Below are 72089 nucleotides of genomic sequence, written 5' to 3'. Positions count from 1 at the left end.
GACATAACAGCACTAAAAAAAAATTGGTAATTTTAAACAGTCCCAAATGAAATGAACTTTTCTCTGACCATTTCCTTCCCTCATCAAGTTGCCAATCTTCAATTTTGTTACTTACGAACTAACTTTACAGGAAATTTGCAACCACGTAGTCTTAGAGATCCTTTTGCCATGAATCACTATTGCTACTTATTAACTGGTAATACAATAGCACCAGATTCACATCCAGTAAGGGTTAATGAGCATATTTTGCTCAAAAGTGTTTTGCTTATTAATTCTTGTGTTGTTGTTCAATAAATTGAGCTTATGGTTTATATCTTATTGATGGATAATTAATCTACTTAAGTTGTTTTTTTTTATTAAGTCCAACTATAATCAATGTATAGTGAAGCATGAAATTGACAAAATTGTATATACTTCATCAGCTCAAAAGTAGTGTTGAAGCTATATACATTTGCTCATATATTTCATGTTTTGGCTATGCAAACCTAATATAATTAGTTTCTATCCAAAGATAATTCTGGAATTATATGTTTGTTGCGATCAGAAAACGTTCAATTAAAGTTTTATTTCTGTTAAATGCTTGATGAGCAAAATTTCCTAACTCTTTTGTGCAGTGTTTAGTCACAATAACCACTTCTCTATAGTTATCTGGAATATAGATGAGGTCCGAAAATTTTTAAATGTGTTTTGAGCTCACAAATTCTATAATTGTATATCCCAACTAATGCTTTACTAGTGGGAGTATTCAAAAGGTATTTGTTCCATGGTATAGGCATTTACAAAATTTTGACTCTTTTAATCAGTGGAGTAAAAGCTTGCCTTTTGTTAAAAAAAAAAAAAAATTGAAGTGTTTGACCCTTTTAGCCAGTGAGAGTAAAGCTAGCCTTTTGTTTGGAAAAATTGAAGTGTTAATGGCTGATAGTTTAAGAGTAAATTTTGTTTTAACTTTTGTTCATAAGTTTTAATGAGAGATCTTAATTTTGTAAACAATATTTTGTATTTTACTTGTTCTCTTATTCTTATATTAGATTGTTTAAATTGACATAAATTCATTCAAGGAACCATGCTAGAGTTCATTTTGGTTAGTGGAACTGTATGCTTGGATTGAATGTGCATGTGGTTATATAGCACAAATGTAGAAAGATATGCATTTCAATTTGTATAGTTCTGCATTCAGTTTGAGTAACGGTATTCTTGCTGTAATCAAAATGTTGTTATTGACACTCAAAGTGGGAGAATGTAAGACTCGTCTTGAGTTGTCAATTATTATGAGAAAAAAATTACTTGAAGATACTTTAGTTGACTATTTGGAACCTTAATTAAGTAAGAGATATACTATACATGCCTTGGTGGGACAACATTTTGATTTAATAATGATTTGGTATATCTCTCTATTAAGTATAATAGGCGGTTTTAGAGCAGCCCTAATCACTAGATTAAGGATGTCCCTACTTTCATAATACACATGTTCCACAACCCTATTATTACTGGAACACTACCATTTGAAGACTCTCCTTTGTAATCAACAACAGCCATGTCTTCTGTATTCTAAAGATAAGTTAACTACAATTGATTTATTGAAATTTAGTTTTTTAAATCCGTAATCCTAATGTCTTGTTGTTGTTCTTATGATTTAAGAAATATCTTACATGATCCAGGCAGAGACCTGGTAGAAGTTGGGATTGCAAATCAGACAACAACGCTTAAAGGGGAAACCGAAGAGATTGGTCCATCTCCAGTGAACAGATTATTAGAGTAAATTATTGATTGCATCTGCAATCTAACAGGAATATTAGTAGAGAAGACCATGATGCGTAAGCATGGAGTGGAAAATGTCAATGACCACTTTGTGAGCTTCAACACAATATGCGATGCTACTCAGGTAAGTTCTTTCTCTAGTCATGGTTTTTCTGGTTAGGTTTAGATTTTTATGAAGTTGGTGTGCCACGGAATAATTTGTAACATGCGTTGCGTTTTATCTTCTTGTAAGATTGTGTTTATTAGTCTAATACCCCACAGCAACAGCAACGTGCATACCCTTTGTGAAGCTAGTTTATAGTTTGCGTACATTTTTTGAAAATTTAGAGATACTTACAAGGTGATCTTATGTGTTCCTTTTACAGGAGCGACAAGAAATGCAATGTACCAGCTCGTTGAGGAACAGCTAGATCGTTTGTTAATCATTGGCGGGTGGAACTCAAGTAACACCTCTCACCTACAAGAGATTGCAGAAGAACGTGGAATTCCCTCTACTGGATTGACAGAAGAGAATAGGCCCCGGAAACAGAATAGCTTATAACCTCAATGTGAGTCTCTGAAGCCATAGAACTGCAATTTAGTTTGTTTTGGTTTACAAAATAAGTTATTGTTCTTTCGAAAACAAAAACCGAAACAAATGTGGATTATATATACAATTACTTGTTGTCTTTTCTCTATGGCTTTGTTCCTATCATAACTGTCTGTTGTGCCTCTATGGCTAAGTGTACCGTACAGTCAAACCTCAGTACAGGTTTGCAATTGAACCAAGAGGAAGATTTTTTTTTTAACCTCTGATGAGAATTATGAGGACTCTCAAGAGTGAAGGTCCGCTAATTAATCTATGGAAGCCTCTCATCCTGCTTCCAACAGCCCGATAACATCTTTTCTTCTTTTATTTTCTGCTAATTTCTTTATTTCAGTTTAATTTCTTAATGCCATTTAGTGATTAATAAACTTGTACACCACTCTTAACGAGGACTTTACGATGTTAGGTAATATAAGGGATCACAAAGAGTGTAAACATTAATTGTCAAAATGTTTGTCCCTGAATACAAACACTCTATACACACATAGAATGAATACTTTGACATAACTAACCATGTCCAGAAAATTCATCCTTACATTTAGAAGAATGCAACCAATGATATATTTTGTACAAAATTACAATAAAACGAAGTATCAATTAAAACAGCTAACTAGAATAGCTTAAACCCTAATGTCGCCTTCGTCTTGTGATCCACGTTCAATAAAAATCTCGAAGCGGCAGATAGGGCAATTAAGGTGACTCCGTTCGAACCATCTCCATATGCAGTTTTCATGAAACACATGAGTGCAAGGCATGGACCTCAAATCCTCTAATCCCACAACAAACTCTTCCAAACAAATAGAGCAAACCTCACTTTCACGCACTACGCGTCGTCTTTTTCTTCCTCGGCCTCTCTCTACCTCATTAACATCATCAGCATCAGTCACCACTCTAACCCTCTTTAGCGTCTTCTTGATCAGCGCATCCCTCTCGAGTTGTTTTTTTTTAGAACAATACTCACAACGAATCCAGTCATGGTATTTTTTTATACCAACCCTCATACGCAGGACTTTAGGACCTTTCTTGGAATCCAAGTTTCTGATTTGGATACCCCTGTCTATAATCGTCTCCACTAAATCACTGTGCATGTCCTCAGGAATTTTAAGAAAGGACAACACCTGAGAAAGATAGGGTCTGACGTATTCGTTTCGGGTTCCAAACCAGCACGCATCAATTCTTTTGCCTTCGTAACTTCTGACTTGCACTTCAGATTGGTGAACCAGGGTTAGGGTTCCGTCTTGTGAGAGATCGCGGTCGAAGAAGCTGTAGTTTCTGGAGATTTCGAAGTAGATTTCAAGTGGAACCCAAGGAGAATATTGCTCGTGATGGCCGAGGGGGTGTAGTACTTGTGTGTCAAGTGAATCAACGTGACAGTAAAAATTCTGGCTCATCTCGTGATAGACGACTTCCATATCGCAAGTCACCAGACGATCAAAAGGAAAATATAGAAAGCTAGCAGCAATAGTGAATAATATGCAAATGCACGCACAGATATTTATATATTTTAAATTCTTAAGAACTTTGGAAGCTGAATCCAATTCTAAAACTGTTTCCTTTTGGTCATAGGAGTCCCAACTTTTACTTTTTCTATTTAGTTAAGAAGAATGTTGGAAAAATTTATGTGAAACGAAAGGAGAGATGCGGGAAAATCATGAATAATTGGATTTTTAATCATCAATTATTTCATGCCGATATGTTTGCATACATGTCCAAAATTATTCATCCCACTAGTTTCGATCACGACATTATCCCAACATTCTTTTTAGGGTTTCTGAACCTCCACAGGTGAGTCAACAGAATCATCGCCAATCGAATCTTCAGCCATTTTCCCAATATTTTTTTACAAGTGATTGGCTACAACAACTCTGCCTCACAGCTCCCAGCCACAAGAGGAGGAACTACATCATCAGGTTGATCCTGGAAACCAACGATATGTAATATCAGCAAGCAAATACATGTAAGGTACATGGGAATTGGGTGTAGTAAGGCAAAAGAGAGAAGGGAATTAGGCACCCTAACTGAACAATCAACACCGGTGAATTAGATCCAAAATGCATTCAGATGTTGGCCAAATCAAGTTTGCTTGCTTGCATTCATTTTTTTTTTTTTAACTATATAAGCTACAGTGGTATTACTCTGAATTGTCTGCTTCTGAAAATTACCATATTTTGACCCAAAAAAAATGAAAATTAAAAAAGGATTTACCAAATATTTGAACATCAACATAATAATTAGTTATCGGCTCAGAGGGGTAATTTTACTAACAGTTTTATGACAATCAATTTGATTTTGTTCAGCAGGAATCCTAGAGCAAGAAGAAGAAAATGATGTCAGTTTTATGAATGAGACATGTATAATGTGGAGTGGGCTCTAGAACTAGTCTCCATTTTTTTATAAGAAAATGAGATCTCTTACACACACACATATCACCCAAAAAACACAAACACATATATAATATGTGTGTTTCTAACTATATATTTCTTTGGTACTTATGCAAAAAGAAAATATATATATATATATATATATATATATATATATATATATTTATGTATGTATGTATGTATGTATGTATACTCTCTGTTTGATAATACAAAGGACACGTTGCAATGTTACTTATTTAAAATATATATATATATATATATATATATATATGTGGGGGGGGGGGGGGGAGGGTTACTGGAATTACATGATTGTACTCTGCATATCAGCTGCGCTCAACATGCGGGATTTCTGTTGGATCAGATCTTTCGCTTTGACGGAAGCTTTTGGACCTAGCGAAAATGACTTTAAGCCTTTGCGCAAGCAAGCGTGAGAGAAGCAAGCAAAGTAGAAGCTTTGCCAGAAGCAAGACGAGGAAGCGGAGTTGTCGTATAAGCCCCCCGACCGACTAAAATACAACAGTCGCGACCTACTTTGATTCAAAAAAAAATATATATATATATGTGTGTGTGTGGGGGGTGGTTACTGGAATTACATGATTGTACTCTAATGAATGACCCCAAAAATAAAAAATAAAAAATAAAGGATTTCATTGGTTTGATTCTATATAAAAGTCTGTAGTTTTCAATTCCAATTACTGTAGCATGTATAGTTTAGTTCTCGAATTGTTCCTGGCTATATGTTTGCTTTTAGGTTTACATATCTTAATCTGATACTCAAGTAATATATATTATAGGGAAGTGTTATTAGCACTCCAAAAATCTCATTCTACACTCCTCATAAATGTATTCACTAGTAAAAAAAACACTTTGCGTTACGTCGCGCAAAACCATTTTGCGCAACGTATATCTCTTCTTCGTTGCGCAAACCATTTTTTTTGGCAAAATTTTTTTTATTTAATTTTTAATAAATATTGTAATTAAATTCTAAACAATAATTAATAAACCAAGAAAAAATATTTAATTATAAAATATATGAAAATGTACATACAATATGTCCAAACAAAAAAGAAAAAACTACAAGTCTTCTAAGTTTAATACATCATGCTACTGGGTATCGGCTGGGCAAAGTGGCTTGGAAGTCGAAGGTGGAGCAAGATCAGGTGCTGGCATCGGGATTTGGAGGCCGAACATCTTTAAGGCCAGTACAATCATACTCATCTGCTCGTCCTAGGCCCTCATCTGCTCACCCTAGGCCCCACGCTGATCTTTTAGGGTTGTCACTTCCTCATTTAGGGCATTGACCTCTCCTATGGATGATTTGGAAGATGAGGCACCCGTCTCACGAACCCCCACCTTCCCCATACACTGAACAACCTTGCCATGACGACGACCGAACTTCTGATCCAAGACCTCAATCATGATCTGAAGACCTACATTCTCGAGTATAGTGACATCCTCGATTGGGGTCTCCGGGGGAAGCTGCGATGTTGCTTCTTGGAGAACAGCAGTGCGCTTTTCCACCATAGAACAAAGAAGAAGCAACGGTTGAATACATCGCAAAGGTGAAGTAGCTGCAATAACAAGAAGTAGCCTCCACATAGATCATACAACATTAATGGAGTTCCATATCTATATCTTAAACATTTCTGAAGTGTTTCAAACTTTCAAGAAGAAAACACATACCAGAATGTAATAAACCAATAATTTTCAATTTCCACAGCTTCTGCTTTATAATTAAGTCATGATTTAAAGGTGTCACACTTCAAATGCTTGTGTAGTCATCCTCACAAGATTAAGGAATGGAATGCATAGGTATAAAAGTATTAAGCGAGAAAGTATATAACCTAACTAAATCAGGGGGCTATGGAATTGTCTCAAAAATTAATCTCAAACAATTTATCAAGGAACAAATAGCATAAAAATCCCCAAATTAACAATTCACAGAAATATTGTATTGTCCTTATCATCTGAGATAACATTTCCTACAGCACTGAAAGCCCCACTGCATTTAGAACATCAGAGACTCTAATTTGCTGCCTTTCCAAGCCCCAATTAAATTACACAAATGTAATTAACTTGAATTTTTAATTTGGATGTGGGAACATCTGAATGCATAAACCTTTTGCAAGTAAAAGGCAAATGCCAAAATCTCAGTTCCCATCTTCTTATTGGCAACGTACAGCACTAATTACGCTCGAAACAAGCGAATCAGAGACTCTAATTTGTTGCCTTTCCAATCACCCAATCGTTTAAAAACCCAAATCAACACAAAAAATTCAGAAATTATGTATAAAAAAAAAGGTTCAGAGTGTAAAGTTGGCATCAACAAGCCCGAAAAGCAGAGCTCTCAAACATCAAAACATCACGGGCCAATTTCAATAACGATACAATATCAAAACATCACAGGCCAATTTCAAAACGATATGACAAAATCAAAGTGACACCATCATGCAATTTCCAATAATTCATAGAAACCCTAGATAAAATATTCCCAATTTGCCATTGCGTTTTAGGGAAATGGAGAAACGATAGAGAGAATGAGAGAGATTGGGATTTCCCGGCCAGCGCAGTCCATGAGAAGCTGCTCATACTTCCTGACGAACTTTCCAGGCTCCACCTCCTCAGTCTTGCACTGCATCTTCACCACCTTCCTCGTCAAGAGGATAAGGAGAGGATGAGGAGGAAAGACGAGGAGTGAGAAAGAGGGCGAGATGAGCGAGAAGGAAGAGAGAGACCAAGTGAGAGAGAGGGAAGAGAGACCGGAGGAAGGCTACAAAGTGAGAGAGAAGGCGAGATGAGCGAGAGGGAAGAGAGAGACCGAGTGAGAGAGAGGGAAGAGAGACCGGTTGTGGGGGAAATGTTTGTCCAAATTTAGGAAAATTCAAAAAAAGCACCTATTAACACAATTGCGCTGCCAAATTTTAAGAACTTGCGCACATGCATACATTATGGCGTAGCGCAAAGTGGTTTTGCGCAACAACCCATTGTGACGTCGTGCAAGGTATATTTTTTAAAAAATATAATATTTATAAAATTTGCTGAAAATATGACTTTGCTTTCTTCAAATTCAAATTTTTTTACATAAAACCCACAATAATATATTTTTCTAACAAAAATTTGATCCGAACTACAATGATAAATTTAAAGCTACTTAATAAATATATATATACCATTAAACTTGATGGAATACGTATTGTACGAAATTAGTTTCAATGATCCAACCGTCAAACTTGTTTGTATATACTTCGAGATCACGTACGTAAAAAATCGAAAAAAAAAAAACATTCAAAGATCAAGTAACGGGACAAACCTTTTCGACAATTATAAACAAAAAATCACGATTAACAGTTATTTTAACTTCGATTCTGATGATTTTTTACAACTACACTCCTTGACCCTATATGCATACAATGAACTAATTTGATCTTCAATTTAAAATATTTACAATAGTGGATACCACAAAATTAAATGTTATACTTAATGAAACTATAAATAAACTCCAAGTGTTAGTGAATCTATTGTTTTAATGGAATACGCATTGTACGAAACTAGTTTCAACGATCAAACCGTTAAACTTGTTTGTATATACTTTGAGATCACATACGCAAAAAATAGCAAAAAATAAACATCCAGAGATCAAGTAATGGGACAAATCTTTTCGACGGTTATAAACGAAAAATCACGATTTAACGGTTATTTAAACCCCGATTTTGATGATTTTTTACAACTACACTCCTTGATCCAATACGAATACAATGAACTGATTCGATCATCAATTTAAAATATTTACACTAGTGGATATCACAAAATTTTATGTTATACTTGATGAAAGTATAAATAAACTCTAAGTATTAGTGAATCTATTGTTTTGATGGGATACGTATTATACGAAATTAGTTTTAACGATCCAATCGTCAAACTTGTTTGTATATGCTTCGAGATCTCATATGCCAAAATCGCAAGAAATAAACATTCAAATATTATGTAACGGGACAAACCTTTTCGATGGTTATAAACAAAAAATATTGATTTAACGGTTATTTTAACTCTGATTTTGATGATTTTTTACAACTACACTCCTTGGCCCTATATGCATACAATGAACTAATTCGATCTTCAATTTAAAATATTACACTAGTGGATACCACAAAATCCAATGTTATACTTAATGAATGTATAAATAAACTCTAAGTATTAGTGAATCTATTGTTTTAATGGGATACACATTGTATGAAACTAGTTTCAATGATCAAACCGTCAAACATGTTTGTATATACTTTGAGATCACATACGCAAAAAATAGCAAAAAATAAACATTCACAGATCAAGTAACAGGACAAACCTTTTTTACAGTTATAAATGAAAAATCACAATTTAACGGTTTTGATTTTTTACAGCTTAACTCCTTGATCCAATATGAATACAATGAACTAATTCGATCATCAATTTAAAATATTTACACTAACGGATACCACAAAATCTTATGTTATACTTAATGAAATTAACAATAAACTCTAAATGTTAGTGAATCTATTGTTTTGATGGGATACACATTCTACGAAACTAATTTCAACGATCCAACCGTCAAACTTATTTGTATATACTTCGAGATCAAATACGCCAAAAATGGTAAAAAATAAACATTCAGAGATCAAGTAACGGTACAAACCTTTTCGACGATTATAAACAAAAAATCACCATTTAAATGTTATTTTAACTCCGATTTTGATGATTTTTTACAGGTACACTCATTGATTCTATATGATTACAATGAACTAATTTGATCGTCAATTTAAAATATTTACACTAGTTGATATCACAAAATCTTATGTTATACTTAATGAAAGTATAAATAAACTCAAAGTATTAGTAAATCTATTGTTTTGATGGGATACACATTGTACGAAACTAGTTTCAATGATCCAACCATCAAACTTTTTTGTATATGCTTCGAGATCACATACGCCAAAAATCGTAAAAAAAGAAACATTCAGATATCAAATAACGGGACAAATCTTTTCAACGACAATAAACGAAAAATTACGATTTAACGATTATTCTAACTCTGATTTTTATGATTTTTTATAGCTACACTTCTTAACCCTATATGAATACAATGAACTAATTCGATCGTCAATTTAAAACATTTACACAAGTGGATACCACAAAAGAAAAAGGCAATGCAAGAACCCCAAAAGAAAAGCAAAAGGGCAAAAAAAAAAATTAAAAAAAATTTTTGCGCGACGTAGGTGCACCTGCGTCACGCAAAACAGCTTTGTGCGACGAAGACCTCCGTTGCGCAAAGTTTTTTTAAATTTTTTTTTTTTGGCTTATGAATTAATTCAATCATCGATTTAAAACATTTACACAAGTGGATACCACAAAATCTTATGTTATAATTAATGAAAGTTTAAACAAACTCCAAGTGTTAGTGAATCTATTGTTTTGATAGGATACGCATTGTACGAAACTAGTTTAGACAATCCAACCGTCAAACTTGTTTGTACATAATTCGAAATCGCATACACCAAAAATCGTAACAAACAAACATTCAGAGATCAAGTAACGGAACAAAACTTTTCGACGGTTATGAACGAAAAATCACGATTTAGCGCTAATTTTAACTCCGATTTTGATGATTTTTTTACAGCTACACTCCTTGATCTTATATGAATACAATGAACTAATTCAATCGTCATTTTTTACACTAGAGGATATCACAAAATCTTATGTTATACTTGATGAAAGTATAAATAAACTCTAAGTATTAGTGAATCTATTGTTTTGATGAGATACACACTATACGAAACTAGTTTCAACGATTCAACCGTCAAACTTGTTTGTATATGCTTCAAGATCTCATATGCCAAAAATCGCAAAAAATAAACATTCAAAGATTATGTAACAAGACAAACCTTTTCTATGGTTATAAATGAAAAATCACCATTTATTGGTAGTTTTAACTCCGATTTTGATGATTTTTTACAGTTACACTCCTTGATCCTATATGAATACAATGAACTAATTCGATCTTCAATTTAAAATATTTACACTAGTGGATATCACAAAATCTAATGTTGTACTAAATGAAAGTATAAATAAACTCAAAGTATTAGTGAATCTATTGTTTTGATGGGATACGCATTGTACAAAACTAGTTTCAATGATCCAACCGTCAAACTTGTTTGTATATGCTTCGAGATTGCATATGCCAAAAATCACAAAAAATGAACATTCAAATATCAAGTAAGGGGACAAACCTTTTCAACGACGATAAACGAAAAATCACGATTTAATAGTTATTTTAACTCCTATTTTTATGATTTTTACAGCTACACTCCTTGATCCTATATGAATACAATGAACTAATTTGATCGTCAATTTAAAATATTTACACTAGTGGATATCACAAAATCTTATGTTATACTTAATGAAAGTATAAATAAACTCAAAGTATTAGTGAATCTATTGTTTTGATGGGATACACATTGTACGAAACTAGTTTCAACGATCCAACCATCAAATCTATTTGTATATGTTTCGAGATCGCATACACCAAAAATCCCAAAAAATAAACATTCAGATATCAAGTAACGGGACAAACCTTTTCGACGGTTATAAACAAAAAATCACCATTTAACGGTAGTTTTAACTCCGATTTTGATGATTTTTTTACAGCCACACTCCTTGATCCTATATGAATACAATGAACTAATTTGATCGTAAATTTAAAACATTTACACAAGTGGATACCATAAAAGAAAAAGGCAATTCAAGAACCCCAAAAGAAAAAAAAAAAAGAAAAAAAACCTTTGCTCAACGCAGGTACACCAACGTCGCGCAAAACTGTTTTGCGCAACACAAGTGTACCTGCGTCGTGCAAAGTTGGGAAAAAAGCAGTAAAGCATCTTGGTTTGGCACCAAAATCTTGTGCGATGCTAATCTTCGTCGCGCAAAGTGTTGTTGCACAAAGGCCGTTTGCGCAACGTTTTCTGTTTTGCGTCGCGCAAACATACTTTGCGCGACGAAATTTGTTGCGTCGCGTAAGTTACCTTTGTGCAAACATGTTTTTGTACTTGTGATTTTTCTTTCCAAATATAGAAAGTTTGGAGTGTAAGAAAAGAGTGACTATTAAGATTCCTGATGGCGAAACATTTAGTTTCCATGGAGTTGGAAACAAAGTTAAGCCCAAATTTATTTTGGATATAAGAGAATGCAGTTACTTGAATTTAATAACATGCATTGCAATGAAGGATACAAACAACTTGCAAATGGAATTTATTGCTATAGTGAAGGATTTAAGTGATGTATTTCTAAAAGATTTGTTAGAACTACCACAGGAAAGAGAAGTGGAGTTTTCCATTGAAGTATATCCTAGCAGAACACCAATTTCTATTCCTCCATACCGTATGACCATTGCAGAACTCAAAGAGCTTAAGGTATAACTACAGGAGCTACAAGAGAAAGGATTCATTCGTCCTAGTACATCATCATGGGGTGCACCAGCTCTATTTGTGAAGAAGAAAGAAGGAACTCTTCGTATGTGTATAGATTATCAGCAACTCAATAGAGTTACTGTGAAGAATAAGTACCTTTGCCAAGAATTAATGATTTATTGGATCAATTAAGGGATGATTGTTTCTTCTTAAAGATTGATCTTCGCTCTGGCTATCACCAACTTCGAGTGAAGGTGGAAGATGTACCAAAGATAGCTTTTAGAACTCGTTATGTCCATTATGAATTTTTGGTCATGCCTTTTGGATTAACAAATGCCCTAGCAGCATTCATGGACTTAATGAATAGAATTTTTTGATCTCATCTAGATCAATTTGTGATCATTTTCATCGATGATATTCTCATCTACTCTAAGTCCAAGAAGGAACATGAAGAACACTTGAAGATCATTTTGCAGTCTTTGAGGGAACACCAATTGTTTGCTAAATTTCCAAATGTGAATTTTGGTTTACTGAAGTAAAGTTTTTGGGACATGTAATTTCTAACAAAGGAATTGCAGTAGATTCTTCCAAAGTTGAAGCGGTGGATCAACTAAAAAATGTTCATGAGATACGAAGCTTTATGGGATTAGCTGGATATTGTAGACGGTTTATACAAGATTTCTCTCTGATAGTTGCACCAATAACCCAATTGACAAAGAAGAGAGTTAAGTTATGTGGGACAACCAATGTGAAGAATCATTTCAGGAATTAAAGACGTGGTTGACTACCTCTCCAGTTTTAATTATTCCTGAACGAGATGTAGGTTATGTGGTATACAACGATGCCTCACTACGTGGATTAGGTTATGTTTTAATGCAGTCAAATAGAGTGCATCTCGACAACTGAAGCCGCACGAGAGAAATTATCCAACATATGATTTGGAGCTAGCAGCTATTGTTCATGCATTGAAACATGGAGACATTATCATTATGGTGAGCGATTCGAACTTTTTTCAGATCATAAGAGTTGTATTTATTCACACAGAAGGAGTTGAATTTAATGCAAGGCGTTGGATGGAATACCTTGAAGATTATGACTTCAGTTTACATTATCATCCAGGAAAAGCAAATGTTGTGGCAAATGCTTTGAGCAGAAAATCAAGAGGAACTGTAGCAACTTTGCATCTTCAAAAATGGAAAATGATAGAAACTCTTTGTCAGTTTAAATTGCATGTAGACATAAAGAAGGATTGTGTTTATCTATACAATTTGGTTACTCAACCATTTTTGGCGGAAAGATTATTGAAGCGCAAAAAGATGATTCCTTGTCGAAGTCAATCCAAGCTAAGATTGCAAGTGGAACAGCACATGAGATTGCAGACGGTGGACTAAGATACTCAGGAAGGTTATTTGTACCTGAAATTCTTGAATTAAGGAATGAAGTTCTTTGGGAAAGCCATTGTTCTTCTTACATGATTATCCTGGAGGTACAAAAATGCATCATGATCTTCGACGTCAATTTTGGTGGAATGGTATGAAGAAATATGTAACAATATTTGTAGCAAAGTGTCTCATTTGTCAACAAGTGAAAGCTGAACATAAAAAACTATAAGGTTTACTTCAACCATTACCCATGGCTGAGTGGAAATGGGATTATATCACAATGGACTTTATGATAGGTCTACCAAAATCACAAATAAGCCGAGATGCAGTATGGGTTATTGTAGACTGTTTGACCAAGTATGCACATTTCTTACCAGTTAAGACAACGAATTCCATTGAAACACTTGGAAAGCTTTACATTCGAGAAATAGTAAGATTACATGGAATTCCCATTTCAATTGTGTCTGATCGGGATTCCAAGTTTACTTCTAAGTTTTGGGAAACCTTGTAATAAGCTTCAGGATCTCAACTACATTTTAATACTGTTTTTCATCCACAGATAGATCGGCAGTTCGAAAGAACCATCCAAATCATAGAAGACATGTTGAGGGCATGTATTTTAGATTTTAGAGGAAGTTCGGAAGATCATTTATCACTCGCTGAATTTTCCTACAACAATAGTTACCAGTCAAGCATTGAAATGGCACCATATAAAGCAATATATGGAAGACCATGTAGATCACCTAATTGTTGGGCAGAAATAGATGACAAGGTAATATTAGGACCTGACCTTGTACAAGTGACTACTGAAAAGATCAAGACAGTTAAGCAATGTCTTATAACAGCTCAAAGTCGACATAAAAGCTATGCAGATCGAAGAATGAAACCATTGAAGTTCGAGGTCGATGATTTGTGTTTTTGAAAGTTTCACCTCGCAAAGGAGTCAAAAGATTTGGAAAATCAAGAAAATTATCTCCAAGATTTATTGGACCTTTTGAAATTCTGCAACAAATTGGCTAAGTGATATAGACTAGCGTTGCCCCCTCAACTTTTAGGTATTCACAACATATTTCATGTCTCTATGCTACGGAAGTATGAACCTGATCCATCTCATGTCATTGATTGGGGAGAGCTAAGTAGGGATGAACAATTGTCATATGAAGAAAGAGCAGTTCATATTGTAGATCGCAAAGAATAGACATTACGAACGAAGACTATTATGTTGGTCAAAGTTATGTGGCAACATGGTGATGTAGAAGAAACCACATGGGAGTTGGAGACTAAGATGCATACAAAATACACATAACTTTTCCTTCACTCCGGTAAGTTTTTTAATTTCGAGGACGAAATTTTCTTAAGGGAGTAGATTGTGAGAACCCAAATTTTTTTTAATTAGTTAGTAGTGCAAGTGTATGATTTAACTCTCTAATATATATAGTTAGACTAATATGTAAATTGGTCCATATGTTTGAGATTCATTATATATATAAATACTATATACTTTTGACAAAAAGGACAAATACAATATTTTGTTATTAATTTATTAATTTTTTTATTTGTTTCTTTCTTCTGGATGATAACTCCAATAAGGAGTCCACAATCTCCTTTTCTCAAATCTACCATACTCTGAAAAGGGAAAAAAAAGCCCTAGCTTTTTCTCTCTTCGAATTTCAGAAGCAAGAAATAAGTTTTGTCTTTGGGTCTTCAATTCCATACTTATCTAGAGCCAAATTGGAGTAGCCAACAAGTAATTCATGAGGTAAGTTTGTTTTTATTTCCTTACGACTGTACAATTGAGCTTGTGATTTCCATGCCTCTTTCTCTCTTACCACCACGTAAGAATTTAAAATCAGGAGGTATGTTATTATCATTTGCTAAGATTTTCATCTCAATCTCGTTACCATGTGGTAGTCAGATGAATCCTCCTCTTACTGCTAGCAAGCAAAAGGTGTTCAATTTATGTGGCTTGATGACTTGTGTCACTTGAGTGTTAGTTCCAGGAGAACTTGTAGAGTCTATGGAAGCAGGAGGTCTAAGAAGCACGTGGTGAAGAGTCTAGAGTTAGGCATCATGATTGTTAGGATAAGTAAGAGGTTTTTTTTAGCCAGTTAAAAAGAAACAAAAGCCTGTATAAATAGGGAGTCAGTAGTTCTCTTGAGAATCAACAGTAATAGAAATACCGGACAAAAAACTTTATAGTTTTCAGAAAGCTAGTGAATGAGAAAGGGTGCTAAGAGTTGAAGTAATTTTCTTTTGGTTAGACTTCTCATTCCTTTTATTTTATTCATCTTTCTATTTTAGTGGTCCTTGAAGAGGTTGGTTAATCAATAGTCAATCTCTTTCAGCCAAAAACCCTATATTTTTATATTATAAAATGTTCACTTTCCTCTTTGATTTCAAAATATACTTATGTTCTGTTACTGTTTAAAACAGAGAGCTTTCATAAACTCAAAAAGAAAGAGTCTTTTATGTTGAGGTTTTGGTAATGGATTGGTAGGAAGGAAGGGATTTCAAGGTGAAATTTTGAAACATGAAACTTTTGAACTAGTCATCTAAGTCAATAAACAAACTTTGGTGTTGGAAACGAGTTATGATTGTAATAATATATTTGGATATTATTGGTGGGTTTGTATAGATATCCAATATTAATTTTGCATAACAAATTTACACCATACAAAAACTTTTAGTTTTAAAACTATTTTACTAGAAAACTGAAGTATGTTTTGTTTGGGTTATTATCATACATACTTATTAAAGTATGTATTCTACAAAGTCTATCTATAATACTAGTTATATTTTAAATTGAGTGCTTAAATAGTGATAGTTTATGCTTTGAATAGGAACTCATGAGTTGGACCAAGATACTTGATTAGTTTGGCTGTTACATGGACTTACATTGTAGCTTTGGAACTAGGTAGGGGGTGCTTGGGAAACCTTATAATTATTTATTCATTTATTATCTGATTAATACATATTGATTGATATTTATCTATTTGGTTGGGTTCATAAACTCATTGCCTATAGGATTACTTGGATGGATTGATTTACATGTTTTTCATTCATTTGTTAAACAATAAACTGATTACCTTGAGTTGAGATTCTTGTGAAGGAGATAGGGAAATGGGCAATGAGGAAGGCTTTTGTGTAGTTGAGCCTAATTCTTGACAAGTACTAGGTCTCAGGCCAGCCCCAAAGTGCATAATAATTTAAGGGTAATACGGGACTGGCGAAAGGGAATTAGGCAACAAAAGGGAAATATGGTGTTTGGGTTCAAGTTAATGGGTTTGAAGAGAGAAACTTTGTGCATTCATACATATAATTTTTCTAATGTGTTTTAACTAAAAAATAATATACTCATGGTTATATATATATATAATTACTTTAATGTAAGGGGATTCATCATTCGAAGGGAAGTAGACTACTTAAGAACTTCACATTTCCTTTATTTTCTGTCAAAATTGAATAAAAATTTCAAAAAACTGATAAAACGAAGAATGGATCAATGAAATGTTGCTTGATATTCTTTGGGAACTTGAGTAAGGAGTAGTTGTGGTTTTATAGAATTTTAAAGTGGGAACCCCTCTCTTTATCTTTATTTGGTGTAACTACTTGAGCCGGATGAGAGGAAACTTTCATGTCCGGTATTGAAAGGGGGAGATCCTATAGGATCCTATCAAAAAATTTCTTTTGCTAGGCCCATAGCTAAAAAACCTACTTTCTTACGATTACGAGGTTCATTCGAATATGAAATCCAATCCTAGAAATGCAGTATCCCACTTTTTTTTACTACCCAGGGCTTTGATACATTTCGAAATAGAAAAATTACTACTAGAGTAGGTGCTACCCGAGAACAATTAGCCAATTTGGATTTGCGAATTATTATAGATTATTCGTTGGTAGAATGGAAAGAATTAGGGGAAGAGGGGCCTATAGGTAATGAATGGGAAGATTGAAAGTTGGAAGGTATATATATATATATATATATATACATACATATATATATATATATATTGAGGTATACTGTTCCTAGTGAGCTTTATGCTCACCCTAATTAAATTTGTGCAAGTTCGGAACCAGAGAATTAAGTCTTGTGCTAGAAATGTTACTTACTATATGATATGTATAAATAGAAATAAAATAAAGAGCTTAGTGGTGTTTGCTCTTTTGTTTGAATAAGGAACAAGGAGCTTTATGTAAATTTATTTAAAGTGTGCTTTGTAAAACTTGAGAATTACCTCTTGGTGAATAAATGTGAATTATGTTTGAATAGGTTTGTATCTTCTAATTTTTATTTATTTTTCCTTCTTCACTTTGTTTATTATGGATAAATATGTTCTTAAATATTTTATTCCATATTAAATTGTGAATCATGCTTTAATTGGAGTTTTAAGTTAATTCTCCGATTTGGGTGTGACAAACATGTTAATTATGGATATAGTTAATTAAGCATTCTTGGGCCACTTAGTACTTTGATCTAGTGGTAGTCATTTTCACCTGTAAGTGAGGTCTTAGGTTCAATTCTCGCCAAGGGCGAAGTTGAATAACATTATTATGGCAAGCCTATTATAAAAATATGAGGGTAAATAGGGAAACTAAAAATGCAATAAATTTATAAAAATATGATTAAATGTGATATGAAATACTATAATCCTACATGGAGGATTACTTTTAGTTTTTAATCTTACATACGGTATTATTGATATAAAAAGGACAAAAACAATCTTATTTAGAGATTAAAATGAAGTTTTTAAAAAACAAGAACGTTGAGGGTATCGGCTGTGTGAATACTTGAGGCTTTCTTCAATGGCTTTAGCAAGTTGCTTACGATATTGTTCATTATCACCATCGCAGCCAAATTCATTCTCTACCTTGAAAGTAACAAATTTTGCAATAGTTAATTTCATCAAGTACAGTAAAAAGAGATGAACTAATTAGAATCCTTGTTCACATGCTTTATTTAGATCATTAGGGTTAATCATAATCAGCCTCACCGATTTGAATGTTTTGGCCCTTTTCTTGTAAATCTAACAGAGAAAGTTGAGTGGCACATTCTATATCATCAATTTCGTCTTGTAACAATTGAATTCTATATTTAAATGAATGAAAATAAACTTAAATTTCAACAAAAATAAAAAAAAATATTTAAAAGGGATAAACTTGGTAAAATTTCAAAGAAAATAGTAGGGAGAAGGGAAAAGAAAGTGATATGGCCAAACGTGAGAGTAGTGGTCAAGCATTACCATTAGATGATCAGTTAGACAAACGAATACTCCTTTGAAATCGACTGGTACTATTACTATAGTTAAGTGAAAGGTAATGACAAAGGAAATATTTATCGGTTAGATCACGAAATAAGCATGTTGGAAATGTATAAATGAAGAGTTATTAAAAGAACGTGAGTGTAAATACAAATTCCATGCGCAAAAGCTCTCACATTAATTAATGTTTGCATGATAATTAGTTAACAATCACACTATTTAGACACGCAGAATTGATCTACGTAGTCTACTTTCTAACGAAAAGAGTTTATATAGGCTATTTGATGGCACTTGAGAGCAGCTCCAGCCTTGTCAATAGGCTGGGGGACAGTGGAGAAGAAAAGGTCTGAGGGCCTGTCAAGTTGCTCCAGCCATGAGGAGCCTGAGCTTGTGGAGAAGGCCCGAGCAGGGGGCCTGTCAATTTGTGACAGCCCCGGAGCCCGAGCTCCAAGCCCATTTTTTTTTTTTTTTCTGTCAGGCGCGTGCATCCCACTCGCGCGTGGGGGCGCGTCGCCCGACAGCTTTTCAGAAAAAACAGTCAACTTTTCAGCTTTGCACAGTTACCGTTGGGAAGCCACGTGGCTTCCCACGGTCCGTTCGATCTCAACGGCTCCTTCATTTGGACTGTTGGATCTCAACGGTAAAAAAAATAAAAAAAATCTGATTTAATATCAACCGTTCGATCTGAGATCAACGGTCGATATTAATATGCTTTATAAATAAAGAAAAAATAGTTTTAAAATTAAGAAAAGTTACCGTTGTGACACGTGGCACAATCTGGAGTGTTGGAATTCAATTTTTTTTAAATCCAACGGCAGAAATTAATTATTGGAAAAAAATTTTAAAAAAAATGGAAAAAATCCGAAAAAATTGTAAAAAATCTGAAGAAAAAAAAAATTGTAAAAAATTGTTTTTACTTTTCTATAAATACCACTTCTTCTCCATCTACCTTACACCACAATTTCATATTTTCTCAACCACTTTCAATCAAATTCTTATCTTTCTCTCAAAGTTTCCATCCAATTTTTTTTCCACAAAATGACTACTGATGCAGGTACGAATTGGTCGCTTCTTGAAGATGTTGTGTTGTGCACTAGCTGGGTTGAAGTTACTCATAATTCCCTTACGGGGTAATGAGATGCAGTTGCGAGAAATGTGGAGTTTAATTCATACCAAATTTCTTGAGCAAATGAGTGGGAAAAGAACCAAAGAATCGATGTCCAGTCGTTGGAAAATACTTTGCCATTCCTTTAGTACGTGGAGAGATGCCTTGACACAAGCTAGTAGTAATGTTCGAAGTGGGACAAATTATGCGGATGAGGTAAGATTATTTGTTTGTATTATTTATTTGTCACCTAATTTCATTATTATTATTATTTGTGACCTAATTTCATTATTATTATTTGTTTGTATTATTTATTTGTTACCTAATAATTTCATTATTATTATTTATTTGTATTATTTATTTGTGACCTAATTTCATTATTATTATTTGTTTGTATTATTTATTTGTTGCCTAATAATTTCATTATTATTATTTGTTTGTATTATTTATTTGTTACCTAATAATTTCATTATTATTATTTATTTGTATTATTTATTTGTGACCTAATTTCATTATTATTATTTATTTGTATTATTTATTTGTTACCTAATTTCATTATTATTATTATTTATTTGTTACCTAATAGTCTCAATATTATTATTTGTAGCAACTTCAAGCACAAGCATGGTATGGTGCCAAAATCAAATCAAGAAACAAATCATTCACCCGGTGGGAATGCTGGAATATTGTTAAAGATTGTCCTAAATTCAAAGTTGTGCCTGTTGGTCCAGAAGTATGCATGAACAGCATCCCTCTACACAGCACCTTTGTACACAGCACCCCTCCACACTCTACACCCGATCATGGCTCCCATGTTGATGAAGAAGATGGAGAAGAAGTGCCTGAAACGCCCATTCCTGAACAAGCGTCGGGGTCGACCCGTTATCCAATTAGGCCTCTAGGTAAGAAGGCTTCAAAGAGGAAAGGGAGTGCTTCCAATAATGATTATGGAAAGTACATGCAAGAACTTGCTCGTCAAGGTGAATTGACGTTGGCGCGGGAATTGGCGAAATATGAGGCTGACAAGGCTAGAGATTAGGTAAAAGCTGCATCTATTCAACAAGCATTTCAAGCTGAACAGAGGGAAAGAGATCTACTTAGGCAAGAAAGGGAGTTGCTTAGAGAAGAAAGAATTGCACAACGAGATCGTGACATTATGAACACGCGTTTAGAAGGGATGTCTCCAAATTCTAAATATTTTTGGCAGTCGGAGAAAGCGAATGTGGTGCAAAGGAGACGTGCAAGAGAAGCGAGATCAAGACAAGATGGTCCTAGCACAACAAGACAAGATGATCCTAGCACCACAGATTGGTTAAGTGGTGAGGAATAGGGTACTTTTGTAATCGGAGCCCATAGTTTTCCAATCACTTTGGGTTGTAATTTATTATTTATGTTGTTTCCATGTAATCGGAATAGGGTACTTATGTAATTTATTATTTATGTTGTTTCCATTTTATTGAAGTTAGTACTTTATTAAAAGTGAGAGTACATGTATTTAATTTCGTAATATATTTATCCTAATAATAGAATCTTTATTCATCAAATTGTTCACGTATAATGAAATTATAAAACACACCAAATAAAACTAAAAAACTCACCAATTGGAATTACATAAACACACCAAATAAAATTACATAAACATACCAAATAATAAAAAACTCACTACAAAAAACACACCAAATAAAATTACATAAAAATACCAAATAATTCACACCAAATAAAATTACATAAACATACGAAATAATAAAAAACTCACTACAAAAAACACACCAAATAAAATTACATAAACACACCAAATACAAACAAACATACTAAATAAACTTAAGTATCTTCAGCTTGTTTCAATGCCCACTGGTGCTCTATCAAGTCAATTTGCCGATCAATGTGCATAGATGACCTTTGAAGTGCAGTATATCGTTGAAGGACCCTTTCATTGTAACGTCCATCCCTTTCTAATGGATCGTGTTGCACGGGTTCTTCGGTGGCATCATGCGCACAATATATCCGTGTTCTTGAATTGTTCATCGTGTCTGCATCTGGCTCATATTCATCAACCGCATCATAATCGAACTCATCTTCCACAATCATGTTGTGAAGAATGACGCACGTCATCATGATGGATCGAAGTGACTCTACATCGAACATTCTGGCAGCACCCCTGACGATCGCCCAACGAGCTTGAAGGATGCCAAAACAACGCTCCACATCCTTCCTGCACCCCTCTTGATAGCTTGCAAAGTATTTTTCCTTTGCACTTCACGGACGTGGCACTGTTTTGACAAATGTTTCCCACCGTGGGTAAATGTCATCAGCTAGGTAGTATGCCCCTTCGTACCTACGTCCGTTGACGACGTACGTGACTTTTGGTGCCTTTCCTTGCAGGACGTCGTTGAACACTGGGGATTGGACAAGGATGTTGAGATCATTTTGAGCCCCCGGAACCCCGAAAAAGGCGTGCCATATCCATGTATCAAAAGATGCCACTGCCTCCAAAATGATAGATTTTGATCCTTTTCTATCCCCATATGCGTCTTGCCATGCACTTGGACAGTTTTTCCACGTCCAGTGCATACAATCGACGCTTCCTATCATCCCAGGAAAACCTCACATCTCGCCCTTCTTCAGAAGCCTTTGCAAGTCCCAGCGAGTAGGTTTTCAGAGGTACTCTGCGGTGTACAAAGATTCGACTGCTCCGCAAAACCTCATCAGAGCCTCAAGAATGGTTGATTTCCCAATCCTCGTTATCTCATCCACTTGGTCTGCAGATGCTCCATACGCAAGCATCCGCAACGTAGCAGTGATTTTTTGCTCAGGCAGGAGACCCATAACACCACAAGCATTCTACTTTTGCACAAAGTAAGAATCATGGTTGCAAACATCAGTCATGATTCTGTTGAACAAATGTCGTTCCATTCTAAAATGGCGTCTGAAGTACGTATCAGGAAATGCACTGTTATGGACAAAGTAATCGTCCAACAGCTCTTCACCCCGTCGTTGCCTGCTTCTATCAAGGTTTCTTGAACGGTTGAGCCTGCATATCTAAGCAACAGTCTGGATGACTCGACGGGAATGTGAGGCTTTGGCCATTCTTGTTTTGTCATCTCTCCTTCTACGCTCCTCATCTTCTTCCATCTCATTTTTGGCTATATGAAGGTTGAACATTCCTTCAGATTGGTTAAACAATTCTTCCTCTTGCTAATCGATTTCCCACATCATCCTTGATGAAGAAGAAGACGTTGTAGGATGGATGGTGAAGAAGAAGCAGAAACTATGAATAATGAGATAGAGATGTTGAGAAAATTGGTGTGAGATTTGTGAGGATGGATGGTGGATTATATGGACGATTCAGAAATGATCGGATTGTAGATAAGGCCATGTGGCATGCCGTCATTCGTTAAAAATCTGATCGAAATCTGTCCTGAAAGATTCTGAAAAGATAATGATACGCGGCACGATCGTATTGGATAAAAATCTTATCGAAATCCATCTCCAATAATTATCATTTCGGATAATGACACATGACGCAATTTTGAACGAGTTAAAATCTGATCGAAATCTGTCCTGAAAGATTCTGAAAAGATAATGACACGTGGCACAATCGTATTGGATAAAAATATTATCGAAATCCATCTCCAATAATTATCTTTTCGGATAATGACACGTGGCGCAATTTTGAACAAGTTAAAATCTGAGCGAAATCTATCGTCAAAGATTCTCAAAAGACAACGACACGTGACACGATGACATTGGATAAAAATCTTATCGAAATCCATCGCTAAATAATTGTTTTTTATTTTATAAAATGACATGTGGCGCAACGATAACGATTTAAAAAATCTTATTCGAAATTACAAATAATTTTATTTTGTATTATTTAAACAAACAAAAAAACTAATATTTTATTGCCTATTGCCAAGGGGGAGGGCTCCAAGGGTGGAGATGCAAATGACAATTACTGTTCATTAATGTCAGTTACTATTCATTCAAGGCAGTTACTGTTCAATAGGGTGGATTCAATAGTGGATTGCCAGGGGGAAGGGCTCCATGGGTGGAGTTGCTCTGATGGTACACGTAGACAAGAGTTTGTATTTAGACACGCTGAAAAGGGTTTGTATAAATGGAGAAAATTTTCCAGGTACCTGGAACAGTAGTTGACTTGGTGTTCCCAACGAATAGGGTATCGACAGCTGTCTATCTCATTTTTAAAATTAAAAATGTGCCACGTTTGTTAACTTTGGGCAATAGAATTCCTAATTTAACCCTAACATAAACAGTCAGAAAACTCATTGCACCCCTTCCACGCCAAGCACCCACCACAGCAGCAACCACCCACCTTCGTCGGTGACATGTGATTCCCCCGGTGATATGTCGTCTCTTCTCTATTTTCCTCTTTTTCTTTCTCCTATTCTCTCTCTTCCCCACTCTTAATTGGGCATGGAATCCGATGATGGTCGGCGGCACCCTCAAATTTGCCTTCGCCGATCTCCGAATTAAGAGTTTGTGAGATTGTCGGCGTCCCTTGTGTCCTTCTCCGATGCGGGTCTCCCGGAAATCTGGATATTTTGTTTTTCTTATTTAAAATTTTTGTGTTTTATTTTATTTTATTGATTTGAAAAGATGATAAAATATAAATTTTAGAGGAGAGGTTCGATGGATTTTTTATAAGTATGGTGACAATGGTAGTCGGTCGCCGGAAAAGGACGGGACAGGTGGTCATTGCGATTTGGGGATTGAGAATTTTTTTTTTTAATTTTATATTTTGCTCAAAAGAACTATTCTTTTGAGGTGTTTAATTGTTTTGTTAGTTAAATACAGATGTCAATAGATAATTAGTAGGGAAAATCACTTGTCGGCTGAGGCGTGGGTTCCTAGAATAGGGAAAGATTTCTCGTATAAATGAGCCAATCATTAGAAATTTATAAAGGGTAGATATTATAGAGAGAAGATCATCGTTGGATTCTTTTTGTAGGATTTCAAATCTTCTTTAATCATAATTGTTCATTGTATATCATGCAACCAATTTTCGTCAGGTACTATTTATATTTTTTCTAAAAAAACTATAATAATTTCTGACCGCATTATGTATGATGAATGAATGTGATTTGATATCCTCACTAAGAGTATTTTCACTAAATATTATATAGTACACTGACGGTTTTTAAAACGGACAAGGATTGTCTGCGCTCTTATTTTATGTGGCCACGGTTAAGTCACGTCAACATTTTATATTATTTTTTTATAGAGATAATAAGATAAAAATAAATAGTAATATAAAATGTTAACATGACTTAACCATGATCACACAAACAGAAGGGCAAGAGAACAAGGAAGGCAGACAATCGTTGTCCTTTTAAAACAAAAAGGGTACTTGATGGTACACAATGAATAGAAAACATTCAGATGCTGCCTGAGGCAGTGTTGAAAGTTGTGTAGAAAACTATGACTATTAATAATAAAAAATGGTAGATTATATATCATAAGGTGACCAAATTAAATTAGTAATAAAAGGGGAATGGTTTCAAACATCTCTCTTATCATAAGATATTAATACTCATTGAAATTGTGGCCCTTCTTAAAAATTTAAATTTAGGGTTTAGTCGAATCATTGATGGGCTAACGGCATGAGACGGTAACTCGTCAACTTCACGATCACAATTATAAATTAATTTAGAAGGGTCACCCAGTCAACCATAACGCCACTTTTTGGAGGTCTTGTTCCCACTCTTGACCGCTTGCTTCCCCAAGGAAACGTTTTGTAGCTAATAATTTGCTTCATTATCTCCAATTTTCTCATTTTCCAAATTTCGCCCTTTACTTGCATTGTGTGTGTTGATACATATATCTTTCCGACCGGATCTACCTAATAGAAAGAAGCCATGTGGAAGCAAGCTGATACCAGTGGCGGAGCTATTTCTTACATACATAAATAATTTAAACAAAAAAACGTGAGAGATTGGATTGTAAATTGGATAAAAATTTAAACACTTAATTTCAATAAAGTGAACTAAAAACATTGTACAAACCTAGAAATCCAAACATGAGGTAAAGAGTAACCAAGAATTTTTTTTAAATATAAGTTAAAGCTAATGAAAATTTGATAGAATAAGAAGGGAAGCAAAGACTCCACCATAATAAGAGAGATGAAGAGAAAATGAGAGAGTTTGCATTAAGAACACACTTTAATTTAAGACTATTAAACTAATATGCAGCATAAACATTTATTAAAATAGCAAGGAAAAAAAAGGCAGGATAGGCCAGGGAGCATTATGGTTGCTTAGTGGCTCAACCCATGTTTTACAAAATAGTCCAGCTAAGAAAAGGCAATGGGGTTTAGCGGGGACACATTGGCAGATGGGACCAAGATATTCCAGCAAGAATAGCCTCATGGAGCAATAAAGAGGTCGGTGCCCACAGAGTGACTAACCCGGTTGAGATGGCTCAGAACACCAACACAAGGTCATTAGAAGGAAGAACTCTGAAGGTTCTCAGCTCAGTACCTTGGTGAGATGAACAACTTGATGCTTCTCAAAAGTGTAGAGATTAGGTCAACTCGGAAGGCTATCATCACGATTCAAGCATATATGAAGGTTGGTCATAAGATCCGAGGAATAGTTTTTAGATCCCAGGATTCCTAAAGGCATTGATGGCTGTCAAAGACACGTGTCATAATTGTTGAGAATGAAACTCACATTGATGGGATGAGGGACCTTGCATGGGCTTTTAAGTAAGTTGGGCAACTCCCCATATTGCCAATTGATTTTATGGTGGAACCTTAACTTCTTTTATGATATCAGAGCAGGTTGTCGTACATGTGAATCCAAACGGTCACACGCGCTCCACGTCACCCTGTTGTGTTGTCCAAATGTAGGCTTGAAAATTCGCCACACGTGAAAGGGCATGTTGAGAATGAATCCCACATTGATGGGAGAATGGACCTTGCATGGGCTTATAAGTATGTTGAGCTACTACCCATATTGCTAATTGATTTTATGGTGTAACCTCAACTTCCTTCAACAACCTTATAGTGCAATTGAGCTTCTACCATAGTAGAGCCTTCTTGGAAATAGGAGATTTGCCCCCCTTTAATTGTTGGAAGTACTCTTGGTTTCTCACCAGAGCACCAGTGGCAGCCACCACATCGGTATGACTCCAATAACCTTTCCATTTATACTTTGCAGGTGATTCCACATAAACAAGTTTGACTGTCTCGAACTTGGATCGAAAGACTTGATCACCATGCCTTGGAGGTCCTTTTGTTGACTCTCATTTATGGCGATAGTAGTGTTTATGATCATAAGAACAACTAGCAATGCTATTAAGATAGAACAGATTGTATCAATGGTGATGAAGAATCAAGAACTAGAGAGAGAAAGTAGAGAGACAACTGAATATTCTTTATATTAATGTTTTCTTAGTAGTAGAGTTATTACATTAAGGATATATGTATACAATCATTAACCACCAAATCCTAACTAACTCTTTAATCATTTGACCAATTGTCATAATCTAAGCTTACATAATCCTAAGCTTATAATATCTCTAACATCCCCCCTCAATCTTATGATTGGTACAACCTAACATAAGGTTGGAACAATGTATTCAAAAAAGAGTAGAACTAAAACCCTTAGTAAAGATGTCTGTGCAAAATGTTTTCTGGATGAAACAAATTGCAATGCGAGCTTGTTCTTGGCAACCCTTTATCGGACTAAATGCACATCAATCTTGATGTGTTTGGTCTTTTGGTGCTGAATGGGATTGAAAGAAAAAGTTATAGCATAAAAATTGTCACAAAAAAAAAAAAAAAATGGAGGCATGGAGATGGAAACATGCAGAAAAGTCAATAACTATTGAATTCAATCAAGTTCAACAGCAGTGGTAGACATAGCTATGTACTCAACTTCTGTGAATGATCAAGACATTGCTTGTTGCTTTTTGGAATACCAAGAAATTGGATTGGATCCCAAGAAAACAACCAAACCTGTTGTAGATTACCTGTCATTGGGATTTCCTACCCATACAGCATCACTAAATGCTTTGAGAGACAAATCCCTTTTGGAATATGTAATTTCATAATGCTGAGTACCTTTCAAATATCTAAGAATCTTTTTAACTGCTATGAAATGAGCAATCATTGGATTCTGCATAAATTGACAAGACTTGATGCACAGAGAATGCAATATCAAGCCTTGTAAAAGTTAAATATTGTAAAGCACCTATAATGCTTCTGTATGCAGTGAGATTATTGTATGGAACACCATCATCCTTGGCAAGTCTATTGTAGGCAAGACATGGAGTATCACAAGGCTTAGAATCAAGCATTTCTGTTTTCTGCAACAAATCATGAACATACTTAGACTGTGATAAAACCAAACCAGTTAATGACTTAGTGATTTGAATCCCCAAAAAAATAATGCAAAGTCCCAAAAGCCTTTATATCAAACTCATGAGTCAAAGAATCAATCACTTGTTAAATTGCAACTTGTGCACTGCTAGTGATAATAATGTCATCCAGATAGAGAAACATTACCACAATATATTTGCCAAGCTGTTTAACAAACAAAGAAGAATCTAAGTATTTATTTTGAAACCCAAGAGAAGGGAGAAAAGCTATAAATCTCTCATTCCAAGCTCCGGGAGCTTGTTTTAAACCATAGAGAGATTTCTACAATTTACAAACTAGATGAGGATATGTAGAGTGTCTTCAAATTTTGGAGGTTGAGCCATGTAAATCTCTTCTAGCAGAATTCCATGTAAAAAAGCATTCTTAACATCTACTTGTCTCAATGGCCAATCAAATTAAACTACAAGTGCCAAAACCAACTTAATTGTAGTAGGCTTCACAGCAGGACTAAAGGTCTCTCCATAGTCTAAACCAGGTTCTTAAATAAACCCATTTGTAACAAGCCTGTCATTATGTCTAACTATGGACCCATCTGAATTTTTCTTAATTTTAAACACCCAATTACATCCAACTAATTCTTTTGAGAGGGTAGAGAAACCAAGTTCCAAGTACCTTGAGCATGCAAGGCATCAATTTACTCTTGCATAGCTTTAACCCAAACTGGACATTTCAATGCTGACTTATAAAAAACTGGCTCAATGGAAGACAAATCATAAATACCATAATCACCAAGAGCTCCTAGAAAAGCTTTTGGCTTGACTATACCACTTTTTGCTTTTGGTTTGCATGGGATGCAAATTCACAGGTTTTATAGGAAGCACAACATGAAGAAATTTTGGTGCAAACTCAGTAATTGGACTAACCTCAGGTACCACATGGAAGAAAGATGGAGAACTTGCAACTACAGTTATGGACTGAGGTGTATCTGGTGTAGATAATGTATCTAGTGCAAATAATGTTTCGGATATCTATTGCATTGAAGAAGTGACATATATATGGGTATACACAGACGAAGATAAACTTGGTAATGAATAATGTGAGTGGTTTAGGCTAGGTAGAGATGATGAAGATGAAGTATGATATGGTAGAACCATAACATTTTGTAAACTATGAACTGGTATAAATTGTGGTGCAAAAGACTGAAGAACAATTGAAATAAGTTGTTTTGGTTTTAAACTCAAGGTTGTATAAGCAAACTCAGTTTCATTAAACACTACATGTCTAGAGATAAAAAGTTTACTCTTAGACACATTATAACACATGTATCCCTTATACTTTGATGCATATCCCGAAAATATACACTTGGTAGTTCTGGCTTAGAGCTTAAAGCTATTATATGGTCTGAGTAATGGACAGCAAGAGCAAGCAAATATTCTAAGATGAGTGATGACTGGAATAAAACCATACAAAAGCTCAAAAGGTGACTTATGTTGTAAACTTGGGGAAGACATTCTATTGATAAGATATATTGCAGTTTGACATGCAAATGACCAAAATTGAGATGGTAGTTTTTCATTCTGCAATAAAGTCACAATGGTCTCAACAATATGCATTCTTCTAAAAATCCCCACCTAGGTGCTAGATGGCTAGCCACCGTCCCGCTTAATGCCTAAGCATTTGAAAATTAAGAAAGGGCGCCTAGACCTTCTGAGGTGCCCGCCTAAACCGCATAGGCACCCACCTAGGTTGCGACCCACTTAGACAGAAAATAGATAAATTTCATTTTGCATTTTATTTTTTACAATAAATTATTAGGGACTTATTGTAAATGAACACACATGAAATGCTTGTTCCCCATGTTTTCATTATATTCCAATACTTGATGATATATATATATATATATATATATATATATATATATTAAGTATAAACACACTTATATACATGAAATATAATAGATTTACTTAGATTTGCCTAGTTCGCCTAGGTGCTAGGCTCCAGCATGCCCTCCGACTAGCACCTAGCATCTTTTAAAACCTTGACAATATGTCTATGTTTCCTTTCTGCTAAACCATTTTGTTCAGGGGTATAGGGACAAGACTTATGGTGAGAAATACTCTTAGTTTGAAAAAAATTATGGAGCTAGTTACTAATGTATTCACCCCCTTCCATCACTCTACAGGATTTTAATATTTGTAGAGAAATGATTAAGCACAAAAGCATAAAATGCTATGAAAATGGAACATAAATCAGACTTGTTATAGAGAGGAAACAACCAACAGAATCTGGTGCACTCATCAATTAGAATAACATAGTATTTATATTGATCAACAAAGTTACATGGTGTTGAACCCCAAAGATCACTGTGTACAATTTGAAATGGAATTACAAACTTAGAAACACTAATTTGAAATGGCAATTTGGTGAATTTGCCTTCCAAACAACTTTGACACATACTAGGTACACTATTAGTATTACATTTAATATTTGCTTTTTGTAAAACTGAAGTAACAACAGAGTTGGTAGGGTGACCTAGCTTACTATGCCAAACATTAGAGTTTATAAGCTGACCAAGTTAGGCAACAGAAGAAGCATGTTTGAATAAAGACGTTGGATGATAGTTGGCAAGTGAGGGTAAAGTCCATTACTGCACAATCCTTTGTATAGGATCCTTTCTGTGGCTTTATCCTAAATTAAAAACAATAGGCATAAAAAATCAGCCAGCAATTGTTATGAAGACACACTCTATGTGCTAATAAAAAATTTGAGTTAGTTTGAAACATAGAGTATGGAGTTCAATTTATTTGGATGAGCATAAGTTTGAATAACAAAACTGCCAACTTTAGACACTTTCAAACCTTCACCATTAGCTTGCTAAACTGTTTCATTGATTGGATAGGGATAAGCTAATGACAGATTTCTGAGATCAGCAGTCATGTGACTGGTGGCTCCAAAATCAGTGATCTAGACTGTGGATAAGTCTAAGAATTGACCTGCTGAGAAGATTGAGTCATGACAGTGTGCATAGCTTGCATAAGAGGTTGAGAATTTCTTGATAGCTGAGGAGAATAACCAGACATTGATGAAGAAACACCATAAGTATACCCTGATGCAGACTGCGATTAATGTCCAATACAATTTGGTCCCTTGTCATTGTAGAAACAAAATCAAATCATGTGATTGGTTTTGCCATAAATATGATAGCCAGCTATGAGATTGGATTTGTTGAGACAATATGGTGCAGTGTGACCCTCAGCACCACATACTTGACAAGTTTGTATAAGAAGACTAAAATGACTACCAAAGTATTTATTTGGAAATTGACTAAGCACTCCAAGAGTTAGTGTAGGCAATATATGAGTTTGAGTTGGATAAGACTGTGTAAGATTATAGAATCTTTGTCTAGAATTGAATCTTTCTTTCCATTTGTTTCTGTTGTTGTTATATGGCTAAAAACCAACATAAACAAACTGAGATTGACCAGAATTGGAATGAAATGACTGAGAACCAGAACCTTTAGACATTGGATTCCCTTTAAAAGCAACCATTGTTGTCATAAAAGGAGCATGAGACACAGATTCAACTATGACTTCCTCTGCAAGCAACTGAGTTCGAAACTCTTTAAGAGAAATGACATTCTCACGACCTTTTATAACAATGTCTTCATTTGCAAAATACACACCAGCAACATAGAGATAATCTCTAGCTTCCTTAATGTTTTGCATATATTGTGTAATATAATCAAACTATTTTCTGATGGTTTGCAAATTGGACTTCATCTGAAATATACTAGTTCTAGATATTGCAGAAAACTATTCTTTGAATCTGGTCTACAAATCTTGAGAACTAGTACTGCCAATGGCACAAGACATAGCAACAAGAGACAAAGTTGTAGTGATCAATTGCATTAAGGCACGATCATGCAATTTCCAAACTATAAAGTCATCACTTTCAATAACAGAGGCAGAATTCAAAGAATTAATGCCTGATTCACAGTCACAGATGCAAGTCGAGGAGGACAGGATGTTGAGCCATCAACAAACCCTAGAATTCATTAATCTCAAGCAATAATTGCATTTGAAAATGCCAATTTAAGTAATTCGAATCATCCAATTTCACATTAACAGAAGTAGATATAGTAAATATGAGAGCAACAATTGGTGATTGCAAAAGCTACAATTGTGTAGCAGTTACAATTTTTGCAGATTTTCAATAAGACAAGAACAAATTCTTAAAAGATGCACAAAGTAAAACTTATCACAAACACCTTGCGAGCAAGAATCGTAGAGAATAAGCAGTTGGAGAGCTGGATCAATCTTCAAGATCATAGCAAGAACCATAGAATTCGCAAAAAAATGACTTCACCCAAGTGTTGCCTGAATCGAAGACACGAACTCTGAGTACAGATCAAAAGAATGCGGAAGCAGAAAGAGGATCAAAGAAGAATGCATTAGCAACAATGGTGAGTGATACCATGTTAAGCTATATGAACATATTGTATCAATGGTGATGAAGAATAAAAAACTAGAGAGAGAAAGTAGAGGGAGAGAGCTGAATATTCTTTGTATTAATGTTTTTTTAGTAGTGAAGTTATTACATTCAGGATATATATATACACACACACACACACACATACAATCATTAACCACCAAATGCTGGTGAAGTTATTATAATATCTCTAACAAATGCTTGGGTTAGTTGTTGAATTTTTTAGGTTGATGGGCCGACGGACTCACTCTAACACTAGAGATAGTGTCCCCAACTTGGTAGTTATCACATGCCCAATCCGTCAGGCATGAAATTTTATCACAAAATACCTCAGTATTAGTTCAAATAGGTAATCATACTTAAACTCATTATTTTTCTTTCCCCCACCGATGTGGGATAGCCAATATTAGTAACCTCCGCACAAGTGAGCAATGTTCTCATCATGTGAACCTAATGGTCAAGAATCGTTCACTCGTGTGTAGACGATTATCCCTAACAAAATCCGAACTACACCACTGTAGACTTGCATTAATTGCATTTTATTACTTTAAACCCTAAATTCTGAATCCAATCTAATAAGCCAACTTTCATTCCAAGATGAAGTACTAGACATAATATTCGATACGTGACGAGTTTAAACATTAAAAAGATAAATAAATAAATAAAACAACTTAGTCAAGAACTAGAGTTTGTCCGACTAACTGATATAACTTTGAATCCTAGAACACCATGTTAGTTTGTTGTGGGAAAAGTTTTGCTCATAAGCACATACATATATAGGACATCATGAAATATATTTTGTAAAGAAGAGGTATCTGAATCTGAATAATGTCTCACTGGAGTCATTCTAAATTAAGAAATAATGGAGACTGTATTGCTACACAACTTGCCTACACTATACGTTAAATTCCATCCTGGAATACAATATTATCTAGTCAGCATTCTGTGTCTTTTAATTATCACATGGACATAGATAGGAGTTGAAAAATATAAATTTATTACATGGAAAATATTACGATGTTTGGTTTTCATCTAGAACTGGCCCCCATTAGCTATGGAGTTTGCAAGCAGATCAAAGGCCACTGTTGGAAACTGGCATATATAATGAATTAATTACATGGAAAATAATACGACGTTTGGTTTTCATCCAGAACTGGCCCCATTCGCTATGGAGTTTGCAAGCAGATCAATGGCCACGGTTGGAAACCGGCATATATAAAAAATTACAATGGTTCTGCAAACATATTTTAATTAAGGGCCTATCAGAATACGATTATGATGTATTTATGTTCACATGAAGAAAAAAAACGGTGTAATGTGGAAGAACGTAGCACCTTAATACAAGCAATCTACTATTTTTGTTTTTCTTTTCTGCTTTATTTTATCTCAATTATCAGGTTATGACTATGTGTTTTGAGTGAGTAATTTTTCAATAGGTTCATAACAACGCTAGTTATGAGGTGTAACAATATACTCAAATTATAGTACTTATATATTTTTTTTTCTTTATTAATATATTTTAACATATCAAACTATGTCGTGCAACAATATTAAAACACGTAAAAAATCACACTAAGTTGCAAATGTACTCGGTCCATACAAAATTTAAGTTGCAAATGTACTCGGTCCACACAAAATTTCTCTACCAGCAACGTTAACAGCCTTACCGTGTGCGTGGTCAAAGACTATTTTCTTGGAGTCAAATACAATATGCTTAGGAAGATATCAATGTATAAGTGAATAAAACCCATCTCCACTAATTAAGTTCCAATCAATGGTCTTCTCTTTACACTATTCTTTATCCATTTTTGTTAATACGCAGTCAAAGTCTATAGTCATCCACATCTTATATCCCACGCCACCCCTGTTTTAAGTTTGAAACACCAAGTCTTCTCCTTTTGGCTCTCTCTTCATGATGTGTATATATACTTATCTATAAGAGTCTATATATATATACTTATCTATTTGCTTACTAGCTAGCTAGCTAATTAAAAGTTCATAAATACCATTATTAACTTCTTAGTGCAATAGCATTATTTGGTAGTGAGGAAATTAGGGTTTCAATTAAAGCATGGCAGGAGGAAAAAAAGGAAGATCTTTGGAGCAAACACCAACTTGGGCAGTTGCCGTTGTTTGTTTCGTTTTGGTTTTAATTTCAATCCTCATTGAATATTTCATTCATTTAATTGGAAAGGTGAGTAATTAGCCTACTTAATTTGATCATTCGGAGCCCTTAATCATGAATGGGAAATGAGATTTTCTTATTAAATCTTAATTGCCCTCTCTGCAGTGGTTGAAAAAGAGAAACAAAAGAGCTCTCTATGAAGCACTTGAGAAGATCAAGTCGGAGCTTATGCTATTAGGGTTCCTATCCTTGCTTCTAACAGTAGGACAAGGCCCCATTTCAAATATTTGTATATCGAAGGCTGTTGGAGCAACTTGGCATCCATGCAGTAAGAAGCAAGAGGTCAAATCAGACAAGAACGAAGATAAGAGTAGTGTTTCAGATGACAACGCCCGCAGAAGGCTTCTCTCAGCCTTGGATTCCAGTGGGGGTGGCCGACGTGTTTTAGCAGCTGCTGGATATGACAAATGTGCTGCCAAGGTACATTAAATTAATTGTCCATGCTTTTGGTTTTATAAAATAAAACAAGCGAATATAATAAAAAAGAAAATATTTTAGGATTTGATTTAATTAGTGATTTTCTATTATCTTATTAGGGTTTTGATATGATTTGATTTGGTCTAGGTTTGCTTGTGTTGTTGACAAATGATTGTTTAGATTTATTTCCTTGTATTGCTCCTATGATACCTCAAAAAAAAAAAAAAATTGAAGTTGTATTTGAGAATTTTTGAGATTGTAAAGAATTCTAAATTTACCCTAAACCCTTTTATTTTCAACTGAACTGGCATCTCTTGTTAGATTGTGTTGCTAAAGAGTTTTTCACATTTTAGATCAAAATAAAGTTTTTCATGTTATTCTGTCAAAATGTCGATTTAGAATAATATTCCTTATCGTAATGCCTGATTTAGAATATTACGACAAGGTGGTCAAGCAAATATATTACTTGAACAAATAATTTATAGGGTGTAGAATGAGTAAACTAGAGTTGGAATGAAAATGTCAATATAGGACCAAGTATGCACGCATATCTTTATTTCATGCAAATTAACCATGAAGTTAGTCTATGGTAATTTTTTGTTTTTCCTTTATATCAACAAAGTATATGTTGTAATTTTTTTTTCTGCAGAACAAAGTTCCATTTGTGTCATATTATGGGATCCACCAGCTTCACATACTCATCTTTGTGCTAGCTGTCTTCCACGTGCTTTACTGCATAACAACCCTAGTTTTGGGCAGAGCAAAGGTCTCTCTCTCTCTCTCTCTCTCTCTCTCTCAATGAATAATTTCATATGTTTGGGATGGGATGGGACGCAGATGAGAAAATGGAAAACATGGGAACTGGAAACAAAAACAGCTGCCTACCAATTCTCACATGGTATGCTACCTCCCGCTTTCACACGTAATTTTATTTTTTGATGTTTGACCAGCAACCAGTAATCCCATTATTTCTGACCAAATTTTACTACTTGATTAGTTACTTGTATAAATTGTTAATTTTTGTTTATTATAATTAGTTTATTTATGCTGTAGACCCGGAAAGATTCAGATTTGCCAGAGACACATCCTTTGGGAGAAGACACTTAAGCTTTTGGAGCCGTTCTCCCATTAGCTTATGGATTGTAAGAGTTGAAAATTCCATAATCTATATATGTAAATTTGTTTGATAAATATGTGTCAAAGCTAAAATTTGAGGAATACTACGACGTCAACAAAAGGGGGCACTAAACGCGATTCCTAGACAGTTTTTGTCAGTTTAACGTCTCTCAGATTCTACCTTTTTAACTGTTGTGTGTATTTCTGAATGAAAATCTCTTAATTTGATGTCCAATACTAACTTTTAATTGCAGGTTTGCTTCTTCAGACAGTTTGTAAGATCTGTGCCCAAAGTTGATTACTTGACTCTGCGACATGGGTTTATTGCAGTAAGTCTCTTACTAAATTTACAATTTTCATTATTTCTTTCCGCATGAAATTAAAGTAAGCTTTTGGTTCGTGGTTTGTAGGCACATTTGGCTCCTCAAAGTCAAACTAAGTTTGACTTCCAGAAGTACATTAACAGGTCACTTGAAGAGGATTTCAAGGTTGTCGTAGGGATCAGGTGGGTCACTAGTGCTAGGCATAATTAGCATTTCAAGCCGATCCATTAATCACCTAACTATTAGGAAGTTAGGGCTTGGGGTAATTCCGTAGGAAACACTTCTGCTCAAATCGTTAAACATTTTGCAGAGAAGCACAACATATTTTAATAAGATAAAATCAAAACATTCAAGAAAACGTTTTCTTTTTTAAGGACCGAAGAGCTTATAGCGGTTTAAAAGCATTTTTAACTCTTTAAAAGGCACTACGAAACAAATTAGCATGCTTTATGCTACCATTATAGTATAATATGCATGACTAAATACTTCCATCTTTCAAAAATATCGTCTGAGATTAACAACAACTTTCCACACTTGCAGCCCAACTATTTGGTTATTTGCTGTATTAATCCTCATGTCAAACACCCACGGTAAGCTTCCCTTTACTTGCTAACCTGTTTTTTTTTTCTTTTTTTTTTAATAATGGTTTCACTCTTAGCCCCAGTTTGGGGTTGAGGTGATTTTAAAAAAAGCTCCTATGAAAAAAAGCTGGGAGTGTTTTTGGTGTTTGGTAAACTAAAAAAAAAAGGTTTATTTTGGAAGCTGCTGTGAGAATAAGCTGAAACCAAGATGACGTCCCTAATGATTTCCTTAATAATGTGTTTTTGTTGTTTGCAGGCTCACGCTCTTATCTGTGGCTCCCATTTGTTCCCCTAGTTGTAAGCGCCAACCCCCACCGTTCAATCCTTTTCCTCAAATTCTAACGTCCCAACAACTTGGATATTATTTGTACCTGATTTTGTCCTAATCGCTTTGATTGTGCAGATGATCTTAATGGTAGGGACAAAGCTGCAAGTTATAATAACAAAGATGGGGCTCAAATTATCAGAAAGAGGTGAAGTGGTTAGGGGAACCCCACTGGTTGAGCCTGGTGACCATCTCTTCTGGTTCAACAACCCCCGACTCCTGCTTTATATCATCCACTTTGTTCTCTTTCAGGTAATTCACTTTCTTTCCAATTGGATTTAGTGATTTATACACTTTCGTTTTAAGCCTCTGCTTCTTCCGCGAGTTGAAGTAAATTGTAAAATATACAATTTGGCTCGTAAAGGCAAAAAGAAAGTGCAAAAGTCACTACTGTACATGCATTTGTTGCGTTCTTTATCTTGTAAATTTTGCTAACACTCGTATGTTATAACGCATCTTGTCCTCGTATGTAGAATGCTTTTGCACTTGCTTTCTTTGCATGGACTTGGGTAAGTAAAACTGTAAACCCATATTTACTTTCACGAGCCACAGTCAGGAAAAGGTGGCTTACATTTTACCCTTTTACAGTATGAATTTGGCTTGAAGTCTTGCTTCCATGAGAAGTTGGAAGATGTCGTTTTAAGAATATCAATGGGGTAAGCTCAAATTATTTTTACATTTTTTTTGTTCACTCAAATCTTGCAGATAAACTTATTTACTGTGAGAATTTAACTTAACAAATCCATTCATTGGTTATTTACTGCAGGGTGATCATACAAATTCTGTGCAGCTATGTAACTCTTCCTCTTTATGCATTGGTAACACAGGTAATTAAGTGGCCATGATGCAAAATTAGATGCTAAAAAAACTAAGAAATATTAAGTTCTAATTAACTGTACATTTCTGTGTACAAACAGATGGGTTCAACTATGAAGCCTGTAATCTTCAACGACAGAGTGGCGACTGCACTCAAAAAATGGCACATCGCAGCGAAGAAGCACGTAAAACACAAGAATGCAAGTCCAGCCAGTGCACCAGGCACTCCTTTGCACTCCATGTCCCCTGTTCATCTACTACGCAACTATAAATATGAACAAGACATTGACAGCATTCAGACATCACCAAGAATGCCTTATTTTGATAACGAAGGTTCAGACTCACCGTTTCATCACCAAGACAATTTGACTTGGTCTCAGCAAGGTACAAACATGGAGGGTCAGAAGGAGGAGATTAGTGCTCATGGACCTAACGCAGAGAGCAATGCTTTAGGCGCTTATGGTTCGATAATTCAACATGAGATTCAAATTCACTCGGCGGCACTCACATTTGAGAAAACAGAAAGAAGCTGAGAGATTAGGAAGTAAATGGCATACAACTTGCAACATTACAATCAAACCTAAAGCCTGATCTCATAAGCTTCCCAATGTCACTGTACATGAAGACACTCGGTGCTAGACATCATGAGTTGTACAACTGTAACGTAAATTTTGATATTCATGCAAATAAACCTTCACCTTGATCACGTTGAGGCAGTGTAGATATCTCCATATGTAATCACTTTCCCGGCAACACATTGATGTGTTAATATACACACTGTGAGGAACACGTATGAATGCATGCCTCCAAATGGCGAGCATGGTAATCTATGTTTCGTTCAACACCTGAAATGGGCAAATCATTAAATCATTTGACAGAAGAAAACTGCTGACCTTACATTGCAAACCAATGTCACAACCGTGCTCCCTAATGCCTGCTACGCCAACAGATGGATCACTGTTCCGTCAAATCTTTGCATGTATTAACAGGCGAAGTCATATGTTACTATTAACTGGTTTACTTGAAGATAAGAAGATCAACAACGGTCATGAGAAAATTCACCCACAACCAAAAATTCTTGTGAGCAGAAGAACAGACTATTTTCTGACACGAGGCAAATTTGGTCCATGTTTCTCCACTTCAGGATTCTCAGAGTAGAACACCTGCACACTATATTGACAGAGGGCAGAAAACAAACATGAAGAAAAGCTCACTTTAAGAACTACAACCTGAATAGAAACCAAAAGCTTACACAGAGAGAAATTTTACAGAGGTGAAACTTTAAGCAAGAACTGTTATTAATGGAATTCATGAATCCTGAACTGAATGTTTCAATTACCCTCCATCGTTTAGCAAAACAAGTGGGTGCCTGTTGCACTTGCACATATCATAACTCCTAAACTTAATACAATAACAAAAGATAACATTGTAAACAATGGGAGAGCAAACTGTCAGAACGAGCCTAACACTAACCACAGATGCATCATCAATTCACAACATTTTCCCAGCATCAGAAATCAGCAGATCACCACAGGATAGAATGTATTGTCTAAAGAGCAAAATGCATCCATTCAACAACTAAGAGGAAGAAAATCCTCACCACCACCACACCATCGAAAAATTTCAGATTTCACTTAGCGGAATTCACATTTGAGAAATCAGAAAGGAGTTGAGACAGTAGAAAGTAAATGGCACGCGCCTTGCACCAATACAGTGAAAACTAAAGCTTGATAAGCTTTCCAACAGGGTCACTGTACATGAAGACGGTCGATGTTACTGAGCTAGATATCATCAGTTGTGCATTGTAACATAAATTTTGATATTCATGAGAATAAACCTTAACCTTTAAGCTGCTGTATATCTGGTTAATCAATTTCCAGGTTACAAGAAGTCAATCTTCTGATAATTCATGCACAAGCAAAAAACATGTTTCAATTTTCACATGCCTCCAGGGGCAAATATTGTAATCTTATGCACTGAACAAAGTAACTAAAGAAAAAAAAAAACAATGCATCAAGTAACAAGAAGTCACCACCAAGTTAGAATGACCCAATTTCAAATCGGGAAATTATTTTCTGCTGGGGCCAGCCCCAAACCACAAATCTCATTTAACCCTGGGCAACCATATGAATACATCAGGAAAGACAGCAACCTTGTTAATCTATGTTTCAAGCATCATTAAGAACATTCAATTTTGATAATAAAGGGGAAGCAGGCCCTTTCAATTTCATTATGTGATATCATTAAAGTGTTAAATTCATTGGTTCAACCCAATCAATTGTGCTTAAGCTACTAAAATGATGTTAAGTGGAAAACGTTTAGATATAGCAAGAGGAAAGTTTGCTCAACATACTCCTGCATTATCTAATGTTTTCATGTTCAGCATGAATTGGCATGCATTCATCGCTTCTCAATGGAACAAAGTTCCAAGAATCTGAAAGAACTAATAGAAATTCAAGTTACAACAGGGCTTCTTGAGATGCACCTATCCTAAACCAAAATATAAACATAATGATCCACCAACCATAATCATGTAAAAACCAAACACCTTGTAGGGAAAACCATGTAAAGATTGCTTCCTAACACCTGCCGTGCAAACAGATGCATAACTGTTTCACCAATGTTAGTGAGAGAAGCCAACTGTTTCTATGGTTTTCTTCATCATAAGAAGATCAACAATGTTCAAGAGCAATTCACACGCTACCAGTACAGTAACCTCGTGACCAGAAGAGTAATAGGCTCTAATTGTCTGCTATAAGACAGACTAGGATGCATACTTCACCAGTTCAGAGTTCTCCAAGTAGAAAACTTCCAGACCACGCTGAAAGACGGCGGAAATCAAAGAGAGAAAAACTTGCATTTAAACAACACAATGGTATAAACCAGGAAACACACATAGAGAGAGATCCTACGACCCTTCTGACTGAAGTAATCTTTATCTTAAGAACAAAACTATATAGCCTCTTAGCTACTTCACAGTTCAAGATTCCTAAAGTAAAGATATGCATAGCAGAATGTAATAAAAAATATTAAGGTGGGAGCAAAGACACTCACAATTCAAAAACCATGGAAGTATCAGATTAGTCAGTTCAAACCAGTGAAAGGTATCACTTGACTTAGAGGCATGTTAGCTCAAAGCATTACTACTTAATTCTGTAATTTTTGCATATTCAAGATAAATTGGTATGCATTATAAGCTTCTAATTGGAACAGTATCTGAAAGAAAAAATAGAAATCGAAGTAACAAAACTAACAAACTAGTATTCCGCCTTCTGGGATGGTTAGGCAGAAACTAAGAATACATAACTCAACAATTGTTACTACTTCAACATCACTCTAGATCTTGTTCCTTGACGTATACGACAATAAACTAAACTTAGCAAATAGAGAATAACTAGAAACACACAAGATTTGTACTAGTTCGGCATATCTTTTGCCTACATCCAGTTGTGATTTCTCTTGGTCGAGAAATCACAGCTTCTTTAACGGTATTTTATAAAACCCTTGAGCTATTCTCTCTTTTCTCTCTAGGCTGTCTCTCTGTTTTCTGCTTGCTTTTCAGCTCCTTGCTCTCTGCTTTTACAATTCCTAATCTAATTGTACAGGAAAACTTATTCTTTCCTAATCATTGTAGGACAAGAATATGTGCAACCTTTAGTTTTCCTAATACAATCCTAAACAAAATAAGACTAACAAATGACGAGCCATATCCTAACAACAATAACCCCAGATTGATGAACCCAAAATAAAATTTCAGCACAGAATAAGGAATGTTCTGCATATTCGAAAGCTTAGCATAGAAACCAAGGGGCCAGCGCAACATCAATAGACAGCATAGTACTATCAAACAACCAGCCAAATGTATGCATTGATATTTTACTCCATACCTAGTTTGAATTCTCTAAACCTAGTTTGAATATTTTAGATACTATCCATCCCTTGTTGCTGCTTCTTAAGCCACAACAGATGCACACTCATTCATTATTGGTATAATAATCCCTTTTCTTAAAAACATTTTCTTTCAGGTAAGAATGAGCAATTCACACACATCGAATAACATTATTGGTATAATTGAATTATATTACAACACCATCCTAAGAAGTTGAATGAAGGCATTACCAAACAGAATACCAAATATGCATCCGCAGCTACAACAACAACAAAATTTCAAAGAAAGGGAAACCGATGGTGTTTATAAAACTAGAAATTATTTATTGATACCAAATTGAGTTTTGATGATTAAAAGTAAAGATAGAACAACCCATTCACCATCCCAAAGAACAAAACACGGTGGCAGACTGGCCACTCAACACAATTACACCACCATCAGAACCAACATATCAAAACAAAACAAACCGAAACTAACTAACAAACTTTCTAGAAATCACCGCCACGGAGACGAAGAACGAGATGGAGGGTAGACTCTTTCTGAATGTTGTAATCCGCAAGGGTACGACCATCCTCTAGCTGTTTCCCAGCGAAGATCAACCTCTGCTGGTCAGGTGGGATCCCCTCCTTGTCCTGAATCTTAGCTTTGACATTGTCAATAGTGTCAGAGCTCTCAACCTCGAGAGTGATCGTCTTCCCTGTCAGTGTCTTCACAAAAATCTGCATACCACCCCTCAATCGAAGAACCAAGTGCAAAGTTGACTCCTTTTGGATGTTGTAATCCGCGAGAGTCCTGCCATCCTCCAATTGCTTACCAGCAAAAATTAATCTCTGCTGGTCTGGGGGGATTCCCTCCTTATCTTGGATCTTTGCCTTGACGTTATCGATCGTATCAGAACTTTCGACCTCCAGAGTAATTGTCTTCCCGGTCAGGGTTTTGACAAAGATCTGCATACCACCTCTCAATCGAAGAACCAAGTGCAAAGTCGACTCCTTCTGGATGTTGTAGTCGGCTAGGGTGCGACCGTCCTCCAATTGCTTGCCGGCGAAGATAAGCCTCTGCTGATCCGGAGGAATCCCCTCCTTATCTTGGATCTTGGCCTTGACATTGTCGATCGTATCGGAGCTCTCGACCTCCAAAGTTATCGTCTTCCCGGTTAGGGTTTTGACGAAGATCTGCATACCTCCCCGGAGACGGAGGACCAGATGGAGAGTCGATTCCTTCTGGATATTGTAATCGGCAAGGGTCCGGCCATCCTCGAGCTGCTTTCCGGCGAAGATAAGCCGCTGCTGATCGGGAGGGATGCCCTCCTTGTCCTGGATTTTAGCCTTGACGTTATCGATCGTGTCGGAACTCTCGACCTCGAGAGTGATGGTCTTACCGGTTAGGGTTTTCACGAAGATCTGCATGATTTCAGAAAACGGGAGATGAAATTCGAAAGCGGTTTGAAATTAGGGATTTGAAAAATTGAGGAGATTTAGGATCAATGAGAGATTGTTGAACGAATTGTGACTTGTGGGGAAGAGAGGAGGGGGAGAGGGGTTTATATAGGGAAAGAGAAGCCGAGGGTTGTTGTGCGGCCAACAAGAGTCGGTGAAACGAAATGTCTGGAAGCTTCCAGCTGGCCCACTTTTCTGGTGAGGAGAAATGTCTAGGATTTTCTGAAAATTTTCAATTCTGCGGTGTTCTAACACTGGGAGATTTTAAAAGTGCAACCAATAAAATTTAGGGAATTTTAACGAAAAGTATTTGGTATTGTTTATTTTAATGAAAAATTATATTTTTATACTAAAAAATCAATTCTGGTACTATTCACTTTACCCTTTATTTTGTTTTTATCATTAAAACTCAAAGTTTTCAAGCATTTTTCATTAGTTTTCCTTAAAATTTAACGGTTACTTTCTCTTGGATTCGTCAGATTATGTTATATTGTGATACTTTAATGATTACAAATTAAACAGTTAAGCCACTTAGATCTCGTTTCGCAGTCCGTATAAAGAATCGGATAAGATAAGTAACACAAACTTAGATGTTTGATGCAACTACGTACTAAATAGTACCCGTATTACTTAAATTGGGCCCACATGTTTTATACAGTGTATGGCTGCTTATTTATCCTTCCATTTGTAAGTTAGAAAGCTTAGGTCAAATTCTTACTAAAGACGAATTTGAATCATATAATTACTAGTCTATTTTGAGGCTTAGCCCATTCTTTCACCCTCTTAGCGTGAAAATATCGTTTTTCAAAAAAAATTAAAGGTATCCAATCATGTTATTAATGTCAAGTTTACTTATCGGAGAATTAATACAAGTGTAAAGAAAATTATTTCAATAATATTGCTATTGGGAGTAAAAAATTATCATCTTAAACCTTCACATTAGTGCAAAAAAAAAAAAGAGTGATTAATATATTGAACTCATGAATGTGATGTCAACATATTGAACTCACACTAGTGTAATACGTATTAAACTCGAGTTTCTTGATTGCTAAATACATGTATCACTCACTTAAACTTTTGTGGATGGCCTTACTCTTATACAATTTTTGTTTTCATAAATTTGAAACACAAAATGACACTTTAAGAGCCTCGGTAACAACTTTTATAATCATTACCATAACATACAAATAAAAGACTTATTTACGACAATGCTTCTAAAATTCAATATTGATCTCATTTAATCTCATAAAACTCAATTTTTTTCACTTAGCCTACTAAAACTCAACAATATGTCTGCCCCCTTCCAATTTTGTTAAATAATCCGCCATGATGTGAGAAAGAGAGAAAAAAAAATGAAATTGTTGCAGTCCTATTTAGAATAGGAATGTGATTGTGTAAATCCTAGGAAATATGAGAATGTGTCTTATATTCCTATTAGGATTAGATTACCTATTAAATGTTGTAATTCTAAAGGGAAAGGTTTTACCCTTCCTACTACTATAAATAAAGGCACAATGGGGTGAGATAACACACACCCACAATTACACATCTCTCTATTCTTCTCTCTATTGCCACACCCCCTCTCTCTAAGACCTCCATACTTGTTCAGTAAATTATGCCTACAACACGTTATCAGCACGTTCTTAACGCTACGCTAACAAGAGAGTTTGATCTTCAATTTGGGGAGTATTACGTTTTAATCATTCTTTTCATGATTAATTTATTATTTTACTAAATTGATCTACATGCTATTGATTCAATTTAATTTTTCTGTATTGAACGTAATACAACGCATGGGAGAATTCCGGCTTTCAAGAAGGATCTTTTACAAATTCAAAGGCTTTTGTTGTTTTCTGCTACTCAGGTACGCTTAAAATAAAGGAAGATATTTGAAACGACCCATGAAGCATGAAAACATTCCCCATGATGCATGAACCCCCTACATTTATATTTACCTTCCGATATATATATTGTATATGTTCATATATTGGTCAATATATATATTTGTTTCATACATTACGCAATAATTGCTAGGTGGAATTTGTGAGTCAAAGTATTCAATTAAATTAGAAGCATGTTTCGAGTTTTCCTAAATCCTAAAGGATTTGAAAAAAAAAAAAGGGAATCAGGACATGGTGCGGCACACCACCGCACCATCATTGTGCAAATAATCACCAGGCCTAGGCCTGGATTTTACCTCGGTAGGGCCTGCAGCCCTGAGCCTATGCACACTGGCCTTGGCCCGCAGCCATCCAACCTGCCCAATTGTCTAGGCTGTTCTCCCATACACACGCTGCAACCTTTTTGGTTGCTGGGTTTTGTTGCTCTGGCCCGCATACATATAGTCAGCATATGCTGGGCTTGTCATTGCGCCACCCATACCCAAGCTCGTGACCTGCAGTCACTATGGGGCTGCTTTCACGCAACCAGCCTTCGCTGGGATCCCCGTGACAACCCACAGGCCAGCTTGCGCTAGACCTGTCCGTGCACTCCCTTGTGGCCCAAAACAAGACCTAGTTGCGGCTAGGGTCTCCCATTCTTCACCCGTGGCCTGCAACCACCACCAAAGGAACATTTGGGCCTCACCTTATGCTTAAGGCACCCAACCCGTGCCTCTTAACCCCCAGCATTAAGCCCAATTATTTTTGGGGTTCTATTTTTGATCCAATAATATTATTTTAATATTATTTTGCTTCTACGATCGACCCTGAATGGTCCCGATCTATTGAATTAATTAAAAGTGACTTGCAGTCCATTAATCTGATAATGAATCCAAAATTATTGACCTAAAGATCACTTTTGGACATTAACGATTCAATAATTTATTTCTCTTCTTTGAACCGTCACATACTTTCGTAGTAACGAAGCTATTACACTTGAGTTCCCGAAGACAACTCAAATCCACTGCACTAAGTTAGTATATTGCATTCTGAGTTTCTTGCAGGAACCTCTCCTTTATGAACTAAACGTTCATAAACTAAATTGAACCTGTAGTTTCAAATTTAGTGCCTTTGAAACCCGAAGATTTCATAAAACAATACACCCATGAAAACCCGACGTTTTTCATGAAAACCATGTCTTAGAACTCGAATGTTCTAACTTTGATGCTTATGGATAATTCATTCCCATAGCACCAATCACAATCTTGTTCCCTCAAATTCAGTAGATTGTCAAACCGTCACAAGTTTGATTTTCCTGATTTGGACGTTTTCTAATAGAAACCACTTTAGGTGGGGTACAAGACGTGAATCTCCACTTGACTATCAAGAAGCTGAGAAACCATTGATGCTAACAATGGCAAGGAAGAGCTGAATAAGCCTCCGCCATAATCTTCATTCGAAGACTTATGCTCAAAGCATTACAAATGGAAATACTTCCCGAACGAGGATTCCATGGCTCTTTGGCTCGCTTCTATAGACCGTCTAATCATGAAAGAAATTGCCCGCAACAAACCATGATTACGTCCATGAATGAGTACAATTCTGAATTTTATAAATCCGATCGAATCTTGACTGGAGAATACTTTTCTCGTCATTCCATGTTTTTAACTCGCTCCTGAAGTAGCAATGTAGAAAGTGGAAATTTACCAAATTCTCGGATCTGATTACTACCACAAACGTGAAAGAAAGGTATGGACCCAGTTCGGCTGGAGTCTACCGAATGGCTCGACCCAGTTCGGTCAAAACCTAACCAAATGGTGATACACTGCTTTCGTAGGGATACACTGAATGGCATACTCTTTCACAATACAATTTCGAGTTTGTGTTCACAAACATATAGTATAATCAGAACCTGCCAAGGTGTGACATCATGCCCGAAGCATGATCCTTGGTACATAAGACCTAAAACTTCAAGAATAAAGGATAATATTCTCGAACCTCAACCTTGCAAGAATCTACTCCCGTCTTAATGGAATAGATCATTGGTTATGCACCTGTTCGTGCCCCTACCAATGTTGTTGAGGAGTACCATTCTAGTAGTCAATATGTGAGATTGATTTTGCTCCACCGAACATCGTTGGCAGAGCAAAATTTCGACATGGATGGCCTTATTGGTCAAATCCCCTTAGTAAATTTACTTTGTGAACATTTTTCCATGTTCTTGGATTCAAGTTTGGTGTATGTTTTACTTATGGATAATCTTATTGATATTGTCCTCGAATATGAGTTAATTGAATCATGTTTCTTAATACATGTGACCGATTCAATTAAACACGTGATTAGGTAGGAATGTGGGAAAGTTAGTTGTCTGGATGAATGCGTACTTGTTGGCCCTAGAAACTACTAAGCCTACGTGGCGCACAGGCCGAGTAATTCTATAAGTTAACTACGTCCTTCGGTGAATGCGGGGCGTGCCAACTCGTCGACCGAGCTTAGCCGAGGAGTAAAATTTGTTGATGTTGCGTTGGGTGCGCGGTTGACTTCTACGTCTTGCGATTGCGGCCGAGAAAGGAACACGTCTCGGCCTCTTGGGCTCTCGAACCTGAAGACAAGGTTACTATTCTTACGAAGTTCACGAGTCGTCGTCGTCGGATTCAGTCACAGTGATGTTATTCGTCAGAGTAAACTCACGCCGAATCGACACCAGAGTGTAAGGGCACAAATATTCAAAGCAAATATAAGTTTTAATGGTGAACGTGGTTCGGCCGTCCGAATGCTGAACTCTAAATCCCACTTGGGAATATCCAATCATAAAATAACTCGGCGAGCAAAGCGCCGAGCTCGATATGCCGTAACACCTCACTTCGCCGAGAAGGCTAATGAGATGACCTCAATCAATAAGGATCCGAAAATCCTTCTTGACCGAGACTTGGATAGGTAATCAACCGTTCTCACCGCAGTGCTGTTGATGCCAACGGAAGATACTGCGAGATCAACTGATTCTACGGTGACAGAGCTATCTATGCCGACTTAAGATATCACCGGTTGCTTCCACAGTGCTGTTGATGCCAACGGAAGATGTGTTAGCGAAAAAGAAAGAAAAAATCTCAAGTTGTTGAGAGTTTGCGCATGGCAGTTTTGTATTGATTTGCATGAGGCTTGAATGATGTGCAGCCTCTTTTATTTATAGCAACGGCTCCCCCCAAGGTCGAGTTAAAAACCTACTCGGACTAGGTCTTCTTCTCCTGATCAGCACCAACTCGACCAGTCCTACTTTCACTAGGATTGTGAACCTAGTCCTTAACCGAGTCAGATTCGTTTCCGGGTCCTGCCGAGACTCCTCATTGCACTAGGACTCGACATTTTGCGTTATGACCTAGCCGACCTAGGTTTGGAGGCCCACGTACTGAACGATCCATGGTATTCTTGTCGCAAGGCCTTCCGGGCCGAGAATGATTCTATACTCGGTCCAAACTATTATTTTGGGCCCAAACATTGCCCCCTCGCTTCTGAGGTCCTCGGCCTGAATTCGTTGGCCGAGGTTCGGCCTTGAGGAAGCGAATGTAATCCTCAGAACCCTAGTGTTCTATTTCCAAGGCGCATTTATTGAGCACGATTGCACGATCTTGATCCTGCTAACCAACTCGCCACGTGGCGTCTTCTAACACGACCAATCCTTAATAATAACGTCTAAGGCATGCGGCTACCTGAACCGTCGTGCCATCATGACCTTATGGCTGAACCTAACCATTCTACCTCAATCCGCGAGCCGTTTGTCATCGTGCAGACATCGAAACGTCTTTCGTCATTAATCTCGCCATCACACGCAATCGTGCGCCCCTAAAACCTGAGACCCTCGGTCTTCTCAACTGCATTTCCTAAATGTTCATCATGATTAGCGATTCCTTCGGTCGATTTTGCCCTTTGTTTTGAAATTCGAACGATTGCCCTTTCTTCCAAAATCCTATAAATACTGAGAATCCCTCATTCATACTTTACGCTTTCAAAATCTCTCTGAAATTTCTTGCCCTTGTTCTCCAGTGCAGTTCTTTTTCCAAGTCTTCGTCTCCAAATCTCCCAACCCAAAAAAACCCCTTTTCCACCGTACCTTTTAAACCTCCTACAATGGCCTCCTTCATCTCTAAGCTTTCCAGGGAATGTGATCAGTGTCAGAAGATTCTTGATCGAAGCTCAATCAAAACCATACGGTTTGAAAGTGACATGAGCACTTCTCACCAAATCTTGGGTCCTCTTTTCAAAGCGGCAGTACCGTCAGCCATTACTGGACTTCTCCAGGAACATTGCCTATCACCCTTGTTCCAAGGGTTTGAATGGTCGAGATGGGATGCGGCGAAACCTCAAGGCTCCTGGCCTTCGACCACTACAACTTGGGCAGCCTGGGTTGTTCGAATGGAAAAGCTCTTCGGCGAGCAATGGAAGGCCCTCGGCATCTACGACGCCATCCTCCTCTCATCTATGGATGTCGTTCTCGACAAGGAGCTTCTCCTAGCCACCATGTGCTTCTGGTGTTCGGCCACTAACACCATGGTTCTCCCCCTTGGTCCCATCGGCCCCACCATTCTTGATGTCACCGTCATCTTGGGCACCTCGGCAACTGGAATCCCCATCGATGCGGCCCTCTCCGGGTACCCGTCGAATCTTGACCTGAAGACGCTTTTTGATCGACGGGCTTTTGAGACGTTGAGCCGTGAGGGTCAAATCCCGTCGAAAGAAGACGTTCAGAAACTCCACAAGAACTTCTTCAATTACAACACCCTCTATCTTCATTTCGCCGGCCAAGGAGAAGAGGCCCTACGAGAAGGGGAACATGAAGCTTTCCTCTTCTATTGGTACAACAAGTACATTTGTTGTACCAAGTCGAACAAATGCTTGGTCGAGAACATGCCGATAGCCGAGGCCCTGGCTAGTGGTGACGTCCTGTCACTTAGCTCTAACATTCTTGCCCATCTCCTCCGCTGTCTGGCTGAGACAACCCTTCACAAGATCGACCCACACTAGAATGGTCCCCTCTAGGTCTTCCAACTCTGGCTGCAAGTTTACTTCGCCTCCCTTCGGCCGGCCATCACCGATTTCTCGCCAACGGAAGCGCTCGGACCTCAGCTGGCCTCCCGACCGACACCCCTTCACCAAGCCGAAGAGGTATTTAAGTACTTTTTCGCCCTTGATGACATTTCCAACGACGAATTCCTGATATGTCGTCGTCGAGACTATCCTTCCTTCATCAGGCTACCCACATCCATATGGGGCGCGGACGAAGATGCCGACCTTCGTCAGTCCTGGGGGTCGTTCGTGCTCACTCGCGACCTTCCTCTCGGCTGTGATGGGAAACGAGCGGGTTGGGAAGTGTACCATCCTAACTTCCTTGCTCGACAGCTCGGCTACCTCCAAGGCTGCCCGGTCCCCCTTCTCTCATCCCGAACTGTCCTAAGCCGTGGACGTGAACCTGGTTTCTCAGAGAAGGAATGCAATACCACCACGAGGGAGTTCCAAGAGCAATGCCAAAATTTCCGCCTTCGACCAGCCACCCCAGAAACCCTTTGCACTGACACCTTCGGTGATTGATGGGAAGAGTATACCCAAGAGTTCTTTGGTGCTCCGGTCGAAGGTGTGTTGAACAAACTCTTTGGTGATCGACCTAAGAAGACCTCGGCCCCCTAAGCTCAAGGTAACTGTTCATTTCTCCTATTTTCTTTCAACTTTGCACATTGATTCGCCTTGCTGATTTGCTTTTACTCTCTCAGGTAGTCGGCCGTTGAGAAAGGTGGAGGTAGTCGCTGCGGCTGCGGTCGAGAAAAAATCGGTCGTTGCTAAAAAGGCTAAGACTGCTGGTCGAGCTGTACTGAACAAAATGCCTCGCCAAGAGGCCGAGCCGGCTGTCGAACCTCCGCCGCCTACCAAGCGGGTCAAAAAGCTGGCAAAGAAAGAAGCATGGGAGAACCACGTCATCTCCAGTCAAACCACGGGGGCGACGACTCCTAGTGTTTCCCCTTCTCCCGCTGTCGGCCAACCCTTGGTCAAGAAACAGCCAACTCTGACCGCAGAAACAGTCCAAGCCCGGCTTGTTTCTGAGGTCGGGGTACCCGTTGTAGCTCCATCGGTCGAGACTGTGCCTGTCCTAGAAAAGGCAGTCCCTGCGACCGAGGGGACTTCTCCCGTACATCCAAAACCTTCGATTTTCGTTCTGGAAGAGAGCGAGGGGAGCGATGAAATTCCATTGGCGAGTCGCCCTCATCCCCACCGTCGACCTCTACCTGCGTCCAAGGTGGCCGTTCCAGTCGGTCATTCCACAGCCGACCGTGGCAAACGACCGGTTGGAGAGCCAACAACGGTGGCGAAAACGCATGCTCCTCCGCAGGACCAAGACCTCAATCCCGCACTCGAAGCGGCTGTCTCGGTCGGCCCTTCCACAGCCGACCGTGGCAAGCGACCTGCCGAGGAGCCAGAGGCGACGACAGAAACGCCCGTTCATCCTTAGGACCAGGACCTCAATATTCCTTCCCAGGAAGCCACTTCGGCCTTCGTAAGTACCTTCCACCGTATTTCCTTGGTAACTTTTCTGCTTTAGAATTCTAAACGAGGAAAATACTAAATGTCAGGTGCCTATACACTATTTTCATCGAAAATTCTATGCGCCGAATGACGTTATCTATATTTCTTGGCCGCCTCAGTGGCCATCGAACGTAGATAACCTCTATCGGCCGCGTGAACTGAGAAGCAGTCTAAGACACTGGGCTCGGCCATTGAGTTCTTTAGGTTCGAGCAACGATCCTGGAGACATGGCCGAGGTCTCCTCTCGGCAGGTTAAAAAACGAAACCTTCTTGCTATCCTTTTCATGACTTGTTTTGAGCTTAACCTGATTTGTGTGTGCAGGCTTTGTGGGAGGTCGAATTCAAAGCCCTCTTCTCCAGTACAACTGTAGGGTCTGATCATTCGGCCGCCGTGACTGAAGCTGCCGATTCAACCGCTCTAACTCAGTTGCGAGAAGTCTTGTCGCTTTCGGCGTCGCAAGTACTCGAGCGCAACGGTCTTGATTTGTTTGGCGCATGTCTGAACGACTTCGGAGGTGACGGTCGTCTGAGCGAAGATGCTATCGTTTAGGCATCGTCTACCTTGGAGCGGGTTCGGGAGACATTTAGTATCTTCCAGACCACTCTAAAGGCCAAACAAGACCTGCAAGCTGCCACGGCCGTCCAAGACACTCTCCGTCTGAAAATCGACGCTTTAAAGGCAAAAGGAGAAGCATTGGCCGAGCTCGACCATCAAATGGCCGAACTAGCGAAACATAGGTCGGCCATTGCCTCCGAGCTTGCTAAGGACTTCGAGTCAGGCGAAAAAGATTGCCTAACCGAGTATGCGGTGAACACAAAACGGGTCGAGCGGTTGAAGCTGGATAAGAGAAACCGGCAAGCTGAGGTTATCATGGGCGAGGTGCGGTGGTTGGAGTTGAAGGCCCTGCTCTGCACTCTTCTACCCTCTTCACCTTGAATGTACTTGAATGTAAACCGATCGATTTACTCATTTTGTACATGCTTATCAATCTTAATGAATTGGTTTTCTATTCCCGCATTTCCCATATGACCGGATAGTATTTCTTTAAAAACTTCCCATTGATTGGTAATCTGTGCACTACACCGGTCCGGTCTTTAAGATGATACGCCCCTTTTCCGTATACTTTATGCACAACGAACGGCCCCTCCCAATTTGGCGACCACTTGCCGAACCTAGGGTCTTTTAGTCCTACGGGTAACACCGTTTGCCAAACCAATTCACCCTCGCCGAATGTTTTCTGACGCACCTTTTGATTATAGGCTCGCTCGGTAATCCGTTTTTGTGCCACCAGTAAGTTATAAGCGTCAAGTCGTGCTTCTTCCAAATCTTCTAATTCCTGTCTCATGGACTGATTATATTCGGCACTAAACAAACTACTTTGTTCAATTAATCGCAACGAATTTATGCTTAACTCGACTGGTAACATTGCATCGTGCCCGTAGGTTAATGCATACGGGGTTGTCGCAGTCGTCGATCGGGGTGATGTTCGATATGCCCATAATGCCTCGTTCAACTTCAAATGCCACTTGCCGGGTCTTTCTTTTATTATTTTTTCGAGGATGCCGATCAACACTTTATTACTTACCTCGGCCTGCCCATTCGCTTGTGGATAATACGGTGTAGACTGTTCGAGCCGAATTTTTAAATTTGCCGTATACTCTTTAAACCTTTCGGCTGTGAAGATTGTTCCATTGTTAGTTATGATCGTTTCTGGTACGCCAAATCTGGTCATAATGTGTTCCTCCACGAAGTCGCAAACTTCTTTAGACGTTAGCTCGGCATATGATTTTGCTTCGACCCACTTAGTAAAGTAATCGGTTGCGACTATTATCCATGCGTGCTTGGCAGCTCCGGAGGATGGCGTGATTTTGCCGATTACGTCCATGGCCCATCCTCTAAACGGCCATGGTTTAATGACCGAATGCAACGATTCGGCCGAGACCCTTTGTATAGGCCCGTGGATTTGGCACTGTACGCATCCTCGTGCAAACTCGATACAATCCTTTAGTATTCTTGGCCAAAAATAACCGTGTCCTTGAAGTAGCCATCGCATTTTTCGTCTGGATTGATGAGCTCCGCAAACCCCTTCATGGACTTCTGTGATCGCCCAAGCACCCTCTTGGGGGCCGAGGCATAACAGTAGCAATCCATCCTCCCCTTTTTGGTATAACTCGTTTTGGTACGTGACATAGTTCGTGGCGTGGACTCGTGTCTTGCGACTATGTTTTCCATTGGGATTGTCAAGGTACTGCATAATGGGTTTTCTCCAATCATCTGGTGTTGCCTCGACGGTACAAACCTCTATAGTATCTTGTCGGTCTAGCAATGAAGGTAAAGACATGACTCGAGTGCGTATTACATCGTCGCGCCGGAGGATTTGCTGGTTGACCAAGGCCGGGTATAATTGTCGTAACACCGGTATTTCTCGGCCTAGCTTGCCCCCTAGGAGTTGTGCAGCAGAGGCAATTTGAGCCAACTCGTCTGCGTTGGTGTTATGGATCCGGGAAATATGTTCGAACGTAATACCGTCGAAGGACTCGGCCAAATAGCTGGCAACCATGTGGTAGGGTGCCAGGGTACAACTCATGCAGCGGAAAGACCCATTAAGTTGGTTAATCACAAGCTCAGAGTCACCGAGGACGAGGGAACGGGTGGCCCTCAAGTCATGAAGGAGGCCAATGCCGATGATTAGGGCTTCATATTCGGCCTGATTATTGGTGCAGTCAAAATCCAACTTAAGCGAAAAATACCAACGATCGTGATTAGGAGATTGAATGACAACTCCAACGCCAGTCGAGGATGAAGTACTGGACCCGTCAAAATACATCGTCCAATAGTTGTCGCGTGTTTCAACCATGCCGATTTCGACGTCAGTGTCCCCAAAACCATAGGGGGAGGGGTGGTGAGCAAGGAAATCGGCCAATGCTTGCCCTTTGACAGCTTTCTGGGGCACGTATTGCAGGCTAAACTTGGACAACGCCATTGTCCACTTCCCAATTCTCCCTTTTACGATTGGCCGGGTAAGCATGTACCAGATAACGTCGGTCTGGGCAATGACTTGTGTGACCGACGGAAGCATGTAATGCCGGAGCTTGGAGGCGGCTAAGAACACGGTAAGACAGAGCTTCTTAACGGTGGAATAATTGATCTCCGGTGGATTAAGATTTCGACTGAGGTAAAAAATAGCCTGCTCTAGCCCAGCATCATTGTCTTGGGCAAGGAGGCAGCCGATGGACTCTTCAGCCACCGAGATATATAGTTTGAGGGGTTTATCGCGCCGAGGTGGAACAAGGACAGGTGGTGTCGTGAGGGAGACTTTGATTTGTGTAAACGCCGCCTGATGCTCGTTCGTCCACGCAAATGTATCCGAGTCCTTAAGTTTCAAAAGCGTTGAAAACGCTTTCATTTTCCCTGCCGAGTTAGCTATAAATCGGCGGATAAAATTTATCTTGTCGAGTAAGGACTGCAGCTGTTTCTTCGTAGTCGGGGGTGGAGCACTGATGATTGCACGTGCTTTATTTTCGTCCACTTCAATCCCACGGTGATGTACCAGGAAACCGAGAAAATTACCGGCCGACACACTGAATGCACATTTGGCAGGATTCATTTTGAGATTGTGTTGGCGCATACGAAGGAAAGCCTGTCAGAGATCATCCACATGAGTCCGCCGTTGTTTGGATTTAATTACAACATCGTTAATATAGACTTCGACGATGGTTCCAATTAAGTCATGAAATATAGTGTTCATTGCCTGTTGGTATGTGGCGCTGGCATTTTTGAGGCCGAATGGCATAACGACCCATTCGTAAGTGCCGAGTGCCCCCGGGCAGCGGAAAACAGTTTTGTGCACATCGACTTCGGCAATGAAAATTTGGTTGTACCCGGCATGTCCATCCATAAAGGATAAGATCGCATGATTCACCGCGGCATCGATTAATAAATCTGAAATCGGCATTGTATACTCATCTTTGGGAGTTGCCAGATTCAGATTTCTGAAATCGATGCAGATGCGCAGTGCTCCATTCTTCTTTAAGACAGGAACGATATTCACCAACCATTCCACATATCGAGCTGTCCGAATGAACCCGGCTTTCAAAAGTCGAACCAGTTCGTCCTTGATGCCGAGTTGCACTTCGGTCGAGAATCGACGAGGTGGTTGCCGGAAAGGTTTACATCCGGGCTTAATACGTAATTCATGCTCGACAAGAGTGCGATCTAAGCTGGGCATTTCATGGTAGCTCCAAGCAAAACAATCTTTGAACTCTGTAAGCAAGGCATGAAGTTCGTCATTCATTTGTTGGGGAAGTAATGCACTAATAAACAAAGGCCGTGGGTCGTCGGCCGTCCCAACATTAATCTCTTCCAGGGGGTCCTTAACTTGGGGTTGATGATCTTCGAGCTCAGTCGGGGCGGCTCGAACTTTGTCAAGGGATAAGACAGGACCATTATTGCCTTCGGTAAGGAACTCGACGAGGTTAACGCCTGAATTTGGTTGTTGAGATATAGTATACCAATGGGCCAACAGTCGTTCCATAGTAGATGAAACCGCGGCCCTACGTTCCTCCCGATCGGTGTCAAACATCGACTTCGGGGAGAAAGTTGGCTAATCTGAGTTTCACCGAATCCTGGTGGACAGTCTCGGCGCCAACCTCGATAGCTTTCTCAACAGAAATCCGAGTCGGCCATCCTTCATCATTGAAGCCTTGCAAAGTAATGTAGCCGACGTGGTCATCATAGTACCGTGCTTGGATCATGTTGGTTTCGAAGGGTTGGCTATCGGCCGGGTGAACAGTGACCGATTTGTCGTCCCAAAAAACGAGCACTTGATACAATGAGGAAGGAATACAGCTGGTTTGGTGAATCCAATCTCGACCGAGTAGTGCATTATACTCGGTTTTAGAATCGACCACGAAAAAGGCGGTCATGTGAATGCGACCGGTAATATTCACTATTAGCTGAAGGACACCTTTGGTTTGGGATTTGTCGCCGACGAAACTACTCATTGTGATCCCTGACGGAATAAGTTCGTCATTAGAGCGACGTAAGACCTTTATGATGTTCATAGGCATGACATTGACAGTAGCTCCACAGTCGACAAAAACTTTAGAAACTGGATATCCCTCGATATGGGCCGTCACATACAATGGCTTTAAATGATGGAGGTTGGCCGATGGTGAACGAGGAAATAATTCGGCCAAAGCTGCTTTGATATTGTCATCTTTTGTTGTAGAGTCAACTTCAGCAACGGATACGAAATCAACATGGCCGGCTTCCTCGGCGACTACATCACCATCGAGGAAATTTGGCTGAGCTGTGCTGGATTGAAAAGCAGCGGGTAACACATGGACCATACTGATTTCCATGTTATCCAAGACGGATGGGCCCATCGGGTTAGGATCCTCCTCGTTAACCTTATCTCTCGTCTGGTCGGCGACTACAGCTTCCGTTGTTGTCAGAGTTGGACAAAGAGACTCTTCTGCTTCTTCTTTAAGGGTTTGATCCTGTGTTGTTGCTTCGGCAACTTGTTGGTTCTGGGTGATTGCCTCAAGTGAGGTTGAGGTCGACAGTGTGCTTGGGGTCAAGATCCAAACCTGCTCCTGGTAGTGTATCCGGGCATCCCTGGTGTCGAGATAAGCATCCAATCACGCAACACGTGCTATTTCATCGGTCATAAGGCCGGAGAGAGAAACAGCCGAAAATACTTCGAAGTGATATCGTAAATATTGAAGGTCCTCCATTGAGAAAGGAAGGTCGGCTGCATCGATATCAGTGTATGGGTCGACTTCAAATCCAAGGACACGAGCTTCTCGTATGTGCTGGAATCTTGCTTTCAATCCTGGGTCTGAGGTCTTCTGAATGATTCGCTCGGCATCAGGACAAATCAGAACTAGATCAATTGTATCCTAACATGCCTTCGGTAAACCATACAGATCATTGGCCGAATGTTTCTTATGGAATTCTCACATGTACTCCAAAGCCTCCCCGAGGAACAATGGGTGCAAATTCCGTCGAATTTTAATCAAAGGTTCTTATATGGCCGGTGGGGCTAATTTGCTTTCGACCTCTTGCCTGAAATGCTCGAGGCGTGCCTTCATCTCCCCCGGCCGAAGAAGAAGTTTGATCCGTTTATCAGCCTCTTCGAACGTGGTTTCGATATCTCGGTTGACCAGTCGTTTCCCTTGAACCAACTCTGTCATAATAGCTGGAGGTGGTCGTTCATCATCAGTAACAATTGTGTCATTCGGCCGCCATTGAGGAGCTGAAGTTTCTTGGGCCGCTTGTCGGCGGGCCATGCAATCTATCATTTGGTGCCGGCGTTTCTGGGATTTGGACAGTGCGGTGTAAACGCCTTTCGAAGAATGATATGTATACCAACGTTGATCACTAGGTTTGGGAGGTTTGAAAGTTTTTTGGCTCCGCGATGACTTCGAACTGCTAGAATTACGTTTATAGTAGTCCTCGTCGTAAAATGAAGCATTAAAATCAAGACGCCGCCTGACTGAGGGTGCCTCTTCCATCCTCACTTTGGGACCGAGCCTATCAAAAACCCCTTGATGTTGGCCTACGTCGGCAACCTTCTGCTGGGTTGCGGCCGTAGGTCGTTCCGTTATAAGCGAAGAGGGCTTCTCCTCTGGCTCACTGCCGACCTTTGCTCTACATTTACTGCACAAAACCGCTGTCCCATTGTCTTCATCGGTGGTATAATCTATCATAGGTTTGACAATAGCGGGTCCCGTCAAAGCTGTAGGCGGTTTGTTTGAACGAAAATCGGCCATGAAACGTGGCCGAGAATTCGAATTCCGAAAGCGTTGCGTCGCAACATCTTCGGCCTTCCCTTTCCCTTTGTCTTTAGGTAGGCACGCATCGACCATATTTACTGTTGCCGTGGGGAACGGGTCAGTATCAACACTCATCTTCTTCTCTGGAAATTTCAGTTTGCCATTATCAATCCAGCTTTGGACGTTGTCTCGAAACACGACACAATTGTTTGTCGTGTGTTTGCTTGAATTGTGGTATTTGCAATATATCTTCCCTTTAAGCTCTTCGGCCTTGGGAATGTTGTGCCCAGGCCGAAGTTTGATGATCCTTGCTGATAATAGTTGATCAAAAATTGCATCGGCTTTTGTAATATCAAAAGTATAAACTTTCGACGGTTTCAGTGCTCATTCAGTAGCCGAGCGGGTTTTGACTTCCTTAGAATCAACTTGAGTCAGTGCCTTGCAGACGTATGGCTTATCTATCACTATCTCAGCTGCATCCACACTAACGCATTCATCCTCGGTTGATTCATAACTGACAGTAGGATTCTTGTAAATCGTCCCCCGAGATGGAGCTTTCGAAATCTTTTCCTCACAGAGCAAATAATCATACTGCTCGACATGCTGGGCTAATTCGTACTATCCCAAAAGTTTGCCCCCAAGAATTTCTTTTTGTATTCGACGTCAAGACCGTTCAGAGCAAGTCTGATGAATTCAACTTCGGGGAGAGGCACTCGGCACCAATTCCTAGCTGATTTGAATCTAATAAGATAATCCATTGGTGACTCGTCGCACGCCTGAGCCATCCTTGCTAGTGAGGATACTGACATTTCCATTCCCGGCCGATAAAACTGCTCATGAAATTTCTCGACCAACTCCTCCCAACTCTGGACGGAGTTCGGTGAGAGGTTAATATACCAAGCAAACGCTGAGCCGGTCAACGAAAAATTGAAAATTCACAGCTTGTGAAAGTCACTATTAACGTCTCCGCAATGTGCGATGAAACGAGCTACATGTTCCAACGAGGATAAGGATGATTCTCTGGCAAAAAGGCTAAAATTCGGGATCTTGAAACCTCTAGGGTATTCGACCTGTTCCACGTAAGCTGGATACGGGTGTATAAACTTAGGGAACTTCGGCCCTTTCTTCATGGCCGAATCGATCATCCGTTGAACTTCGGTCATATTGACGGGCGTTACTTCTGCTCTCTGGTCAGATCCGTCTGACCTACTATTCGACCCTCCTCCTCTTTCCAATTGAAGTGGCCTGAGCTGAGCAGGAATTGGCTTGGCCGGTGCACTTGATAATAGATTATTCCTCGGCGGCAAATGCTGGGCAAGATCGAAAATTCTACCATCGCTGACCTTACTAACCAGTATTTCGATTAATCTGGTTTGTGCTTCACTGGAATTGCGTATCACGTCATGAAGCTTATCAATTCCTCGACTCAATGTCTGTTCAACTGTCCGAGATTGCTCGTCAAGCCGTTTTTGAAGAAACGACCTTGTGGGTGGATCGGATTCTTCGCCACCATCTTCATCACAATCTTCTATTACTCCTTCATTGAGAACGCAAGTGTTCCTGTCGGGAATTTCAAGACTGCGAACCTGACCGCCGAGATTAACTTCCCTCTCTCGGCGAGTTGCGCTCGTGGACTCAGGTGTCACGGCGCTGATGGGATTCTGCGCTTGTGGCATATGGTGTCCTGCGTTTTGATTTGGTAGATCGGCTGTCGACTTTCCCATAGCTGTTTTCTTTTTTACCGATCGTGTTTCAATTGGCATGAACTTCGTAGTCTAGCACTGTGTCCCACTGGGCGTGCCAAAATGTTGGCCCTAGAAACTACTAAGCCTACGTGGCGCGCAGGCCGAGTAATTCTATAAGTTAACTACGTCCTTCGATGAATTCAGGGCGTGCCAACTCGTCGGCCGAGCTCGGCCGAGGAGTAAAATTTGTTGATGTTGCGTTGGGTGCGCGGTTGACTTCTGCGTCTTGCGATTGCGGCCAAGAAAGGAACACGTCTCGGCCTCTTGGGCTCTCGAACCTGAAGACAAGGTTACTATTCTTACGAAGTTCACGAGTCGTCGTCGTCGGATTCAGTCACAGTGATGTTATTCGCCAGAGTAAACTCACGCCGAATTGACACCAGAGTGTAAGGGCACAAATATTCAAAGCAAATATAAGTTTTAATGGTGAACGTGGTTCGGCCGTCTGAATGCCGAACTCTAAATCCCACTTGGGAATATCCAATCATAAAATAACTCGGCGAGCAAAGCGCCGAGCTCGATATGCCGTAACACCTCACTTCGCCGAGAAGGCTAATGAGATGACCTCAATCAATAAGGATCCGGAAATCCTTCTCGACTGAGACTTGGATAGGTAATCAACCGTTCTCGCCGCAGTGCTGTTGATGCCAACGGAAGATACTGCGAGATCAACTGATTCTACGGTGACAGAGCTATCTATGCCGACTTAAGATATCACCGGTTGCTTCCACAGTGCTGTTGATGCCAACGAAAGATGTGTCAGCGAAAAAGAAAGAAAAAATCTCAAGTTGTTGAGAGTTTGCGCAGGGCAGTTTTGTATTGATTTGCATGAGGCTTGAATGATGCGCAGCCTCTTCTATTTATAGCAACGGCTCCCCCCAAGGTCGAGTTAAAAACCTACTCAGACTAGATCTTCTTAGCCTGATCAGCACCAACTCGACCAGTCCTACTTTCACTAGGATTGTGAACCTAGTCCTTAACCGAGCCGGATTCGCTTCCGGGTCCTGCCGAGACTCCTCATTGCACTAGGACTCGACTTCTTGCGTTATGACCTAGCCGACCTAGGTTTGGAGGCCCACGTACTGAACGATCCATGATATTCTTGTCGCAAGGCCTTCCGGGCCGAGAATGATTCTATACTCGGCCCAAACTATTATTTTGGTCCCAAACAGTACTACACACACTAACTTTACACCTAAATCACATCTCTAACAACGATTTCAGGTCTATCCAACCTGATTAAGAGCATTGGCACGCTCCTCGTTGTATAAATGATACTGAATTATCATTTAAAGGACCTTAAATTCTTCCTGATGTTGAGTTTTTAAGGATATTCGAGATGACAATGATCATAAACGAAACCACTGAAGAAAATAGAGTGAAATATCTTTGCACCACCTCCAAAAATGAGCCTGAAGCTTTGATTTGGGGCCAATGGGTTGTCTCCCGACTGGGAATACACCACATGTGGCCGGCCTATAGCCTGGTGATTGAGCAGTTTACTTGCTTTGGTATGACCTTTTAGGACACTTAGGTCGAACAATGATGCTACAACGCATCTCCTTATCTGAAGTAAGGATTTTGTGCCTACAAGCACACTTTGCCAATCTTGCTCATTAGGGAAATTGATTTTCTATATCATTTCTTGCAAAGATACGACACGACTCCATTTTCACAGTGGATTCAAGGGAATATATGTGGACTAATCCAACCAAAATGCGGACCATATAAATATTTATGGTTTTTGGTTGATGAATTGACAAACTGGTCACATGTTTTTCCACACACATTATTGCTAAACCTCTTGGCTGATTAAGGGTTCACCACCCTACTTATCCCTTAAGGTCTGGAAGACTGGATAATGCTAGAGAGTTTATATCGACGGTTTTCGATAAAGTATTGCATGTTATTTTGGGTTTTTAATTGAACATCGCATTCCCATGTTCACCCCAAATAGCCTAGCCTAGCGATCATAAAGCGTAATTTAAATGATCACCCGAATTTTGGTAAATGTACCAAGTTTTCGGTCTTTGCCTAGGGCTATGCAATCTTGCACGCAGCTATGTTGGTCCGCCTTAAGGCCCATTGCCACCCAACCTATATGACGTTACAGTTGGTTACTAGGTACGAACCTGACGATTTTCGTATTTACGCATTTGGGTGCGCATTCCATGTGCCAAGTTGCGCCGCCGCAACGTACCACCATGGGTTCTCAAAGAAGGATGTGTATCTTTTGTCGATCATGATTCTCCTTCACACTAGCTCTCTTCGAGCCCTTGCACACGATCTCTTTACCGCTTATTTGCGGGTTGTCACTTTAATAAGACAGTCTTCCCACCGTTAAGGGGAGATAAGAACGTCAATGTTCCTGTAGAACGGCGTGAATTTGCATAGACGTTGCTCATTATGTCTCATCTCGATCCCCATACTGCATAAGTGTGATAAGCAAGTGCGACGAATTCTAGATTTCAGAATGTTGCTCCAGACGCATTCCTCTAATTTAGCTAAAGCGACGAGATCATATACCAGCAGCAAACATGCCTGCAAGGATAGACGTACTTAACGGACGTCGAGTCAACATCCCTGGAGGGTGTGCCGCCCATGTTAGACGGTTTGGACGCCCCTGTTGGACGGTCTGGTACACCGGCGGATAGCCAATCAATATGTCTTGGCCTGGAACACGACATATCATTCGGTTCGTAGGATTCACTTCCCTGGAAGAGGAAGACATGGCACAACAATGATTCTAAACTCGATTGCTGTCTCAAATCATTTCCATCTCATGAGATTAATCTGGATTACTCCCGAGACTTGAAGTTCTTGGTCCAGTATACTAGTTTGGATGAGAAAATGGAATTGAAATGAGATTATCATCGATAATGTTTTCATTTATATGGTAGCTACCGACATAAATGAAAAGCGACGATATCAAACCGTGTTCCGTTGATTAAGTGAACTGATTGGACAACTAAAGTTACAATCCAGGTCAAATTCCTTACCAAAGTGTGTATTGGACTTGTCGTTCCTACACTGCCCAAGGTAACCCTGTTGAGTTACAAGTGGGAAAGGAAATGTTATGAGATGAATGAAATAGTGCGATATGATGCACGCCTTACAGCGCAAGGTTTCTCTCAAAACATCCTGTGATTGATAGCAACATTATGAAATGTGGTTAGTATTTCTCCATGGGGATATAAATACGGAGATTTACGTGTAAGTTCCCGAAGAATTACATGGACTCGTTTTGAGGCGTTCACTTATGGATTGAAAAATCCGACGGATGTGGTATACCTGTCTAAGTGATTATTTGATCAGTCAAGGATATGAATTATGCCCTTGTGTGTTAAACTATGAAGTCTTATTCCAAATTGCTAGAGTTATAGTTTATGTCGTTAACACGAATCTCACTAAGACTCTGGAAGAGCTTAAGAAAACTGCCTCGCACCTGAAGATGGAATTTGAGATGAAGGATCTTGGGAAAACTCACTTATGCCTAGACCTGAAGTTAAAGCATTGTTCTGATGGTATTTTGGTCTACCAGTCGAACTACACCCCGAATGTGTCACCTTTGAATATACCTTTGATCGTCCACACGTTATATGCAAATGAAACCCTTGAAGAGGTTATGGAATCCGAAATTCCATATCTAAAAGTTCAACTTTGCGCTTCGTTGTACTTAGCTCATTGTATTTAGACAGGACATCTCATTCGCTGTTGATCTTGGTAAAGATGCAGCACCGCGCCTACACGCAACCATTAAATTAGTATTAAAGGCGTACCCTAAAGGTATTACATGGGCAAATCCCAACACATCTTGAGTGGATCTAACCCCCCTAATCCTCGAAATGATGCTTGCCTTGTTTGTTATGCTGACGCTGGTTACTTATCAAACACGCACAAGGCAAAATCCCCGAATGGTTATGTCTTTACCGTTAGGGATATCACAATATCTTAAAGGTCCACGATATGACCCTAGTTGCGAAATCTTCGAATCGTTCCAAGACTCACCTTACTTCACTATGCCACAAGTGAGACATGGTTAGGAGTTCTTGTTGAGCATATTTGAAGTACTTGCTATATTTTCATCCATCGTTGAGTCCTAACAATAATCCATGAAGATTATGCCACATGTATCAACCCGACCAAGCCGTGATACATCAACGAAGTCAACACCAAGACATATTGCATCTACATCTACATCAGCAAAGCATCAGGAGATTGAAGTCATGTAAACCGATCCCAGACAACCTTGCCGACCTCTACACTATGTCACTGCCGAAGTCAACCTTCCAGAAGCTTGTCTGAGGAATTGGTATGCCTAACTACTCATATGCAATGCTTGTAGTTCTCATTTGGAAGTTATGTCAAACTCAGGGGGAGTATCCAGAAGTATACTCACTTGATCTTAATATACTCTCTTTCCCTATGATTAGGAGCATTTTTCCCACTGGGTTTTTGCTACCTAACTAGGTTTTAACGAGGCACCCATCCTGGGCTGATCATACCCTTAATAGCTCTTCTACTTGCGTCCAAAAGATGTATAGTTTTGACTTAATGCAACTTCTCACTTTTCTCCTTAGACTATGGGTTTTTCTCCCATCTTAGGTTTTACCATAGCGAGGCTTTGTGTGTTTTACTTTTTATGCATTCTTCCTTTGATTTGAGACTCGCATTTGCCCATTGTGCCGACGACTTCATCAACTGTACTTACTTTATCAATGAAGACTTGATGCGCCATTTACTTGAGTATTGACACACTCAAGTGGGAGTGTTGCAGTCCTATTTAGAATAGGAATGTGATTGTGTAAATCCTAGGAAATATGGGAATGTATCTTATATTCCTATTAGGATTAGATTACCTATTAAATGTTGTAATCCTAAAGGGAAAGGTTTTACCCTTCCTACTACTATAAATAAAGGCACAATGGGGTGAGATAACACACACCCACAATTACACATCTCTCTATTCTTCTCTCTATTGCCGCACCCCCTCTCTCTCTAAGGCCTCCATAATTGTTCAGTAAATTATGCCTACAACAGAAATAAATTAATTAGAAAATTATGAGAGAGAGAGAGAGAGAGAGAGAGAGATAGCTATTTATAGTCAATCTCACTACTAGCCAAAAGGATCTTCTCCAATCATTTTGTTAAATAATCCGCCATGAAGTGAGAAAGGGAGAAAAAAAATGAAATGAATTAATTAGAAAATTATGAGAGAGAGAGAGAGAGCTATTTATAGTCAAGCTCACTAACAACCAAAAGGATCTTCTCTGATCATTTTAGTGAGGATTTTGAAGATTTGTAAATCATGTCCGTTCATTGTATATTGTGCGATCAGTTTTTGTTAAGTACTATTTGTATTTAATTTTAAATAAGAATATTTAAAATAATTTCTGACCGCACGATATACGATTAACGGATATGATTCACGGATCTTCGGAATCCTCACAAATAGGATACGATGAGGATCCGGATTCCACTAACAGCACATAGATGTCTTACTTATTATGAGGGATTATGTGATGTGCTGAGTACACGGTCAGTATATCAAGCTTCATAATATAAATGATTGAATATTAGAAATTTTAACTACTTGTATTACGATATTTTGCTTAAAAAATTTCTCCTTACTAAGTGTTCTCTAACAGGATTGCTGACGTGAAATTTAGACTCAAATCATTTAGGACACCTGTCACTAGAGCTATTAGTTTGCAGATGTGAACAAAAATAAAAAGGGAACTTTAACGAAAAGCACCTGGTACAGTTCACTTTAACGAAAAACCACATTTTTACACTAAAAAGTCAATCCTAGTACTATTCACTTTACCCTTTATTTTGTCCTTATCATTAAAACTCAAAGTTTTCAAGCCCTTTTCACTAGTTTTCCTAAATAAAAAACTAAAATGAAAACTTTTTCTCCAAAACGAAGAACAGAAATTAAAAGAAAAAGTGTAAAAGAAAATCCACCATTAATAATCTCCCTCCCCCATCATGCGAATTTTGATTGTATATAGCCAAAATTTCTTTTTCAAATTCTTAGATGTCAGTTTTCTTGCACAAAATCTTCAGCAAACCCTAAGTTTGCCTTGCACAATTATAACAACAACAACAACAAAGCTTTTTCCTACTAAGTGGGGTCGGCTATGTGAATCCTAGAACGCCAGTGCGCTCGATTTTGTGTCATGTCCTCCGTTAGATCCAAGTACTCTAGTCTTTTCTTAGGGTTTCTTCCAAAGTTTTCCTAGGTCTTCCTCTACCCCTTCGGCCCTGAACCTCTGTCCCGCAGTCACATCTTCGAACTGGAGTGTCAGTAGGCCTTCTTTGCATATGTCCAACCCACTCATTCCTAATCTTATCCTTTTTCGTGAGCCCACACTTCCAACGAAGCATCCTCATCTCCACTACACCCATTTTGTGTAAGTGTTGATGCTTCACCGCCCAACATTCTGTGCCATATAGCATCGCTGACCTTATTGTCATCCTATAAAATTTTCCCTTGAGCTTCAGTGGCAACAACGGTCACACAACACGCCAGATGCACTCATCCACTTCATCCATCCTGCTTGTATTCCATATCTTCCATCTTTGATCGACTTAGGCAAAGACCTTTAGATTCCAACACTCCTCTCCAAAGGTTAAGCTTCGCATTTACCCCTTCCTGGGTTTCATCTATCAACCCTATATCGTCTGTGAAAAGCATACACCAAGGAATAACATCTTGAATATGTCCTGTTAACTTATCCATTACCAATGCAAAAAGGTAAATACTTACGGATTGTTGATGCACAAAATCAGTGAGGACTTTGGTACAACAGAAAATATTAAGTTTGTAACCTTCGCTAGATTACTCCGGTCATTAGTGTGGATAAGTATGTAAAAGGATAGAGACAGGAGAGCAAACACAAGATGTACGTGGTTCACCCAGATTGGCTACGTCCACGGAGTAGAGGAGTTCTCATTAATTGTGAAGGGTTTACACAAGTACATAGGTTTAAGCTCTCCTTTAGTGGGTACAAGTGAATGATTTAGTACAAATGACATTAGGAAATATTTTGGGAGAATGATCTCCTTTTATAGAAGAGAGTTTCTAGCCTTATTCTGACATTGACACATGTCGTGTTGTGATTGGCTTCCGATGTTGACACGTGTCGCGCTATGATTGGCTTCTGATGTCGACACATGTCGCTCTGTGATTGGCCTCCTGGTTGAAGGGAAACTCTTCTAGGTCCTTGACGGTATAACGTTGACCGGTGCTCGGTAGTTTCAGGATTGGTCAAGTATAGTACAAACAATGCTCCCCTAAGTTCCCAAATGAGGGAAGCTCATCGGTTGGGGACTTGCAAGATCTAAGCTGCTAAGTAATCACGAAACTTCTAAGTACTGAAATATGGTATCGTCTTCACTTGCCTTATCTGTCTCATAGGTAGATGTGACATCTTCTCTGGAAGTACTCTTCCTCCGTCCAGGGGTGGTATCTTTAACTGGTGGAGATGCACAAGGTAATGTATCAATTTCACTTGAAGCTTACTTGTAGTTTCAGGTTTGGTCAAGTGCGATACAAACCATGTAGTAGGAGTCCCCCAAGTCACCGAGCTAAGGGGTCTGCTGAAAGAGGTGACAAACAAGGTAAGCAATCAAAGCTCCAAGCAATCAGTCCTAGATTAGAAGTTTGATTTCGAGTTCCGGCTGATTGTTCACATTCTCCTTATCTTGCAGGCAGCATGAAGGATAAAGAGAAGAAAAATGAGAAGATATGATATGAGATACTTTTGCTTTTGAAGAAGTAACTTTCCACAGGCTTATTCTTGAACTGGGCTAGAGGGTTTTCTGGTTTCCTCCAGAGTATAAGGCCGACTGAAGAATTTGAGGGTCAAAACAAGTCCATCAAATCTAGAGTACGTTCGACCCTGCTGATATGGGATACTTTTGTTGTTGACAAAGTGGTGGAAGTATCAGCACGTGTTCTGTTACGCTTGTCTCCACATGCTTCCTTGTATCATTCCCTATCTGTTCCTCAGGCATATGTGGTATCTTATCTGGAAGCATAAGATGTTGAAGATGAGTACTCGAGAGCAATGTCAGGTAAGTAATCAGGTAAGGGGTTCCAGGCAGTCAGTTCCTGACTGGAAGCTTTCCAAGTGTTGACTGATTGCTCTCTTTTTCCTTGTCTTACAGGTAAGAACAGGGCCAAAGGAAAAGACAGGGAAAAAGCATGATATGGGATACTCTTGCTTTTAACCCTGATGATATGAGATATTCTTGCTCTGGTGTAGCTTGTTTGCAGAGGTATTATCGGAGGGAAAGAAAGCTGAGTATTTCGAGAAGCTTCGTTGGGAGTGATTTCTCAGATATGAGGAAGGGTTGAGAATTTTTGCAGGTCTGCCTGTCCGTTGAGAATGGAAGTCGACATATATAGGAGTCTCCCTAATAAAAAGTAGTAATGTTATTCCTTTACCCTTCTTGGTCATAGCACTGTAGTGGGAGCTGCCAGCTTCACATGTTTTAACTCTGTCAGAGCACTTTGAAAAAGTGGTATGTGGTATTTGGAAAGCTGATGTTGCGTGTGAAGATTACAGACAAGCTTTATCCAAGGAGATTTGATTCTCGAAGTTGAGAAAGCGATGCCTCTTTGGTTTTTGAACAAGCGATCCTGTCGGGGATCTGGCTCTCGAGATTCGGAGAACAGTGCCTCTTCGATTTTTGAGAAAACAATCCTGCTGGGAGTCTGGCTCTTGAAATTCGGAGAGCGGTGTCTCTTCGATTTTTTAGAAAGTAATTATGTTGGGAGTTTGGCTCTCAAGATTCGGAGGGCGGTGCCTCTTCGATTTTGGAGCAAGCAATCTTGTTGGGAGTGTTTTCTCGAATGTGAGTAAAGGTTAGGCATTTTTGCTAGTCTACCTTGCCACAGAGTACAGAGGTTGACACACAGGGACTTTCCAATTATCCAGCAGCGGTGTTGTTCCTTTACCCTTGTGGGTAATAATATGGTAGCTAGACCTTCAAAATTTATGTATCTAAACTTTGTTAGTGCTGTTTCTTTGCTATTCTTTTACCCTTCTTGGCCATAGCGATGTAGTGGGAGCTGCAAGCTTCACGTGTCTAAACTTTGTCAGAGATCTTTGGCAAAGTTATCTGTGGTACCCATGAGCTGATGTTGCGTGTGGAAAGTGGATGATTGAACGGTAAGATTCACGTGCTTTCTACTTCACCAGAAATCTTCGACAGATTGCCTGTAATTTTCGCAACGCTGAGTGTGCATATGACAGGTACTGACAAGGCTGAGAAAGTAGGTGCCTCTTCGATTTTTAAGATCGGCCCTCGTGGTCTCTGAGCAGCCCAGCTTTTGAGAAAGCAAGCGCTTCTTTGATTTTTGAGATCAACCATCGTGGTCTTTGAACAGCCTAGCTTTTGAGAAAGCAAACGCCTCTTCGATTTTTGAGATCGGCCCTCATGGTCTCTGAGCAGCCCAACTTTTGAGAAAGCAAACGCCTCTTCAATTTTTGAGCAGGCGCCTCTTCGATTTCTGAAGCTCCGTCGAGTGCAGTTTTTATAGAGGCTGGCATTAAGTTCCAAAGCACACTTGAATCTCCACCAGTAAAAGCTCCATTCTTGCACTTCTAAGATCTTAATTTGTCCGACCTCTTCTCTCTTCAACACCTTTGAAAATGTTTGGCCCCTTCGACCGTCGTTTTGACTTGAACCTTGGTGAAGAGGCAGCCGCGTCTTTTCCAAACAACATATGGCGCCCATCCTTCTTATCCCCTACTGGTCCTCTTACCGTTGGGGATTCTGTGATGAAAAATGATATGACCGCTGCGGTGGTGGCCAGGAACCTTCTCACTCCCAAAGATAACAGACTTCTTTCCAAACGGTCTGATGAGTTGGCTGTTATGGATTCTCTGGCTCTCAGTGTTCAGTGTGCAGGTTCTATGTCTAATATGGCCCAACGCCTATTTGCTCAAACCCGCCAAGTTTAATCATTGGCGGCTGAAGTGATAAGTCTCAAGCAGGAGATTAAAGGGCTCAAGCATGAGAATAAACAGTTGCACAAGCTCGCACATGACTATGCTACAAACATGAAGAGAAAGCTTGACCAAATGAAGGAATCTGATGGTCATATTTTACTTGATCATCGGATGTTTGTGGGTTTGTTCCAAAGGCATTTAGTGTATTTGTCCTTTGGGGCTGTACCGCGTAATGAAGCTCCAAATGATCAACCTTCGATGCCTCTTCCTTCTAGGGTTCTGTCCAGTACTGAGGCTCCGAATGATCACCCTCCGGTGCCTTCTCTTTCTGGGACTCTACCGACTGCTGAGACTTCTCCTAAGCAACCTTTGTGAAGACTCCCTCTTGTTTGTTTATTTTGACTCATGTATATGTACATATTTGTAACTTATCGGAGATATCAATAAATAAGCTTTGCTTCATTTCAACGTATTGTGTTAAATACACCAAAGCCTTCTTCACTAAGTTCTTTGAATTTTTCTTTTGTTGAAGCTTGTATGTTGAAGCTTTGTGAGTGAAGCATGTAGGTTGAGGTAGTGTTCCCTTAATTTCTCGAGTGAGGAAAACTTCTTGGTTGGAGACTTGAAAAATCCAAGTCACTAAGTAGGGTCGGCTATATGCATCTTAGAACGCCATTGTGCTCGGTCCTGTGTCATGTCCTTCGTTAGATCCGAGTACTCTAAGTCTTTTCTTAGAGTCTCTTCCAAAGTTTTCCTTGGTCTTCCTCTACCCCTTCGGCCCTAAACCTCTATCCCGTAGTCGCATCTTCTAACCGGAGCGTCAGTAGGCCTTCTTTGCACATGTCCAAACCACCGTAACCGATTTTCTCTCAGCTTTCCTACAATTTCGGCTACTTTTACTTTACCTTGGATATCCTCATTCCTAATCTTATGATTTCTCGTGTGCCCACACATCCAACGAAGCATCCTCATCTCCGCTACACCCATTTTGTGTACGTGTTGATGCTTCACTGCCCAACATTCTGTGCCATACAGCATCGCCGGCCTTATTGTCGTCCTATAAAATTTTCCTTTAAGCTTCATTGGCATACGACGATCACACAACAAGCCGGATGCACTATTCCACTTCATCTATCCAGCTTGTATTCTATGGTTGAGATCTCCATCTAATTCTCCGTTCTTTTGCAAGATAGATCCTAGGTAGTGAAAGCAGTCGCTCTTTGGTATTTCCTGTTCTCCGATCCTCACCCCTAACTCATGTTGGCCTTCATTTGCACTGAACTTGCACTTCATATATTCTGTCTTTGATCGACTTAGGCGAAG

The 72089-nt window shown here is 38.8% G+C and overlaps 3 protein-coding genes and 1 long non-coding RNA gene across 4 annotated transcripts; 1 reads left to right on the top strand and 3 right to left on the bottom strand.

The window, feature by feature from the left end:
* Positions 1-2964: 2964 nt before the first annotated feature.
* LOC139189848 (uncharacterized) lies at positions 2965-3756 on the bottom strand. Its single transcript, XM_070809091.1, has one exon. The coding sequence runs from the start codon at positions 3754-3756 to the stop codon at positions 2965-2967; it is 792 nt and encodes a 263-aa protein (XP_070665192.1).
* Positions 3757-34612: 30856 nt separating this feature from the next.
* LOC103450066 (MLO-like protein 6) lies at positions 34613-39204 on the top strand. The gene is made up of 14 exons (XM_017336477.3): positions 34613-34929; positions 35026-35340; positions 35987-36103; positions 36175-36235; positions 36391-36479; positions 36708-36782; positions 36864-36958; positions 37317-37366; positions 37614-37654; positions 37761-37934; positions 38156-38191; positions 38271-38338; positions 38449-38509; positions 38600-39204. The coding sequence occupies exons 1-14, from the start codon at positions 34807-34809 to the stop codon at positions 39029-39031; spliced, it is 1737 nt and encodes a 578-aa protein (XP_017191966.1). The 5' UTR covers positions 34613-34806; the 3' UTR covers positions 39032-39204.
* A 917-nt stretch (positions 39205-40121) lies between these two features.
* LOC139190193 (uncharacterized) lies at positions 40122-41175 on the bottom strand. The gene is made up of 3 exons (XR_011574261.1): positions 41047-41175; positions 40342-40397; positions 40122-40249 (listed from the first exon to the last, which is right to left on the bottom strand). It is a non-coding gene; the product is annotated as an uncharacterized lncRNA (long non-coding RNA).
* Positions 41176-42689: 1514 nt separating this feature from the next.
* LOC103450067 (polyubiquitin 3) lies at positions 42690-44073 on the bottom strand. The gene has a single exon (XM_008389391.4). It carries the CDS (start codon positions 43794-43796, stop codon positions 42876-42878), a length of 921 nt encoding a protein of 306 aa, XP_008387613.2. The 5' UTR covers positions 43797-44073; the 3' UTR covers positions 42690-42875.
* Between the last annotated feature and the right edge of the window lie 28016 nt (positions 44074-72089).

This window comes from Malus domestica, chromosome 12, assembly GCF_042453785.1.
Source record: "Malus domestica chromosome 12, GDT2T_hap1".
Lineage (NCBI taxonomy): Eukaryota > Viridiplantae > Streptophyta > Magnoliopsida > Rosales > Rosaceae > Malus > Malus domestica.
Note: the sequence above shows the minus strand (reverse complement) of the source record. Positions and strands in the feature narration are given on the sequence as shown.

Excerpts from the sequence above, each read along its gene's own strand:
- LOC103450067 (XM_008389391.4), bottom strand. The coding sequence starts at position 43,796 with ATGCAGATCTTCGTGAAAACCCTAACCGGTAAGACCATCACTCTCGAG.
- LOC139189848 (XM_070809091.1), bottom strand. The coding sequence starts at position 3,756 with ATGGAAGTCGTCTATCACGAGATGAGCCAGAATTTTTACTGTCACGTT.
- LOC103450066 (XM_017336477.3), top strand. The coding sequence starts at position 34,807 with ATGGCAGGAGGAAAAAAAGGAAGATCTTTGGAGCAAACACCAACTTGG. Across the intron at positions 37,935-38,155 it reads TCCACTTTGTTCTCTTTCAG|AATGCTTTTGCACTTGCTTT; the intron begins GTAATTCACTTT and ends CCTCGTATGTAG. Across the intron at positions 38,192-38,270 it reads CTTTCTTTGCATGGACTTGG|TATGAATTTGGCTTGAAGTC; the intron begins GTAAGTAAAACT and ends ACCCTTTTACAG.